Source organism: Coregonus lavaretus, assembly GCF_964263955.1.
Source record: "Coregonus lavaretus genome assembly, chromosome: 6".
Lineage (NCBI taxonomy): Eukaryota > Metazoa > Chordata > Actinopteri > Salmoniformes > Salmonidae > Coregonus > Coregonus lavaretus.
Genome location: NC_139993.1, coordinates 24,393,818 through 24,445,739, shown reverse-complemented (window position 1 = coordinate 24,445,739; position 51,922 = coordinate 24,393,818). Strand labels below are relative to the sequence as shown.

The 51,922-nt window shown below is 43.8% G+C and overlaps 1 protein-coding gene and 1 pseudogene across 2 annotated transcripts; both read right to left on the bottom strand.

Moving 5' to 3' along the window:
• Positions 1 to 4,631: 4,631 nt before the first annotated feature.
• On the bottom strand, positions 4,632 to 26,405 carry LOC311130977 (pre-rRNA 2'-O-ribose RNA methyltransferase FTSJ3-like; annotated as a pseudogene). The gene is made up of 18 exons: positions 26,339 to 26,405; positions 25,718 to 25,846; positions 24,282 to 24,373; positions 24,039 to 24,138; positions 23,603 to 23,797; positions 23,271 to 23,383; positions 23,069 to 23,173; positions 22,808 to 22,908; positions 22,531 to 22,617; positions 21,977 to 22,147; positions 21,485 to 21,617; positions 12,488 to 12,545; positions 12,077 to 12,218; positions 10,641 to 10,772; positions 10,318 to 10,501; positions 9,725 to 9,819; positions 9,376 to 9,516; positions 4,632 to 4,686 (listed from the first exon to the last, which is right to left on the bottom strand). The product of its transcript is annotated as a pre-rRNA 2'-O-ribose RNA methyltransferase FTSJ3-like (transcript).
• Positions 26,406 to 27,266: 861 nt separating this feature from the next.
• On the bottom strand, positions 27,267 to 33,702 carry LOC311130193 (phospholipase A and acyltransferase 1-like; the record flags this gene model as incomplete). Its single annotated transcript, XM_084162890.1, has 4 exons — positions 27,267 to 27,359; positions 27,824 to 28,092; positions 28,381 to 28,519; positions 33,676 to 33,702. 4 exons carry the CDS (start codon positions 33,700 to 33,702, stop codon positions 27,267 to 27,269), a joined length of 528 nt encoding a protein of 175 aa, XP_084019016.1.
• Positions 33,703 to 51,922: the final 18,220 nt, after the last annotated feature.

The following is a 51,922-nucleotide window of genomic DNA, read 5'->3' as shown; positions in this document are numbered from 1 at the left end:
ATGTGAAAAGATATGGTGTGAAGAAATATCTAAGCCGTTCGGGGCAGCACGATTGTGAGAAAAGGGTACAATATTCCATAGTTGCCGTTTCAATTTCCGCAGCAGCAACAATTCATCCGAAGACCAAAAGCTAAAACAAATTGAAGGAAGAACTGGCCCATTTATACTCCCAAAAAAGATGTTTCATAAACTTAAATAACAGGAAGGGGCCCCACACCCTAGTTATAAAGTAAGTTGTCTCCAAAGAGCAGTTCCCTCCTCATCTTCTTGTTGCTATAATAATGTGTTTTTGTATGTAGTCCATTTATATCTATGTAAAAAAATAGGAACGTTTGCAGATACCTCTGTTGGTTGCTGTCTCTGTGCTGGGTGGTTCGCTGTCTGCGTGAGTCTATCCTTTTTAAACTCTCTACCCATGGCCCTCATTGTCTGCCTATACAATAGAGGGAATGATCGAGTGCAACATGTGAATGATGGTAATCCCTCTCTCTCTCATTCAGTCCCTCTCCATCCCTCTATCGCACACCATTACCCCTTTGCCTTCCCTCTCTCTCTCTAACCTGTACACTTGCTTGCTCTCTCTAGCCGACAGTCTACATCTGTATTTCTTACACCTTCACTCATGGCCTCCTCCCCTCTTCTTCCTTCCTCTTAGAAAGTGGCTGATCAGCCCTGACAGGCAGCGCTCGGCGTCTTGGGACTCTTTTGTGGATAGAGGGCCACAACTATATCATATCGGGGCCCTCCTGTAGCTCAGTTGGTAGAGTACGGCGCTTGCAACGCCAGGGTTGTGGGTTCGATTCCCACGGGGGGGCAGTATGAAAAATGTATGCACTCAATAACTGTAAGTCGCTCTGGAAAGAGCGTCTGCTAAATGACTTTAAAAAAAGTAAAAATAATGTGGAGTAGAGAGTTGCGTACACCTTGCATTTCTATCTGCAGTGTTCTGAACATCAAGCCAAACTGAATAAGGCCGGGATTAAATCAGATTTCTGGTAACAGGCAATGCAGCCTTTAATAAAGGCAATGTCCAATTGAGCCGACATATGCAGCGTTTACTGTGAATGTGATCTCCGCGAATGCGGGAACATTGCCTTTAAGACCGCAGTGCCTGCGGTTGTATTGAATCCCGGACTAATTGTTGAACTGAGTTACACTTTTGTAGAGGGTACTATATTTCTACATGGAGCATGGCTAATAATATAGTTTATTCTAACAGTGAGATCAGATTACTAATAACATAATCAACATGCTGTCCATCCAGGGGTGCTGCACCACTGCTTTTTTGGAAATAATTGTTTATTTATTTATTCAGACGAGACAAAACATTTACAAACAAGATACATACATACATACATACACACACAGACATATACAGCCTAACATCAACATTACTTTCCTATCTCTATTCCCACTGACCCCATCCCCTCTAGAGGTAGGCAGGTCTATAGGCCTACTGAATGACATTTCATCTAATAGACAAGAATAATAAGAGAAGACAAGCCTTTTCTATTGTTTTGTGTTAAGCAAGAGCCTTTCAATTGGGTTGGTGGTTGGACTAGTCAGAGGTTGACCAACGTTTTTAGCCAGACAGCTCTGCAATTGTAGTTATTTCCCAAACTGTCTTGGGCAAATCCTATTTTACGGAAAGATGTTCAAAGTTCTATATTGAAAAGACGGGTCTAGATGCACAAAAGTTGCATTGTGGTCTGATCGTGTTCAGATCTGGCCGACCACTTCAAGAGGGGGTCAGGGATGCATTGTGTGCTGATTTTTCCTCCGTCTGGATGCAAATCAGGCTACCGAAAGCGCATGAAGTGGGCGACGTCATATGCACTCTGCCCATAAGTCTCCAGAAAATGTGTGTTTTGGGAGTGAGAGGCGCCTTTTTTCATTAAACGTTGGAGGAAATACAGTGGGGGAAAAAAAGTATTTAGTCAGCCACCAATTGTGCAAGTTCTCCCACTTAAAAAGATGAGAGGCCTGTAATTTTCATCATAGGTACACGTCAACTATGACAGACAAAATGAGAGAAAAAAAATCCAGAAAATCACATTGTAGGATTTTTAATGAATTTATTTGCAAATTATGGTGGAAAATAAGTATTTGGTCACCTACAAACAAGCAAGATTTCTGGCTCTCACAGACCTGTAACTTCTTCTTTAAGAGGCTCCTCTGTCCTCCACTCGTTACCTGTATTAATGGCACCTGTTTGAACTTGTTATCAGTATAAAAGACACCTGTCCACAACCTCAAACAGTCACACTCCAAACTCCACTATGGCCAAGACCAAAGAGCTGTCAAAGGACACCAGAAACGAAATTGTAGACCTGCACCAGGCTGGGAAGACTGAATCTGCAATAGGTAAGCAGCTTGGTTTGAAGAAATCAACTGTGGGAGCAATTATTAGGAAATGGAAGACATACAAGACCACTGATAATCTCCCTCGATCTGGGGCTCCACGCAAGATCTCACCCTGTGGGGTCAAAATGATCACAAGAACGGTGAGCAAAAATCCCAGAACCACACGGGGGGACCTAGTGAATGACCTGCAGAGAGCTGGGACCAAAGTAACAAAGCCTACCATCAGTAACACACTACGCTGCCAGGGACTCAAATCCTGCAGTACCAGACGTGTCCCCCTGCTTAAGCCAGTACATGTCCAGGCCCGTCTGAAGTTTGCTAGAGTGCATTTGGATGATCCAGAAGAGGATTGGGAGAATGTCAGATGAAACCAAAATATATTTTTTTGGTAAAAACTCAACTCGTCGTGTTTGGAGGACAAAGAATGCTGAGTTGCATCCAAAGAACACCATACCTACTGTGAAGCATGGGGGTGGAAACATCATGCTTTGGGGCTGTTTTTCTGCAAAGGGACCAGGACGACTGATCCGTGTAAAGGAATGAATGAATGGGGCCATGTATCGTGAGATTTTGAGTGAAAACCTCCTTCCTTCAGCAAGGGCATTGAAGATGAAACGTGGCTGGGTCTTTCAGCATGACAATGATCCCAAACACACCGCCCGGGCAACGAAGGAGTGGCTTCGTAAGAAGCATTTCAAGGTCCTGGAGTGGCCTAGCCAGTCTCCAGATCTCAACCCCATAGAAAATCTTTGGCGGGAGTTGAAAGTCCGTATTGCCCAGCGACAGCCCCAAAACATCACTGCTCTAGAGGAGATCTGCATGGAGGAATGGGCCAAAATACCAGCAACAGTGTGTGAAAACCTTGTGAAGACTTACAGAAAACGTTTGACCTGTGTCATTGCCAACAAAGGGTATATAACAAAGTATTGAGAAACTTTTGTTATTGACCAAATACTTATTTTCCACCATAATTTGCAAATAAATTCATAAAAAATCCTACAATGTGATTTTCTGGATTTTTTTTCCTCATTTTCTCTGTCATAGTTGACGTGTACCTATGATGAAAATTACAGGCCTCTCTCATATTTTTAAGTGGGAGAACTTGTACAATTGGTGGCTGACTAAATACTTTTTTTCCCCACTGTACATTCCTAGCGTATGAGGAACGTGTTTGCTGGCTTCATAAATGCTAGCAAGCCTGTTTGCAATCCCTTTAGCTTTGCTAACTAGTTAGCTACAGTAGTTGGCTACTGCCATCAAGTTGTTGTGTTATCAGATTTAGCCTGTTCCACCGTTTGCAGAATGCATACCGGCATTTGAATATAGCGCGGGAAAAGGGAATCCGGACACAATGTGGACACTGTAGACAAATTTCAATGTAGGTGTAGATGCATGATGTGTTTGGAATTCCATCATCAGAACTCCATGAACAGAATACAAAAGCTGCATGAACTGTCAAGTCTAGACACGGCCCTAGAAGCTCAATGCCAGCCTTCCTTCAGACTCCCCAGTCAGCTGTTTTTCCCCCTATTACCCTTGGTGCAGAAACAGCGTTCTTTAGATCCACTTTTCCTATTTTAAATAAATGTATCAGAGCCTCTCGGGACAAGGATATGGTTGGATGACCCTAATCTAGGGGTTAGGGAATGGAATACCCCATCCCCCATCTCCACGCAATACCAATCAGGTCATAGAGCTCCATTCCATCCTGGCCTACATACAATGGCCAAGTAGAACCATTTAAAGTTAGGGAGGCCAAACCCCTCTCTAGAGGGGTGGGCTTGAAGTTTTGTCAAGCCCAAACGGTGGCCTCCTTTCCCCCATTAAGAATCCGGCACTACTCTCTCTATTTCTTAAAAATAGGAGTGATAAATTAACATTTGTCAATCTGATCGGCAAAGGTCTCATGTTAGTCTCTATCTTGTCTTTATATAAGGGTGTGAATAGAATACCCAGGTATTTAATGCCCTTAGAGGACCACTTAAACCTCCATTTAGAGATGGAGGAAGATGGGCACAAGCTAGATAGTGGGAGGGCTTCTGACTTATCCCAGTTTATTCTATACCCTGAGTACCCAGAAAACTCTTTCTGGTGGATTTCAAGCACAGCAGGAATAGATATCTCTTCATCAGAAATAAATAGGATCATGTCATACACATATAACATACATTTGTGTTCCTTGTCACCCACTATAATACCGTGAACATTAGCATCCTTTCTGATCCTTTGAGCAAGCGATTCCAGTGCCAGAATGAACAATAGTTGACTCAATGCACAACCTTGTCTGGTCCCACGTTGAAGCACAAGGGCTCTGAGAGGAGGCTGTTAGTTAACACAGAGGCAGAAGGGGAATCATATAAAGTCTTAATCCATTAAATAAAATGATTACAAAAACCAAATATGTTTACCTGCATCAAATATCCCCATTCAACATCATCAAAAGTGTTTTTGGCATTGAGAGACAGAGCAATACTTGGAGAAGTTGAGTCCTGGGTAGGCCACTGTACAGTCGTGGTCAAACGTTTTGAGAATGACACAAATACTAATTTTCACAAAGTATGCTGCCTCAGTTTTGATGATGGCAATTTGCATATACTCCAGAATGTCATGAAGAGTGATCAGATGGATTGCAATTAATTGCAAAGTCCCTCTTTGCCATGAAAATGAACTTAATCCCCAAAAAACATTTCCACTGCATTTCAGCCCTGCCACAAAAGGACCAGCTGACATCATGTCAGTGATTCTCTCGTTAACACAGGTGAGAGTGTTGACGAGGACAAGGCTGGAGATCACTCTGTCATGCTGATTGAGTTAGAATAACAGACTGGAAGCTTTAAAAGGAGGGTGGTGCTTGAAATCATTGTTCTTCCTCTGATAACCATGGTTACCTACAAGCAAACACGTGCCGTCATCATTGCTTTGCACAAAAAGGGCTTCACAGGCAAGGATATTGCTGCTAGTAAGATTGCACCTAAATCAACCATTTATCGGATCATCAAGAACTTCAAGCAGAGAGGTTAAATTGTTCTGAAGAAGGCAGAGTGCCCAAGAAAGTCCAGCAAGCGCCAGGACCGTCTCCTAAAGTTGATTCAGCTGCGGGATCGGGGCACCATCAGTGCAGAGCTTGCTCAGGAATGACAGCAGGCAGGTGAGTGAGGCGAAGACTTTTGGAGGATGGCCTGTTGTCAAGAAGGGCAGCAAAGAAGCCACTTCTCTCCAGGAAAAACATCAGGGACAGACTGATATTCTGCAAAAGGTACAGGGATTGGACTGCTGAGGACTGGGGTAAAGTCATTTTCTCTGATGAATCCCCTTTCCGATTGTTTGGGGCATCCGGAAAACACCTTGTCCGGAGAAGACAAGGTGAGCGCTACCATCAGTCCTGTGTCATGCCAACAGTAAAGCATCCTGAGAGCATTCATGTGTGGGGTTGCTTCTCAGCCAGTAAGTAGAGCCTGGGTTCGATTCCCATGGGGGGCCAGTATGAAATATAAAATAATGTATGCACTCACTAACTGTAAGTCGCTCTGGATAAGAGCGTCTGCTAAATTACGTTCACCTACTCTGCGTCTCACAAAGACACGGCGGTTAGAACCAAAAATCTCAAATTTGGACTCATCAGACCAAATGGCAGATTTCCGCCTGTCTAATGTCCATTGCTCGTGTTTCTTGGCCCAAGCAAGTCTCTTCTTCTTATTGGTGTCCTTTAGTAGTGTTTTCTTTGCAGCAATTCGACCATGAAGGCCTGATTCACGCAGTCTCCTCTGAACAATTGATGTTGTTACTTGAAGTCTGTGACGCATTTATTTGGGCTGCAATTTCTGAGGCTGGCAACTAATGAACTTATCCTCTGCAGCAGAGGTAACTCTGGGTCTTCCTTTCCTGTGGCGGTCCTCATGAGACTGTTTCATCATAACGCTTGATGGTTTTTGCGACTGCACTTGAAGAAACTTTCAAAGTTCTTAACATTTTCCAGATTGACTGACCTTCATCTCTTAAAGTAATGATGGAGTGTCGTTTCGCTTTGCTTATTTGAGCTGTTCTTGCTATAATATGGACTTGGTCTTTTACCAAATAGGGCTATCTTCTGTATACCACCCCTACCTTGTCACAACACAACTGATTGGCTCAAACGCATTAAGAAGGAAAGAAATTCCACAAATTAACTTTTAAGAAGGCACACCTGTTAATTGAAATGCATTCCAGGTGTCTACCTAATGAAGCTGGTTGAGAGAATGCCAAGAGTGTGCAAAGCTGTCAAGGCAAAGGGTGCCTACTTTGAACAATCTCAAATTAAAATATATTTTGATTTCTTTAACTCTTTTTTGGTTACTACATGATTCCATATGTGTTATTTCATAGTTTCGATGTCTTCACTATTATTCTACAATGTAGAAAATATTAAAAAATAAAGAAAAACCCTGGAATCAGTAGCTGTCCAAACTTTTGACTGGTACTGTAAATATTTTATTTGAATATTAAGTTGAAATATAATTGAATGCAATATTCATTCAATACAAGTTCAATTTATTAATTCTATGATTCAATTTGTGCATTACAAATTCAAAAATGTTTTATTCAAATTCAATATCGTAATACTAATTCAAAATTACGGAATTCAAATAATTTCTGTTGGCACTGAAATCACTCCATAGTTACATTATAAAGAACAACTTTTATAAACAATGGCAACACTGCCATGTTGCACTGAGCCTTGCACTGAGCCTTGCACTTTCGGCTGTCCCAGATGCACCTCCCCCGACTTCACTCCTGGACTTTCGTCTACAGTCGGTTGTTTCGCCTTACCACTCAAATGAGTCAAGTATCTTCGGCTGTGAGTGATGGAAACAATAAATGGACTCAGCGTCAATTAATTTAATAATTCAATGGATGTTTTGTGCACAAAGGTAATGACTAAAGTGTCTTATTAGGAATTTTCAAAGCTGACTATGTGGCCATCTATGGAAATTGTCTTTCTTGGCCGGGCGTCAGTTAAACTGCAGTACCGAAGCAAGAATGTAGGAGCAGTCGAAACCGTGCTTCTAGACCGGTGTTATGATACTGATGATCTGTCCACCAGATGGTTTGTTTACGTTTCTACAGTTGTGGCTAGATGTTCACAACTGTAGCTAAACCTAACCCTAATCCAGGGTTGTCAAACTCATTCCATTGAGAGTGTCTGGGGGTTTTAGTTTTTTCCTTTCAATGAAGACCTTGACAACCAGGTGAGGGGCGTTCTTTACTAATTAGCACTCTTAATTCATCAACCAAGTACAAGGGAGGAGCGAAAACCCGCAGTCACTCTGCCCTCCGTGGAATGAGTTTGACATGTGCCCTAATCCTTTTCCTAACCTTATTCTCCTAACCGGCTACATTAATTCACCTAACCTGCCGCATTAGTTCTCCTAACCTGCTATGTAAACAAACCATCTGTGGCAACAAATAATCAGTATCACCACACCAAGACCCTGGTCCCTTGATTTATGTCCTACCATTGATCTAAAGGTGAAAACTCCGATGGTGCTATCTTGGATCCTTTGGACGTCCCCCATGATGCGTGCGCAACCGTTGAGCGAAACAAACGGGATTGGTTTAGAATCAAAGGATTGTTGACATGTAAACTACCAACATTTTTCTCCGAATCTTTATTGAAACATAAATACATTTCACAATGAGCACTTGTCTCAAATGCATCAGCACTTGTCTCAAATGCATCGTAACAGTTGTTGGTTAGCTAGCTAGCAAATCTTTGCCATATTAGCATAGAGGTGACAAGTCAAAACAAGACATGGTATCAATAACAAGATATAACCTGAAATAAGCCACCTAAAATTCCCCACATAGCAGCTTCTTGACATTTTTGCTTGCTATCTGACCGTCCAGAATCATAACACAGACTTCTGCCCCATTGACACGCTCGCATCGATTTCGTGACGTTGTCAGCTAACCCCTAAGGACCATAGCCATATATGGCCATATTTTATATTTTTACATTTTAGTTTAGAAGTTATTTCAGAGATGCAAGGGCTGACAGGCGATGGAATTGACATCAGTCAAAGTTTGTAGCAGGCATAAAAATATGGAAAACAATGTTACATTTCATATTTTTCTGAGGTAGGGGTCACCACCACATTGGGTGATGAAACTGAAACTGTTAGTAAAGAGAAGCAGGGTGGTACTGGAGATGTGCTGACGGTACACATCCATTGACTTGTTTCATGAAAAATGTTATTTACAATTATTTACAAGATTTGTCAGAACATTTGTGGAATGCACATGTATGTATTTTATTACTCTTGATACACTCTATAAAGTAGGGGTGAGCAAGAATTTGGGCCCGAGGGCCACATTGGGATTTTTTTTAAATGAATGGAGGGCCACACAGATTTTTTGGGGGACCGATTTGTTCGTCAAAATCTATTTTAGGCCCAGAAAATGGGCTGTTATTAGAAAATATATAGGTCCATTATCATTTCTACATACTTTCTATCTAGTTTTAGAAGTTCAGGTGTGGCCTGGAGTGTTGTTTTTTTTTCAAAACCCAAAATAATAATCCCCCCAAATAATTGTTTTTGTCAACTCAAACCTCTTGCGGGCCAGATCCGGCTCACAGGCCGTAGTCTGCCCACCCCTGCTCTAAAGACACATTTGACATGACTACTGATGTGAAATCTTGATCAAACCCATTTATTACAGGGTGGTTCACTGAATCAGCTCCAGTCAACACTGGAAGTAAGGCAAGTAGGTCATCCTCCCCATAGCACTTCTTTAATTTATCCAAAAAATTGGAGGATCCCTCAGGCTTAAGCATGTATCGTTTTATCATGCTTTTCTGTACGGTGGTCACTGGTTCGGTAGAGGGCCTCAAAGTAGACCAGGGAAGTTCTGTCTGTTACCCACAATTCCACTGTAGCAGAACAAGCAGTGTGGCGGCCATCTTAGCTTGTCTATATGATAACGCTCAGATACAAACTCACAACAACTGAGCAACAAAATGGTGGGAGCACGTACATCTTCACGCGGCCTTCCACCACTTTGAACTGGCCCTTGACGCCGGCCGGCCGACGCACCCGCTTGGTTTCGGAGCCCTTCTTGGCCATGATGTACATGACCTCTCTCTTATCTTTACCCACGCCCGCCTTCTTATAGATACTGAAAGAGAGAGCGAGGATGGACTTCACTTACTGAAGTAAAATGGTGGTGGTACATGTCACTGCCAGAGTAGATGTAGCTGGCTGCCACGGGTGTAGTAAAGTAAAACTTGGTGATGGTACATGACGTTGCCACAGGTGTAGGAGTGTAAAATGTTTATGGTACATGTAGTTGCAGTGGTTTTTATGGTGTAAAATGGCGGTCGTACCTCTTGAGCTGAGCCATCTTCTCCCTTTCACCGATGTCCACTGTGTTGACCACCGCCTCCGCCTTCTTCTTGGCTGATTCCATCTTCTTCAGCATCTGTCACATCACACAAACAGGTCATATATTGCTGCCTATCCTCTATCTTTGTCTTGAATAAACAACTGAAGTATATATACAGCTATCAACCCCGTCTTCCACTTTCCTTCTCTCCTTTACCTTTTTCTTCCCACATTACTCTTTTCACCCCTTCTCCCTCTGCTCCCACCTTTTACATTTAAATGTTAAGTAATTTAGCAGATGCTCTTATCCAGAGCGACTTACCTTTCTCAAGGGCACAGACAGGTTTTTCACCTAGTCTGCTCGGGGATTTGAACCAGCGGCCTTTAGGTTAATGGCCCAATGCTCTTAACCGCTAGGCTCCCTACATCCCCCTTCTCTTCCCTTAATACATTCTTCTCCCCCTTTTTCTCTTTACCCCTCTCCCTTCCTTTCATTCACTTCCCCTTCTTTCTCACCTTTCCTCTCTCCTCTCTCCTTTCACCATACATCCCTTCATTTTCCCCTCTCCTCCATCCCCATCGCTCTCTCGCTTACCCTCCTCTTCTTCCTGGCCTTAGCCTCGGCCACTCGTTTAATGGGCCTGGCGTTGATCTCCTTCCATTTTGCCTTGTACTCCTCCACCATCTTCTTGGTGACGGGGATGGGCTTATTCCTGTGTTTTTTCTCATCATCCACGAACCACTCGGGCACCTCGCACTGGTCCTCCGAGCTCACAAACCTGAACACACACACATTGTCACACTTGAAAGCTGAAATAATACAAGGCATGGTTAAATAAAATAAGTATTGTTCATTCATATGGTGTGCCTGCACGAGTCATTAGTGAACACACACGCACAGTAATCAGCTAATCTTGCCTGTGGAAGGAGCCGTCTACCAGGTCCCTCTCTCGCTTCTTGGACGTGGCGATCTGACAGCCCAGGGCCAAACCCTCTGCATTCATGATGCGAACACGCTTGCCTGGGGTAACACACGCACACCAGTTAAAGCTTCAGAACAGATTAAATCTTGCCGTTTGAAACTGTCAAATAAGACAGTCCCATCTAATATCAATCTAAAATCAAATCGAAGATACACTACATAACCAAAAGTATGTGGACACCTGCTCGTCCAACATCTCATTCCAAAATCATGGGAGTTAATATGGAGTGGGTACCCCCTTTGCTCCTATAACAGCTTCCACTTTTCTGGGAAGGCTTTCCACTAGATGTTGGAACAGTGCTGCAGGCACTTCCTTCCATTCAGCCACAAGCATTAGTGAGGTAGGGCACTGATGTTGGGCGATTAGGCCTGGCTCGCAGTCTGCGTTCCAATTCATCCCAAAGGTGTTCATTGGGGTTGAGGTCAGGGCTCTGTGCAGGCCAGTCAAGTTCTTCCACACTGATCGACAAAACATTTCTGTATGGACCTTGCTTTGTGCACGGGGGCATTGTCATGCTGAAAGTTGGAAGCAGAGAATCGTCTAGAATGTCATTGTGTGCTGTATCGTTAAGATTTCCCTTCACTGGAACTAAGGGGTCTAGCCCGAACCATGAAACACAGCCCCAGACCATTATTCCTCCTCTACCAAACTTTACAGTTGGCACTATGCATTCGGGCAGGTAGCGTTGTCCTGGCATCCGCCAAACCCAGATTCATCAGTCGGACTGCCAGATGGTGAAGCGTGATTCATCACTCCAGATGAACACGTTTCCACTGCTCCAGTGTCCAATGGCGGCGAGCTTTACACCAATCCAGCCGACGCTGGAAACCCACTTCATGAAGCTCCCAACAAACAGTTATTGTGCTGTCGTTGCTTCCAGAGGCAGTTTGGAACTCTGTAGTGAGTGTTGCAACCGAGGACAGACGATTTTTACGCGCTACAGCACTCGGCGGTCCCGTTCTGTGAGCTTGTGTGGCCTACCACTTCGCGGCTGAGCCGTTGTTGCTCCTAGATGTTTCCACTTACAGTTGACTGGGGCAGCTATAGCAGGGCAGAAATTTGACAAACTGACTTGTCGGAAAGGTGGCATCCTATGATGGTGCCACGTTGAAAGTCACTGAGCTCGTCAGTAAGGCCATTCTACTGCCAATGTTATACACCTGTCAGCAACGGGTATGGCTGAAATAGCCAAATCCACTAATTTGAAGGGGTGGCCACATACTTTTGTATATATAGTGTAATTTTTTCATCTAAACTAGCTGTTTGCTATCAGAATCCTGCAAAGTCGTTGAAAATGTATTTAGTTAATCTGACAAATGGGACAATAAACTAAGTCTATTTATTAATAAGTAATGTGACATGAGCCCTGACCTCTCGTGATCCTCATTGCTGCTGTTGTCAAGATCTGAGTCGCTGTCCCCCTCTGCCCCAGCTTCCTGTGAAGGCCCTGCCTCTTCCTCCTCTGGCTGGGACGTCACAGGCTCCTCTTGGGCCTTTCCCTTCTTCCCCTTGGCTGGAGACACAACAAAGGTGTTACGAAAGGTTCATCCAACACTCTTCTCTCACTTTCCTTCACTTTCTCTCCATGGATGAATCGCAATAGTCTAAAGTGGAGTCCTCTCCTTCAAACGCACTGGTCTGAAAACACAAGCTCAGTGAAAGCAATATGGTGGACGCCTACTGGGAGTGTACTTACACCCATCAAATATTTTCACGCAAGTGATGGAAAGGAGATGAGGAAGCCACTTGAGTCTATTGAGATACAGCCATGTTCTGTAGTACCTGTCTGCCGCAGCTCGCTCTCTGCATCTCCGTCCAGATCCAATTCAGAGATGATGTCCTGTGGGGGTCAAACAGGGACAGGAAGTCACATCAGGTCAGAGGTCACGGAGATAAGAGACCCAATGGCTTTAGAATTACACCAGTCCATTTAAAGCACTATATAATCAACAAAACAAAGGAGATGATCGTGGACTTCAGGAAACAGCAGAGGGTGCACCCCCTATCCACATCGACAGGACCGCAGTGGAGAAGGTGGAAAGCTTCAAGTTCCTTGGCGTACACATCACTGACAAACTGAAAATGGTCCACCCATGCAGACAGTGTGGTGAAGAAGGTGCAACAGAGCCTCTTCAACCTCAGGAGGCTGAAGAAATTTGGCTTGGCACCTAAAACACTCAAACTTTTACAGATGCACAATTGAGAGCATCCTATCGGGTTGTATCACCGTCTGGTACGGCAACTGCACCGCCCGCAACCGCAGGGCTCTCCAGAGGGTAGTGCGGTCTACCGAACGCATTACCGGGGGCAAACTACCCGCCCTCCAAGACACCTACAGCACCCGATGTCACAGAAAGGCCAAAAAGATCATCAAGGACATCAACCACCCGAGCCACTGCCTGTTAACCCCGCTATCATCCAGAAGGCGAGGTCAGTACAGGTGCATCAAAGCTGGGACCGAGAGAATGAAAAACAGCTTATTTCTCAAGGCCATCAGACTGTTAAATAGCCATCACTAGTACATTAGAGGCTGCTGCTGCCTATTGAAATCACTTGTCACTTTAATAATGTTTACATATCTTGCACTACTCATCTCATATGTATATACTGTATTCTATAATATTCTACTGTATCTTAGTCCATGCCGCTCTGTCATTGTCTGTCATTGCTTGTCCATATATGTACAGTTGAAGTCGGAAGTTTACATACACTTAGGTTGGAGTCATTAAAACTCGTTTTTCAACCACTCCACAAATTTCTTGTTAACAAACTATAGTTTTGGCAAGTCAGTTAGGACATCTACTTTGTGCATTTACATTTGCAAGACACCAACAATTGTTTACAGACAGATTATTTCACTTATAATTCACTGTATTACAATTCCAGTGGGTCAAAAGTTTACATACACTAAGTTGACTGTGCCTTTTAAACAGCTTGGAAAATTCCAGAAAATTATGTCATGGCTTTAGAAGCTTCTGATGAGCTAATGGACATCATTTGAGTCAATTGTAGGTGTACCTGTGAATGTATTTCAAGGCCTACCTTCAAACTCAGTGCCTCTTTGCTTGACATCATGGGAAAATCAAAAGAAATCAGCCAAGACCTCAGAAAACAAATTGTAGACCTCCACAAGTCTGGTTCATTCTTGGGAGCAATTTCCAAATGCCTGAAGGTACCACGTTCATCTGTACAAACAATAGTACGCAAGTATAAACACCATGGGACCACGCAGCCGTCTTACCGCTCAGGAAGGGGAAGCGTTCTGTCTCCTAGAGATGAACGTACTTTGGTGCGAAAAGTGCAAATTAATCCCAGAACAACAGCAAAGGACCTTGTGAAGATGCTGGAGGAAACAGGTACAAAAGTATCTATAGCCACAGTAAAACAAGTCCTATATTGACATAACCTGAAAGGCCGCTCTGCAAGGAAGAAGGCACTGCTCCAAAACCGCCATAAAAAAGCCGGACTACGGTTTGCAACTGCACATGAGGACAAAGATTGTACTTTTTGGAGAAATGTCCTCTGGTCTGATGAAACAAAAATAGAACTGTTTGGCCATAATGACCATCGTTATGTTTGGAGGAAAAAGGTGAACGCTTGCAAGCCGAAGAACACCATCCCAACCGTGAAGAACAGGGGTGGCAGCATCATGCTGTGGGGGTGCTTTGCTGCAGGAGGGACTGGTGCACTTCACAAAATAGATGGCATCATGAGGAAGGAAAATTATGTGATTATATTGAAGCGACATCTCAAGACATCAGTCAGGAAGTTAAAGCTTGGTCGCGAATGGGTCTTCCAAATGGACAATGACCCCAAGCATACATTCAAAGTTGTGGCAAAATGGCTTAAGGACAACAAAGTCAAGGTATTGGAGTGGCCATCACAAAGCCCTGACCCCAATCTTATAGAACATTTGTGGGCAGAACTGAAAAAGCGTGTGCAAGCAAGGAGGCTTACAAACCTGACTCAGTTACACCAGCTCTGTCAGGAGGAATGGGCCAAAATTCACCCAACTTATTGTGGGAAGCTTGTGGAAGGCTACCTACTTGGGTTTGACCCAAGTTAAACAATTTAAAGGCAATGCTACCAAATACTAATTGAGTGTATGTAAACTTCTGACCCACTGGAAATGTGATGAAATAAATAAAAGCTGAAATAAATCATTTTCGCTGCTATTATTCTGACATTTCACATTCTTAAAATAAAGTGGTGATCCTAACTGACCTAAGACAGGGAATTTTTACTAGGATTAAATGTCAGGAATTGTACAAAACTGAGCTAAAATGTATTTGGCTAAGGTGTATGTAAACTTCCGACTTCAACTGTATATATATGTATATATTCTTAAATTCCATTCCTTACTAGATTTGTGTGTATTGGGTATATGTTGTGAAATTGTTAGATATTACTTGTTAGATATTACTGCACTGTAGGAGCTAGAAGCACAAGCATTTCGCTACACCCGCAATAACATCTGCTAAACACGTGTATGTGATTTGATTTATATGGATGAGGACATCTGTGTGTAAGTGTGTTCGCGTGTGTACTCTTATGTTTGGGCTGGGAGATATGGCCAAAATATTGCATCAAAATCCTCTTTTGTAGCTTCAAACTCGGGTACTCGACCAATTTGCATAGTTATTTGTTCAATTCCTGCATATGTACTGGTATTGCAGTCCGTACTTTCACCACTAGAGGGCAGTCGGCCGATTTCCGGGGATCTCTATTTGGCAAGCTTGCCCTCCCGAAGTTGTTGGCCAACTTGTTGTGCTAGCAAGTTAGCAGTTCTCAGTTGTTAGCAGTTTCTTACTGGCGATAAACAGATGAGTAGCTAGGTGTCCATCCAATTGGCGACAGATTTAAGTGAATATTCTAAAATCTGCATAAAGAAAATGTGTGCTAATTTTCCCATCATTGGTCTGTTTCCACTAAACTGACTTGTTCCGAATAAAAATCAGTGAGTGATGACATAGTGCACACAAAATGTACTTTTTCGTTTAAGTTTTCATGTACCGAATAAAAATCTGAAGTTCAGTGTGTTTCCGTTGCATTTTCAACTCTACAGATACAGTGGGGAGAACAAGTATTTGATACACTGCCGATTTTGCAGGTTTTCCTACTTACAAAGCATGTAGAGGTCTGTAATTTTTATCATAGGTACACTTCAACTGTGAGAGACGGAATCTAAAACAAAAATCCAGAAAATCACATTGTATGATTTTTAAGTAATTAATTTGCATTTTATTGCATGACATAAGTATTTGATACATCAGAAAAGCAGAACTTAATATTTGGTACAGAAACCTTTGTTTGCAATTACAGAGATCATATGTTTCCTGTAGGTCTTGACCAGGTTTGCACACACTGCAGCAGGGATTTTGGCCCACTCCTCCATACAGACCTTCTCCAGATCCTTCAGGTTTCAAGGCTGTCGCTGGGCAATACGGACTTTCAGCTCCCTCCAAAGATGTTCTATTGGGTTCAGGTCTGGAGACTGGCTAGGCCACTCCAGGACCTTGAGATGCTTCTTACGGAGCCACTCCTTAGTTGCCCTGGCTGTGTGTTTCGGGTCGTTGTCATGCTGGAAGACCCAGCCACGACCCATCTTCAATGCTCTTACTGAGGGAAGGAGGTTGTTGGCCAAGATCTCGCGATACATGGCCCCATCCATCCTCCACTCAATACGGTGCAGTCGTCCTGTCCCCTTTGCAGAAAAGCATCCCCAAAGAATGATGTTTCCACCTCCATGCTTCACGGTTGGGATGGTGTTCTTGGGGTTGTACTCATCCTTCTTCTTCCTCTAAACACGGCAAGTGGAGTTTAGACCAAAAAGCTATATTTTTGTCTCATCAGACCACATGACCTTCTCCTATTCCTCCTCTGGATCATCCAGATGGTCATTGGCAAACTTCAGACGGGCCTGGACATGCGCTGGCTTGAGCAGGGGGACCTTGCGTGCGCTGCAGGATTTTAATCCATGACGGCGTAGTGTGTTACTAATGGTTTTCTTTGAGACTGTGGTCCCAGCTCTCTTCAGGTCATTGACCAGGTCCTGCCGTGTAGTTCTGGGCTGATCCCTCACCTTCCTCATGATCATTGATGCCCCACGAGGTGAGATCTTGCATGGAGCCCCAGACCGAGGTTCATTGACCGTCATCTTGAACTTCTTCCATTTTCTAATAATTGCGCCAACAGTTGTTGCCTTCTCACCAAGCTGCTTGCCTATTGTCCTGTAGCCCATCCCAACCTTGTGCAAGTCTACAATTTTATCACTGATGTCCTTACACAGCTCTCTGGTCTTGTCCATTGTGGAGAGGATGGAGTCTGTTTGATTGAGTGTGTGGACAGGTGTCTTTTATACAGGTAACGAGTACAAACAGGTGCAGTTAATACAGGTAATGAGTTGAGAACAGGAGGGCTTCTTAAAGAAAAACTAACAGGTCTGTGAGAGCCGGAATTCTTACTGGTTGGTAGGTGATCAAATACTTATGTCATGCAATAAAATGCAAATTAATTACTTAAAAATCAAACAATGTGATTTTCAGGATTTTTGTTTTAGATTCCGTCTCTCACAGTTGAAGTGTACCTATGATAAAAATTACAGACCTCTACATGCTTTGTAAGTAGGAAAACCTGCAAAATCATCAGTGTATCAAATACTTGTTCTCCCCACTGTAGGTTTGTCACAAACTGTTGCGTTAAATGGCAAATGTGCCTACTTCGGTCATGGCTCTAGCCAACAGCTCGCAGATACAGTGCGGGTAGGCTGCGCAGGTAGGCCTGTCTGCATGAGTTTCCACCGCAATTTCTCGCATTATTAATTTTACAGACACAAAAAGATCCCAACATGTCAAGCGAACAAATTATTTCTCAGCATTTACACAATTGTACAGAAACGTCCTGTTTCCGTCACGGAAAGTATTCAGACCCCTTGACTTTTTCCACATTGTTACGTTTACAGCCTTATTCTAAAATTGATTTAAAAAATAAAATCCTCAGCAATCTACACACAATACCCCATAATGCCAAAGCAAAAACCGGTTGTTAGACATTTTTGCAAATGTACAAATAAATAAATAAAATATCACATTTACATAAATATTCAGACCCTTTGCTATGAGACTCGAAGTTGAGCTCAGGTGCATCCTGTTTCCATTGATCATCCTTGAGATGTTTCTACAACTTGATTGGAGTCCACCTGTGGTAAATTCAATTGATTGGACGTGATTTGGAAAGGCACACACCTGTCTATATAAGGTCCCACAGTTGACAATGCATGTCAGAGCAAAAACCAAGCCATGAGGTCGAAGGAATTGTCCGTAGAGCTCCAAGACAGGATTGTGTCGAGGCACAAATCTAGGGAAGGGTACCAAACATTTCTGCAGCATTGAAGGTCCCCAAGAACACAGTTGCCTCCATCATTCTTAATTGGAAGAAGTTTGGAACCACCAAGACTCTTCCTTGAGCTGGCCGCCCTGCCAAACTGAGCAATCGGGGGAGAAGGGCCTTGGTCAGGGAGGTGACCAAGAACCAGATGGTCATTCTGACAGAGCTCCAGAGTTCCTCTGTGGAGATAGGAGAACCTTCCAGAAGGACAACCATCTCTGCAGCACTCCACCAATCAGGCCTTTATGGTAGTGGCCAGATGAAAGCCACTCCTCAGTAAAAGGCACATGACAGCCTGCTTGAAGTTTGCCAAAAGGCACTTAAAGGACTCAGACCATGAGAAACAAGATTCATAGCTGTGCAGAGATGCTCCCCATCCAACCTGACAGAGCTTGAGAGGATCTGCAGAGAATAATGGGAGAAACTCCCCAAATACAGGTGTCCCAAGCTTGTAGCATCATGCCCAAGAAGAATCAAGGCTGTAATCACTGCCAAAGGTGCTTCGACAAAGTACTAAGTAAAGGGTCTGAATTCTTGTGTGATATTTCACTTTCATTTTAATGAATTAGCAAAACTGTCTAAAAACCTGTTTTTGCTTTGTCATTATGGGGTATTGTCTGTAGATTGATGAGGGGAAAAAAACAATTTAATACACTTTAGAATAAGGCTGTAACAAAAAATGTGGAAAAAGTCAAGGGGTCTGAATACTTTCCGAAGGCACTGTAAATGTTTTGTAAGTGAGCACATAAACTCAGCAAAAAAATAAATGTCCCTTTTTCAGGACCCTGTCTTTCAAAGATAATTAGTAAAATTCCAAATAACTTCACAGATCTTCATTGTAAAGGGTTTAAACACTGTTTCCCATGCTTGCTCAATTAACCATAAACAATTAATGAACATGCACCTGTGGAACGGTCGTTAAGACACTAACAGCTTACAGACGGTAGGCAATTAAGGTCACAATTATGAAAACTTAGGACACTAAAGAGGCCTTTCTAGTGACTCTGAAAAACACCAAAAGAAAGATGCCCAGGGTCCCTGCTCATCTGCGTGAACCTGCCTTAGGCATGCTGCAAGGAGGCATGAGGACTGCAGATGTGGCCAGGGCAATAAATTGCAATGTCCATACTGTGAGACGCCTAAGACAGTGCTACAGGGAGACAGGACAGACAGCTGATCATCCTCGCAGTGGCAGACCATGTGTAACAACACCTGCACAGGATTGGTACATCCAAACATCACACCTGCGGGACAGGTACAGGATGGCAACAACAACTGCCCGAGTTACACCAGGAACGCACAATCCCTCCATCAGTGCTCAGACTGTCCGCAATAGGCTGAGAGAGGCTGGACTGAGGGCTTGTAGGCCTGTTGTAAGACAGGTCCTCACCAGACATCACCGGCAACAACGTCGCCTATGGGCACAAACCCACCGTCGCTGGACCAGACAGGACTGCTCTTCATTGACGAGTCGCGGTTTTGTCTCACCAGGGGTGATGGTCGGATTCGCGTTTATCGTCGAAGGAATGAGCGTTACAGAGGCCTGTACTCTGGAGCGGGATCGATTTGAAGGTGGAGGGTCACAGCATCATCGGACTGAGCTTGTTGTCATTGCAGGCAATCTCCACGCTGTGCGTTACAGGGAAGACATCCTCCTCCCTCATGTGGTACCCTTCCTGCAGGCTCATCCTGACATGACCCTCCAGCATGACAATGCCACCAGCCATACTGCTCGTTCTGTGCGTGATTTCCTGCAAGACAGGAATGTCAGTGTTCTGCCATGGCCAGAGAAGAGCCTGGATCTCAATCCCATTGAGCACGTCTGGGACCTGTTGGATCGGAGGGTGAGGGCTAGGGCCATTCCCCCCAGAAATGTCCGGGAACTTGCAGGTGCCTTGGTGGAAGAGTGGGAGATGCAAGAACTGGCAAATCCGGTGCAGTCCATGAGGAGGAGATGCACTGCAGTACTTAATGCAGCTGGTGGTCACACCAGATACTGACTGTTAATTTTGATTTCGACCCCCCCCCCCCCCCTTTGTTCAGGGACACATTATTCAATTTCTGTTAGTCACATGTCTGTGGAACTTGTTCAGTTTATGTCTCAGTTGTTGAATCTTGTTATGTTCATACAAATATTTACACGTTAAGTTTGCTGAAAATAAACGCAGATGACAGTGAGAGGACGTTTCTTTTTTTGCTGAGTTTATATTACCAGAAAGATGAGAAATACACTACATTATAATTGTATAGTAAAAATAAAAACTACATTTCAACAATCTATTCAAAACCATGTCCATTCTGTCCATGGTCAATTGGTGTTTGTGTGTGTAGGGCCCCAGACTCACGTTTTCCCCTGGTGGAACTGGTGCCAGAAACTTTTTCAGTTGGTGGCATCAGCCCATGATTTGGTCGCACCCCCCAATTCTTTTTTGCAGCATCACGAAATAGACAAAATAGCAGTAATCATCTTAAAAACTCATAAAATCATTCACAATGATTTATTATGAAGCGTAATAGACTACTGAGATGGTTTTCAATAAATAAGTTGTTACATCTAACATGCATGATTCAAGATATTTTGATTGTCATGAATTTTGGGTTGACAATTAGGCAATTTGTTATTTTACTGTCAAAATAGGGCTCTGGAATATTATAATTTTTTTGCTCAATAGAGATGCATTTTCCTTCATCTTTATGTGCAATAATATTACAAATAGGCCTAAATCAATTGGTGCTAATTCACCAAGTAATGAAGAGGTAACTCAAAACACATTAGCTAGATCCCTAACTCTAAATATAACACCTGCTGCTAGTAGCCATGTATTATTCAAACAATACATTTAATGTCCCAAAATATAAATAATTTGAATCCGTAGTAGGCCTGCTACCCAATGAGACCTAGTGCACGCGCAATGGCCGATGCGCATTTCACATGCTCCGTATTTCAAAGCCATATCAGATATCTCGATTGTAAAACGGTGTGTTTTGAGCTCAATATGGAGAGTTTGAGAAATAAAAAATTATACCTACAGAAAGCGGAGGCCCTCCTCTAGGACAACAGTAGTTCCTTCCAAAGTTGTTTTTTCCTGCAATTGTATTTTTCAGTGCGCATGAGGGGGGAGAGAGGGTGTGAGAGGCTCGCTCATTACAGCAGAGAAACAAGCACAGCGGCAGGGCAGACACTTTCACTACAGTAGTCATGAAGATAATGCACTTTACTGTTTGACCTAATCCTGGTTTTATTTGCCCCAAAAATAGGACGATTTTTATGGTGACCAGGTATAATGTGCAGCTCGCACCGGTGCGACCAATAACAAATTCCATTCGCACAGCAAAGTCAAATGGTCGCAAAATTAGACTAAATGGTCTCAGTCTGGAGGCCTGGTGTGTTACCTTGGCCTTGTTTATGGTTGCGAGGGAGAACATGGAGGAGTCATTGCCGTCAGCGATGGAGACTCCAGGCAGGTCCATTTTCAGCGCCACCCTCTCCCTCTGCTTCCTCCTCTCCTTCAGAAGCTTCTTCTTCCTGGTTGGCACAACACAACGGCATGCATATGTCGACACCTCACAATTGGAAATATAACATATCTGTCATATCATAACTTCCTCTTAATGAGGAAGCAACTGCCATCAGGCCAGACTCAGGTCTTACCAGTTTTGTGATGGCATCAGTAAGGCTTTTAATGAACATTGACTCGAGACTTGTGTATTGTATCTGTAATGGGTGAATTGTGAACAGTGCTATTATGTATGTATTGTACTGTCTAGTCCCCAAGTTCCCCTTAGCAAAAATTAAGTTATTTTATATTGAGCCATAAAATACCATTGTTGGTATATACCGGTACATTGGAGACCAAGTAGGTGAGCAATGAGAGTATAAAGACTTAACGTCTTAGCTCTGCCACCTCCTCCGCGTTCAGCTCGGCCAGTTTCTGCTCCATCTCTACCTCCTCCAACTTTGCCTCTTCTTCCTTCTTTTCAGCCACTTTCATTTTCGTTTTCTCCTTCTTCTCCTCTTTCTTCTCTGCGTCGCTCGCCTCCTCACCTGAACTTAGTCTGCAGACAACCACAACACTAAAGGCCAATGTTGTTGAAGTCTACTGTTCTTTATAATGGGCTGTGCAGCTTCAAAGGATATTAATTTAGAACCTGACAAATACCTCATACCCTTGTAAAAGAGATTATCTTGTCCACCAAAATCAGCCCCAACCCCTAGATAGGCAATTCATGATACACTCATATATTTTAAGACTGGACAGGTGTAAACAATATGGAGGAAACAGAGGACTAGGTGGAGCCATACATACAATTCCATTCTGTACCCACCTACCTGTATCTGATCTACCAGGGGCTTTAGGGGTTGAATTTGGTCTGGGAGTCTATCTCAATAGAACTTGCTGTAGATGTGAAGATGAAGAAATGTTCAAACGGATTCTTATTTGATGTCCTGGTCCAGTTGCTTGGCCTAGTCCTTCAGCTTCTTGGCCAGGTATCTCCTCCGCTTGGACCTCCAGATCAGCAGCATGCTGGACACACACACACACACACACACACACACACACACACACAGAGTCAGGGGGCAATGGTCATACGAGAGCCCAAGAGGAGAGGGGGGGCTCCACAACTTGAGTTGCAGTACATATTTGGGTCTATAGAAAACGCTTTATAAAGTTAGTGTATTGTTACTATTATAGTACAGCGTTCTCATTGGCTTACCGGAGCTCCTTGCGGCCCAGAACCTTGATGTCACAGCAACACTCTTTGACCTCGTCAGAGGTGGCTTCGTGAGACTCCAACTCAGTGTTATCAAAGGTGATCTGGAGGGACACCCCAATAAAGACAATATTAGAGTCTGTTCAGAGAGAGATATGCTACAGCAAAATGTTGTTAAGCTAGCTAGAAAACTAACTTACTACTAACTTGCTTTCCATGCTAACTGCCATGGCAAAGCTATGTACAGTATGTTGTGTGTCTCACCTCGTTGGCTTTGCTCATGAAGTCCACAGGGTTGTCAGCCTTGAGGAAGGCAGTCGTAGAGAATGTGTGGTACAGGGTCAGATCACCGTCTGTGTATCCCTCCGCCTGAAACACAGCAACATGAATGAAGCCACTGAAATATACAGTCAGTTCAGTCACAAGCCTTTTACAGACAAGTACACACACACACGCAAACACACACTTTGGGTTTCTTCACATGCACCAGGTCTTTGATAGCCTTGGCTTGGACCTCCACCTCTTTGAAAGCATGTTTGGGGTCGAAGAACTTGTCTATTTTGTCTGGGGCCAGTTAACCTGAAATGGAAAGAAGTCCTGTCCTCAGTTACTCAACAAGACCAGCCCTTACCACAATAAACCCAGTATATATTTCCCAATTTACACTAGATAACTGGTGCTAAGGAGCAGGTTTGGGGCATATTCAGTTAATTCAGGAAGTGAATGGTATTTGAATTTAGAATAAATAGAAAATACTTTTTCAACTCTGCTGAATAGAGTCGAGGCGAACCAACCCACCCTGGCAGATGACGAAGATCTCAGCCGACTCGTTTCTGGAGGCCTGGGGCTTGGTGGCCTGCACCTTCTTGAAGAACTGCTGGAAGATCCACAGCAGCGGCTGGTAGTCTTTGGAGCGGAACACCTTGGTGACAGACGTGCCCCCTTTGGCCAGGAAGTCACACGCCAGCTTCAGAGCCATCAGGGTCAGGTGAGCTGGTAGGGGTAGTAGTGTTGAGGTAAGACTGAAATGGACAATCTGCTGTTTCTTTTATTAAATGTAGATTGTGTTCGGCTACTGTGCACTTTACACTGATCTAATAAACAGTTCTACTGTACATATTTTGTTATGAGTGAACATAAAGATACAGCTGATGGACAGACACATGATTTGGTATGCATTAAGATTATTTTCTCTCAGTTTGCTTATATAGGTGTTATCAGTGCTGTTACATACCCTGAGAGAAGGCATCATGCACACAGTTGGCTCCAACATTTGGAGCTCCGTCGTTTAGGACCACGTCCACCTTCCATGTCTGGAGCGCCTTCCTCAGAGCCTGGCGAAAACAGCAGTTACATACATCAAACATACAAGTTAATTATTGCCAGAATCTCGTAGTATCCATTTAAAACACCATCCTGTATGGCCAAATAACACACTGTCACTAATTTGACCTCTGACCTTAGCATAAGTACCTACCTGTCGGCATTTCTCTGTGGTGATGTCCTCTATCAGAGCGACCACGCTGGGAATAGCCTTGATTGGGACACCTGAGAGAAGAGAGGAACATCCTGACACCATAAAAAAACTATCACAGAACGTTTAACTGCAATAGTAGTAATAACAAATTGATTAGTTGGTATACGGTGCATTCAGAAAGTATTCAGACCCGTTGACTTTATACATTACAGCCTTATTCTAAAATTGATTAAATTGTTTTTTTCCCCCCTCATCAATCTACACACAATACCCCATAATGACAAAGCAAAAACAGGTTTTTTGAAATTTTAGCAAATGTATTAAAAATAAAACACTGAAATATAAGTATTCAGGCCCTTCACTCAGTACATTCTTGAAGCACCTTTGGCAGTGATTACAGCCTCGAGTCTTCTTGGCACACCTGTATTTGGGGAGTTTCTCCCATTCTTCTCTGCAGATCCTCTCAAGCTCTGTCAGGTTGGATGGGGAGCATCGCTGCACAACTATTTTCAGGTCTCTCCAGAGAAGTCTGGGCTCTGGCTGGGCAACTCAAGGACATTCAGAGACTTGTCCCGAAGCCACTCCTGCATTGTCTTGGCGTTGTCCTGTTGGAAGGTGAACCTTCGCCCCAGTCTGAGGTCCTGAGCGCTCTGGAGCAGGTTGTCATCGAGGATATCTCTGTACTCTGCATAGGTGGCAATTTGCTCCGTTCATCTTTACCTCAATCCTGACTAGTCTCTCAGTCCCTGCTGCTGAAAAACATCCCCACAGCATGATGCTGCCACCACCATGCTTCACCATAGAGATGGTGCCAAGTTTCCTCCAGACGTGACACTTGGCATTCATGCCAAAGAGTTCAATCTTGGTTTCATCAGACCAGAGAATCTTGTTTCTCATGGTCAGAGTCCTTTAGGTGCCTCTTGGCAAACTCCAAGCGGGCTGTCGTGCCTTTTACTGAGGAGTGACTTCCGTCTGGCCACTCCGGCACTGCATCTCAGTGCTAGAGGCGTCACTACAGACCCTGGTTCGATTCCAGGCTGTATCACAATCCGGCTGTGATTGGGAGTCCCATAGGGCGGCGCAACATTGGCCCAGTGTTGTCCAGGTTTGGCCGGGGGAGGCCGTCATTGTAAATAAGAATTTGTTCTTAACTGACTTGCCTAGTTAAAGGTTAAAGAAAAAAAGAAATGACAGGTCTATGATTAACATTTTTTGCCATTTAGCAGATGCTCCTATCCAGAGCGACTTACAGGAGCAATGTTAAGTGCATTGCTCAAGGGCACATCGACACATTTCTCACCTAGTCGGCTCAGGGATTCGAACCAGTGACCTTTCGGTTACTGGCCCAACACTCTTAACCGCTAGCTACCTGCCGCCCCAAAAGTACAACTTGACTGTCACTCAGTAGGGTTTTATAGTATATTGAAATACTTTACAGGTGATGCTGCTAGCTACTCACCAACCACCTGGAGCTGCACACAAGTCCACCAGAGCCCTGGCCTTTTGTAGGAACTGGAATTTACGGTTCAACTGAATAAGTTTGAAGGAAGAACGTGAACGATATCCTGAAGGAGAGGAGAGCAAGAGTATTAAACACATATAACAAGCCAACGTCTAGCCAATTTCTACATAGTCCCCTGTAGCTCAATTGGTAGAGCATGGCCTTGCAACGCCAGGGTTGTGGGTTCGTTTCCCACGGGGGGCCAGTATGAAAATGTATGCACTCACTAACTGTAAGTCGCTCTGGATAAGAGCGTCTGCTAAATGACTAAAATGTAAATGTAAGTTAACTGTTTCAAAACAATCCAGCTAGCTTCAACTATCAGAACCCTGAACAGCCAGTTAGGTAACTACTAGCTAGCTATGTTCTTGAGTCTTGATGGCTATATGGCTCAAGTGCACCCGAATCACTGATTGGCAACATTAGGTACAGTATATATTCTCACTCAGAAGAACACAGTACAGCCCGAGTAGCTTACTGTATCAATAGCTTTAGCTAGCTAGGCCATTTAAATGCTAATAACACGATGTGTCTGGATAAAGATGACAGATCCTACCGGTTTCCTTTGCTAAGTGGTAGAATTTATATTTTCTGGTCTTTCCAACTTTGAGTTTCTTACCCATGTTTGCTGGTGTTGTTGATCACTTATGATGAAAATTGTGCGTTTCCTTCAGAATATTAAGATTAACAAATTACAGACTCATACTGCCAAAACGTCACATATCAGTTTGATGCCTGAACCCAGGACAAGAACAACTAAAAACACTAGGCCGTTATGTTTTATATGTAAAGTACATTCACAGTACATTTTTTAAATTATGATTCAATTAGTTTTGTCAGTTTTCTTTTTACGTCAGAATTTTAGATTATATTCTAAACTGTATGTACTTGACAATATTGTATTATATGAAGAAACAAACCCATCATAATAAAGAATAAAGGTTACATCCCTTACAAAAAATGATTGCATTTTTGAAACAGTAAAGTGTAGTTACTGCAATCGACTGTGGTATTTTGGATGCAGTAATTGCAGAATAACTGCAGTTACACTGCAAAATTACTGCAGGAAAAAAAAACGGTGTTGTTTTGGACGCAGTATTTGCAGCATGCTGTAGTTATACTGCACTCTAACTGAATACTTTTTTCATAATGGATGCGATAAGATTTCAATTTTCTTTATTGATTCGTCTTTTGTTACATTTTATATTTCATTTTAATTTTATTTTCACCCAACCAATCCTTTGAACATCTCCAAATGTGTATTTCCAGCAAGACACTGCATACATTTTAATGTTGGCAACATCTCTACTGTATACAGTACTTTGTCTGCTTGGCCTTCAATACAAATGATGATACAATAGGCCATTGCAGCCATGTTTTATGACAGTTGGTAAAGATGAGTATCCATCTATCCTCTTAACCAAAATAATATTGTTTCCCAGAACAGTAGTAGCACAGGACAATGCTGCTATTGTTGAGGGGCTTCAGAAGGGTCTGTTTCTGGAGCGTGTGTTGATCAGTCCAAGAACAGAGAAGGCACTTGCTGCAGCCGTCACCAAACTGATGGCCCTTGTGGCCTGTGGACACAAGAGAAAAACACAATTGTAACTGTTGAATACAATAACATCTAATGTAGTATCATTAAATTATAAGTGTATGGTGGTGGAAAGAGAGACAACATAGTGGCTTATACCACGATATATAAATTGCAAGTAGTGATGAGGGATAGAATGGCATTTTATACATTAGAAAAAAGGAGAGAGTAATGCCAAATGTCCAAATTGCCACCTAGGCACTTATGCATGTAAATCTGAGAGGATTATATAAGTATATGAAATATCGTGGAAACTCTACCTGCCCTTTAAGAAGGTATAATACCGGTAAGTTATTGTCAAATCATTATTGTACACTAAAACCTATGGGTAGTGGCTGGGTATCGATTTGGGATTGGGCATCAGCGAAGAAATTGAGAGAGAGAATAAAGAGCATACACAGGAAGACAGGAAGAGTACGAGAAAGAGAGAAAGAAGGATTGAGAGACCTGCTCAGATACCCCCTCCCCGTAGCGCAGCAAGGTGACAAAGTGCTCGCAGTTACTGCCCAACAGGTCATAAGACACCTCCTGGCCAATGAGGACTTGAGATCGCTGAATTATGTCATCGACGGGCAATGGAGTGTGGTTGTCGTCGTATTTGTTGTTGACCCGGTACGAGTCATCTCCAACCACTTCCTTTAGAAGCTGCATTCGGACCACTGCCTTCCGACTGAAAACAGACTTCACACTGGAGATGGCCACTGCCTGACTCTCATCTACAGGAGGGAGACAATATTAAAGGAATGGATAAATGTGGATTTGATTGAATCCCACCCTTTCACAATGCTGAAAAAATTCACAAAGGGGTGTTGACATGTTATAAGTGTTTGTTTTATTCAAATGTTTTGAGCAAATTAGGTCATTTGAAGCATTCACATTCTGCAAGATCAAGTACGATACATACAACACCCATACGAAACACATATGACACACATACTACACACATACAACATATCCTAACTCAAGCTAGGATTTGGCCTCATGTCCACACTGCTTTCACTGACCAACAGGTGTCAAGTTGATGATATAACCATCTCCCAGGTACAGAGCCCAGTGCTGATAGGCCGGTCTGAAGATCTCAATGAGGTCACCAGGCTGGGGGGTTCCAGGGGGGTCAAGAAGATTGGGGTCATTAGAGGCCATCTATAGGGAAAGGAAGTGATGTCAGAAGATTTACACACATGATCAACAATATAGGATATTGCCTCCATTTACAGTCGTGGTCAAAAGTTTTGAGAATGACACAAGTATTGGTCTTCACAAAGTTTGCTGCTTCAGTGTTTTTAGATATTTTTCTCAGATGTTACTATGGTATACTGAAGTATAATTACAAGCATTCCATAAGTGTCAAAGGCTTTTATTGACAATTACATGAAGTTTATGCAAAGAGTCAATATTTGCAGTGTTGACCCTTCTTTTTCAAGACCTCTGCAATCCCGCAGTGGCGTGCTGTCAATTAACTTCTGGGCCACATCCTGACTGATGGCAGCCCATTCTTGCATAATCAATGCTTGAAGTCTGTCAGAATTTGTGGGGTTTTGTTTGTCCACCCGCCTCTTGAGGATTGACCACAAGTTCTCAATGGGATTAAGGTCTGGGGAGTTTCCTGGCCATGGACCCAAAATATCAATGTTTTGTTCCCCGAGCCACTTAGTTATCACTTTTGCCTTATGGCAAGGTGCTCCATCATGCTGGAAAAGGCATTGTTCGTCACCAAACTGTTCTTGGATGGTTGGGAGAAGTTGCTCTCGGAGGATGTGTTGGTACCATTCTTTATTCATGGCTGTGTTCTTAGGCAAAATTGTGAGTGAGCCCACTCCCTTGGCTGAGAAGCAACCCCACACATAAATGGTCTCAGGATGCTTTACTGTTGTCATTTACATTTACATCATTTAGCAGACGCTCTTATCCAGAGCGACTTACAAATTGGTGCATTCAACTTATGATAGCCAGTGGGACAACCACTTTTATTTTTTCCATTTTTTATGGGGGGGGGGGGGGGGGGTAGAAGGATTACTTTTATACTATTCCAGGAATTCCTTAAAGAGGTAGGGTTTCAAGTGTCTCCGGAAGGTGGTCAGTGGGGGAGCTTGTTCCACCATTGGGGTGCCAGAGCAGCGAATAGCTTTGACTGGGCTGAGCGGGATCAGTGCTTCCGTAGAGGTAGGGGGGCTAGCAGGCCAGAGGTGGATGAACGTAGTGCCCTCGTTTGGGTGTAGGGTCTGATCAGAGCCTGAAGATAAGGAGGTGCCGTTACCCTCACAGCTCCGTAGGCAAGCACCATGGTCTCGTAGTAGATGCGAGCCTCAACTGGAAGCCAGTGGAGTGTGCGGAGGAGCGGGGTGACATGAGAGAACTTGGGAAGGTTGAACACCAGACGGGCTGCAGCGTTCTGGATAAGTTGTAGGGGTTTAATGGCACAGGCAGGGAGCCCAGCCAACAGCGAGTTGCAGTAATCCAGACGGGAGATGACAAGTGCCTGGATTAGGACCTGTGCCGCTTTCTGTGTGAGGTAGGGTCGTACTCTGCGAATGTTGTAGAGCATGAACCTGCAGGATCGGGTCACCGCTTTGATGTTAGCGGAGAACGATAGGGTGTTGTCCAGGGTCACACCAAGGTTCTTTGCACTCTGGGAGGAGGACACAATGGAGTTGTCAACCGTGATGGCTAGATCATGGAGCGGACAGTCCTTCCCCGGGAGGAAGAGCAGCTCCGTCTTGCCGAGGTTCAGCTTGAGGTGGTGATCCAACATCCACAATGATATGTCTGCCAGACATGCAGAGATGCGATTCGCTAGCTGGTTATCAGAAGGGGGAAAGGAGAAAATTAATTGTGTGTCGTCTGCGTAGCAATGAAAGGAGAGACCATATGAGGATATGACAGAGCCAAGTGACTTGGTGTATAGAGAGAATAGGAGAGGGCCTAGAACTGAGCCCTGGGGGACACCAGTGGTGAGAGCACGTGGTGCGGAGACAGATTCTCGCCTCGCCACCTGGTAGGAGCGACCTGTCAGGTAGGACGCAATCCAAGAGTGAGCAGCGCCGGAGATGCCCAACTCGGAGAGGGTTGGTTCACAGGAGGATCTGATGGTTCACAGTATCAAAGGCAGCAGATAGGTCTAGAAGGATAAGAGCAGAGGAGAGAGAGATAGCTTTAGCAGTGCGGAGAGCCTCCGTGACACAGAGAAGAGCAGTCTCAGTTGAATGACCAGTCTTGAAACCTGACTGGTTTGGATCAAGAAGGTCATTCTGAGAGAGATAGCAGGAGAGTTGGCTAGAGACGGCACGCTCAAGAGTTTTGGAGAGAAAAGAAAGAAGGGATACTGGTCTGTAGTTGTTGAATTCGGAGGGATCGAGTGTAGGTTTTTTGAGGAGGGGTGCAACTCTCGCTCTCTTGAAGACGGAAGGGACATGGCCAGCGGTCAAGGGTGAGTTGATGAGCGAGGTGAGGTAAGGGAGAAGGTCTCCGGAAATGGTCTGGAGAAGAGAGGGGATAGGGTCAAGCGGGCATGTTGTTGGGCGGCTGGCCGTCACAAGTCGCAACATTTCATCTGGAGAGAGAGGGGAGAAAGAAGTCAAAGCATAGGGTAGGGCAGTGTGAGCAGGACCAGCGGTGTCATTTGACTTAATAAATGAGGATCGGATGTCATCAACCTTCTTTTCAAAATGGTGGATGAAGTCATCCACAGAGAGGGAGGAGGGAGGGGGAGGAGGAGGAGGATTCAGCAGGGAAGAGAAGGTGGCAAAGAGCTTCCTAGGGTTAGAGGCAGAAGCTTGACATTTAGAGTGGTAGAAAGTGGCTTTAGCAGCGGAAACAGAGGAAGAGAATGTAGAGAGGAGGGAGTGAAAAGATGACAGGTCCGCAGGAAGTCTAGTTTCCTCCATTTCCGCTCGGCTGCCCGGAGCCCTCTTCTGTGAGCTCGCAATGAGTCGTCAAGCCACGGAGCAGGAGGGGAGGACCGAGCCGGCCGGGAGGATAGGGGACATAGAGTCAAAAGATGCAGAAAGGGAGGAGAGGAGGGTTGAGGAGGCAGAATCAGGAGATCAGAGGGAGAAGGATTTAGCAGAGGGAAGAGATGATAGGATGGAAGAGGAGAGAGTAGCGGGAGAGAGAGAGCGAAGGTTGCGACGGCACATTACCATCTGAGTAGGGGCAGAGTGAGTAGTGTTGGAGGAGAGCGAGAGGTGATGGTAGCGCTCACCTTGTCTTCTCCGGACAAGATTTTTTCCGGATGCCCCAAACAATCGGATAGGGGATTCATCAGAGAAAATGACTTTACCCCAGTCCTCAGCAGTCCAATCCCTGTACCTTTTGCAGAATATCAGTCTGTCCCTGGCGTTTTTCCTGGAGAGAAGTGGCTTCCTCGCTGCCCTTCTTGACACCAGGCCATCCTCCAAAAGTCTTCGCCTCACGGTGCGTGCAGATGTACTCACACCTGCCTGCTGCCATTCCTGAGCAAGCTCTGCACTGGTGGTTCCCCGATCCCGCAGCTGAATCAACTTTAGGAGACGGTCCTGGCGCTTACTGGACTTTCTTTGGCGCCCTGAAGCCTTCTTCACAACAATTGAACCTCTCTCCTTGAAGTTCTTGATGATCTGATAAATGGTTGATTTAGGTGCAATCTTACTAGCAGCAATATCCTTGCTCGTGAAGCCCTTTTTGTGCAAAACAATGATGACGGCACGTGTTTCCTTGCAGGTAACCATGGTTAACAGAGGAAGAACAATGATTTCAAGCACCACCCTCCTTTTAAAGCTTCCAGTCTGTTATTCTAACTCAATCAGCATGACAGAGTGATCTCCAGCCTTGTCCTCGTCAACACTCTCACCTGTGTTAACGAGAGAATCACTGATATTATGTCAGCTGGTCCTTTTGTGGCAGGGCTGAAATGCAGTGGAAATGTTTTTGGGGGGATTAAGTTCATTTTCATTGCAAAGAGGGACTTTGCAATTAATTGCAATTCATCTGATCACTCTTCATAACATTCTGGAGTATATGCAAATTGCCATCATAAAAACTGAGGCAGCAGACTTTGTGAAAATTAATATTTGTGTTATTCTCAAAACTTTTGACCACGACTGTACTTTTATTTAGTATCGAAAACCACTAAAATGGTTTCCAAACCACAACCTCTCTCCACATGTTGTTAGGCCTACTGCTGCTAGGTAGCTCTCTCTCTGCTCTCCCCCTCCCCTCTGTCTGTTCTTAATTGCAGGAGTGAAGTCTGGTGTGCGGGAGTCAGGGTTCCAGTTGCAGCTCATTCACCATAATCACCTCAGCCTTAAAGACCCGGTCAAACTTGCCACTCATCGTCAGATCATAGTCAAGACGACCATGTTAGTCTCGCTGCTGACTCAACCTGCTTGTTTTCGCTCTTTGTGTTTTTGGCCGGTTCTATTTATATTTCTCCTGTGCCACAGATTATTGGAACCTGACTCCTGCCTCCGCTTCACTCCTGCCACCACCATCCTGCTTTCCACTACTGGACCTCACATTTGGACTCACCACGGACACTAGGACGTTACGGTACCACTCCTGCTCAGAACCCTGGATCTGTTACCCTCCCTGTAGACCTGGACTTGCTCTTCCCCTATTTTTGGAAACCTGGACAATTTAACTTTGAAATAAACCTGTTAAACCTTCTCTGGCTCGGTGTAGTTGTCTGCATTTGGGTTCATATTCAGTTTAAATCGTGACACATGTGAAAGGGGCTAAGGTCACTGCTGCTAATTTAACCATCAAACTCTCTCCTATCACTATGGGGTCAATGAAGTTCAATGAAGAGAGTAACCCCTTCCTCACTGAATACAATATTAATGTACTCTTAGGTCACAAAGGCGTACATGTACACTGACAAAAGTGATACCATAAAACACATCAGTGTCTGTGACTACTGCTACTGGTTTAAATGATAGATAAAAACTGTATGCAGTGAGTGCACATTTTTTTATTTATTTCAATGTATCACAAATAGTTCTTATTTCTAGACATTGTGTAGAGAATGGCAGTTGCACACTCTACAGGGAATTAATTTAAACTGAGTCAGTCCTCAAGGGAATTAGTTGGACATTAAATAATAATAACAGGAATTAAAGAAAATTAAATCCTAATGGCAAAATGTTCCCATCCATATATGGTTCCATCTCCCAACCTGCTCCATCTTGGTAAAGCATCTCAGCTACTGTAGAAGGTGAACAGGGTCATAGACATACAGTAGATATAGGCCTATACATATTAATCATGCCAAAGACAATTGTGAGGTGAAAATAAGAAACTTTCGCACACAAAACGTTACTCACAGTAGAGGTTGCACTTTTTCTGTCCATCCCACATCATGCTTCCACAAATTCTGAAAGAAGAAACATGGATGAAACCATGTCACCCCCCATCACCATCTGTTTGAGAGTAGACCCTAGATCATTGTTTCCCAACCCTGGTCCTCGAGTACCCCCAACAGTACACATTTTTATTGTAACCTTGGACAAGCACACCTGATTCAACTTGTAAACTAATCATCAAGCCCTCAATGAGTTGAATGAGGTGTGTTTGTCCAGGGCTACAAAAAAATGTGTACTGTTGGAGGTACCATACCCAAATGGCATTTTAGTAACAACCATTCTCTGAAGAATATGTTCAATCAATAAAAAGGAAAAGAGAGAGACTATAAAATGTACTTGAATTATGACGTTTTTTGTGGTAATATTCTTCGATCAGGGTAGGTGATCTAATTTCACAGAGAGAGAAAGTGCTGGAGAACAGGGTACAATGTAGTGGGTAAGGTCACACACATACACACACAGACAATACACACAAGCTCTTGTGCCACATACAGTCACAATAGCACCTACATAATAGAGAAACTGACAGAAAAATAGTTTGTCACCACTGAAAATAATCTGACTTTGACATTGGAAAAAACATATATAAATGTTTAGGAAGCATTAATAATCAGTGTCAAAGTCATAGTTCAAGAACATAATTGTGACGGCATTGTAAAACTAGAGACAATATAATACATGTAAAGGAAGATAAAATGTCCATTCATTTGTATTCTGCCACAGAGGATATCTCTGAGTACACCTGGCATGTGATGAAATCTATATAATCCTGGGAGAGCTATGTGTGTGTATCCATGTTATCATTAATTCATAAGTCTGAAGCTATGTGGTGCAACATTAAACCATGTTTAGTAATGTTATTTACAAAATGATCAAACATAAATATTTGTGTACTTCAAATTAAATTATACTTGATATAATTTAATGTAGGTCCTATAGCCTAAATGTGTGTTACTTTATTATAACTTAAAATAATACTATTCAACTGCATACAAAGACAAAAAAGTAATACTTACTTGAACACCAACACCTTTTTCTTCCTCACCATTTTAGTGCTCCATGATTTATATCCGCACCTTTTAAAAGTCAGATGAGCAAAATAATTAAATCCAAGTCCTTATTTATTCGGATTGGAGTCCCTCTGATTGCTTGGCGAAAATTGAAGCGGTGCTTGAGGTCCTGCAGGTAGGTAGTGTTTCATGTGCATACATCGTGGTATGGTATCGACTTTGACAGATGATGACAGTCGCCGGGTTACTGCCACAGTTCACTGATGCTAGAAGGCTGTCCCTTCCATAGCAGCACTGACAGCATTTATTCATGGTGTATCAATAAAAAATGCTTTGATATGTAGTAAGATGACTGACCATTCCTGCAACAAATTATCATCACTGGCATGGAAATTATGCACATAAATCAAGTTTGTGGCTGAGCCTTGAATATTTTTTCATGTTATGAATTATAATAAGGTCTGTTTTGAATAGGCTGTAATGTAATTCCAATATACAATTTTCTTGAGTTATACATTCTTCCACCAGAAGATATAGTCTGGACAAAAATCTGGTTTTTAGGTTTTTTGGTCATGTTGCTACAGACACCCAGTCCTTCATTCTTTTTGCATAGTTGCTATGCAAAAGCCCTGGTCGTCCATTCTAAACAAAATGGTTGCTATGCAGGCTGGATAACGTTTGTCACTTGTTAGCTAGCTAGCCAACTTTAGCTAACTCAGTCACGTCAAACCGTGAAGGACAGTACATTAGCTGCATGTTCGTTTGAGCATTTTTTCTATTGGCATTTACATATATAGATATGTCCATGATAATGACCTTGGTGGGTGATTTCGCCTGGATCAGTGTTACGAACCCCGTGGCTTTAAAAGTCTAGGGTGGATGGAACAGAGACCCGTAACATAATTCATGCAAATTAGAATCATGACATGGAAACAGTGAGAACAAAAACTACACCGACAACCATAAACTACCGTCAAACACAAGATGTTTATTTTGAACACACGGTAAAGGTTTGGGAAAAAGGGCTAAGCAGGACCCAAGAAATGAAACAATAATGTAAAAAAAAAAAAAACTGATCTTGCCTGCCTCAAGAACCGCTAAGCTACTGCTAATCATACAAAAATTACAGTAGGTGGTCCGCTCAGGTCTAACTAGTGTTTTTAGACAATTTTCTTCCTACGGGTAATGTATGCCCAAGGGCAACTTGCTTAAATCCCCCTTTTCCCAGAAACACAGAACAAAGTTACCAAACAGAGTAACCAGCAAATGAGTGAGTACACAAAACACAGGACACCACAGTATCCATACTCACATACGGAAATAGTCTCTCTACAAACACAACTGACTGGCTTTTAAAACAATGGAAGGTGTAAGTGAAAAACCAGAAACAGGTGGTGCAATACAGAGGAATGTCCACTGATTGGTCCACCTCAGCAATCAGCAGCCAAACGACCACCAATCAGGAACATAAAGGACACCTGTGATTAGGGCAGAAGGAGAGGAAAAAACACAAAAACACACACAGAGGATACCTGTATCCGTAACACTCAGAAAAAGTTGTCTAATCTCGTCTGGGCATCGTTCACTCTCCATGTATGGTACAGAGATCTAAATTCAAAAGTGAAACATTTTGTTTCAGTGGTTGGACAGGCAGACTGCGAGGGGAAATAATGTGCTGATAAAAACATGATATTCTTTTGAGGCACAGTGAGAATTTTCAGATGGAACTGTTAGCAGGCATAGCATGCCTGGTTGTGACTGCCAATATAGCACGGCTTGGAACGCTGCTTGTCCAATCAGCATCCAGGATCCAAACAACCAGTTTTATAAAAGTACATTTTACTCTACACTCTTAGAAAAAAGGGTTCGAAAAGTGTTCTTCGGCTGTCCCCATAGCAGAACCCTTTTTGGTTCCAGGTAGAACCCTTTTTGGTTCCAGGTAGAACTATTATGTGGAAAGGGTTCAACACGGAACTCAAAAGGGTTTTCCAATGGGGACAGCTGAAAAACCACTTTTAGGTTCTAGATAGCACCTTTTTTCTAAGCATGTAGGGTGTGTTCGTAAATTCAATCTGGAGTGCCAGAGGGCGCTCAGAGTGCGCTCTGGGCGTTTGTAAATTCAGAGCGTTGTCAGATTGTCAATTTGTAACTTCAGAGTGTTTCGCTCTGGGAGCGTTCAGAGCGCACACTGGACGCTCTGGCCGAGGAGTAGGGTTGATCTGAGCGTTCTGACCTCACAACGGCAGTCAAGCACCCAAGCTAAATGGCTAACATTGGCTAGCTTGCTAGCTAATTTTCCCCCAAGATCGGACACCCCCTAACTTCGGACACTCTCTAGCGGTTGGAGGACTAAATCACCTCAAGCTCAACATTTAAATGGACTGGAAAATAACGGTAAGTTTTGCGACTAACGACACCCTTCTAGCTAGCTGACCAGCGATTTTCAGTGCAATTTATGTAAGTGAAGTTAGGTTTGAGCGTTTTCAAAAAAGCTATATATGTACACATTTTGTGGAACACGCTGCATATTGTAAAATTCGACAATATGCAGCGACAGACCACACATAATTTAATATTCAACTTTTTGCCTCTGAAATATAGCTAACGGATTTTCTAATGTTGCTAGCTTAGTTGCTAAATGTTGATAGAACTGCAAAGACAGCAAAAAGGAAAGAAATTGTAAGCGTTAGATAATACATATCACGAAAACAGCTGAATGTTGTCAAGCTTTATCGTATCAAAATTGGAGTCCTCTGACAGAGGCGTTTTGCACAATCTGCAAAAATTTATTTGGAACTTTGAACCATGAACTTTTTGACACCTATTACTGTTGGCTATGTTTCATCTTACAACAGCTACATAGAGGCAGTATTTAGTCAAATTGTACAATGTATGCATCAATATTAAACTAATTGGGACACAAATTTTCATTACAGATAACATCAAACAAAAAACGTGGGTACACTTTCAGTTATTGTGAAAACGTTCATCACCTTTCAATGCCTTTGCTTTGAAATGTAAATGTTTATACATATTCAGATTGAGTTATCTTTCTAAAATGTGTATAGTATGACAAGTTATTTAGCTACATGTATTAACACCACAGCATGGAGAAAGTCAAGAGGAAGCAGTAGAGTGAGGTGGACATGTTCCATGCCATGGAGGACTGCGGGGCAGGGATGGCTATCCGCCAGGCAGCCAAGGTTGGGCATCTTTTGTTTTTAGGAGATTACCATGTGTATGTGAATTTTCTCTGCTAGTAACAGTTTTATTTTCTTATCTACCAAGGTGCATGGTGTACCTCGGCAGACCCTGGCGGACAGGATGAGCGGCTGGGTGACCAATGGTTGTCACAGTGGACCACCCACATTGCTTGCGCTAGAGGATGAAAATTATCTGGTGCAGTACTGTATCTACTGCGCCACCATGGGTTCCCCTTCACCAGACAGAGGCTGATGAAATACGCCGACAAAATACGCAGGGATTTGGTGTTCTATGTATTTATGTATGTAGATTGGTGGATTGACTGTTCTCAATGTGTGTGATGTAAATGTGGATGTGTATGGTGATGCCAAAACAAACATTTACATCCTGGATGGACAATTATATATTCTATTCTATTGTAAGTTTCGGCACCCAGGGGAAACAATCCCACCACTGGGGAAGAGGTGGTGGGAAATGTTCAGGAGAAGGCACAAGAACCTGAGCATGAGGAGGCCTGACACCCTGGACAGGGGGAGAGCTGAGTGTGCCACACGTCCGACGATGGACACCTTCTTCACTTCTTATGAGAATCACTTGGAGGAGAGTGGTGTCAAAGTTACGTCAATTCAAATCTGGTATTAGGAACAAAAGAGGTCAACACGACTTCTAAGATATACTAGTATTTTAGTTAATGTAAAACCTTCAATGGTAAATATGATGTTTCGTATATACGGGCTCCTTGAAATACCTCGCAGGGCACTCAGAGAACTAATCCATTGTTTCAGGTTCTTCCTCAAATACTCTGACAGAGAGAGAGTTCCCACCTCTCTGCTGGCCAATCAGAGTAGAGGCTGAGCGTGGTTTAGACTTACTCAGCCTATCCGTTGACGCACGGGCTAGTCCCAGCCCCTTAGCGCATCCCGGTTGCCAGGCATAAGTTTATCATAACAACCTGTCATGGTGAGAAGAGCCAGCTCCCCTAGACACCATTCCTACGTCCAAGGAAGGTTCACCGATCACAAAGAACCAGTATAATCTAGTATTTGGAGACACAAATTATTATCTTATCTTAACCCCTAAAACAGCTCTTCACATCAATCACAGCTTGCCAGGTGTCACAACCCACATCAGCACAGTCCAGAATGCATTCTTTCTAAGTTAGTCATCCCATCAATTATAAGAATAATAAATCCCCCATAATCCCCCTTTTCACACCCACTGGGTGTGATTCAAAATAAGAAAACACAGGGTATCATTCATTATAATACAATACAAACAAAAAGAATCACACTTTTATTAATAGGCTATGATGATATTAAAAAATAAAAACCCTCAGTCCATCTACACCCAACTTGCAAATTGTTGGTTACCAGTCACCCAGGAACTTCAAACCATCACATAAGGAAAGACAAACATTCACAATGGTTAACTTAATTACTAAAGCATAAAACACAGGATTAATAGAACACAAAACATAAGATTATTAAAACATAAAACACAAACAGAGAAGTAAATTTTGGCCCCCTTTAGACACCCTCTAGAGTGTCACTCCACCAAGCCTGGTAGGTCATATCCTCCATTCCTAGGTTGGAGTCCAGGATTGGGCCGTATCTCACCATCTGTTGGGAAACCACCTTCCCCATCTCCTTTTCTCACCAAACCTCAGACACAGGAAATAAGACAACATCCACAAAGAACAAGTATACCCATAGAAGCTATACCTTCACCCAGAATAGTTACAACAATAGTTTTCCATTTACCAAATATGTTATCAAACCAACCGTTTATGGAGCTATCAATACCAGATTTCTCAGCCAGTTCGTTCGCCAACGTGGTTACTCCCTGAAGCTCTTTGGTCACGGACCCGTCCGGTGCTATGTTGTTTGAGGATGAAAGTACAGCACATAGATCTAAACAGAACACAAACTCTGCCCCGCTCAGCCAAAAGCATATATAAAGCTATTCTATTCTGCCATGTCATTAAGCTAGTTGCCGCTGTCTGCTCAGCTAATCCCTTTATTGCATCACGAGTGTGGTTTATAAATCTTTGCTGGTTATAGTAAATATAATTTATCCAATCTACGTTTTTATTAATTGTTGACCACCAAAAAAGACTTGATTCAAACCCAGCTGCGATCTGATTCCTAGCTTTGAATTGTTCTGGAACCCCTCGAGGTACTCCTATCCCATCAATATATATATATCCTTTCATCAAAGGATCCCGGGAGGAGGTCCCACTTTCTATGTGACAACTCACCAGTCTCTGACACGTTTGATTGTTTGCGTATGTAGGTGAGTTCACAATCAGTTATCACCACACAACCATCAGATGTCAGCACAGGCCTGGTTTTGGTTCCTAAAATCCTCTGGCTGCAACAAAGAGGAGAGATTAGTCATGGTCTCTTTTAGTTGTGAAATTCTCTGTGTGGGAGCAGGAGCTAAGATGCCCTACCCTGTATCCTATCTTACTAGTCCTAGAAAAACAATTAGAATCCCCTGAGACTCCAAACGGAGGCAACCTAGGTCGGCATGACTTTGTTTTCGGGGGATACAGATAGTTCAAGTTACTACAAGACTCTTTCACCACATTCCCAGGTGGCTTGCATGGAGGATAAACCTGACAGAGAGTTAAAGCCTGTCAAGGGGAACGAAGTAGTTGTTAACCTTGGTTTGGCTTTCCCACAGGCATAACAGTCCTCTTTAGACATTTCTTGCCGTATACTAAATCCATTCCAACCACCGGTCAAGATTCCTACACCCCGTCCTACCTGTCCTACTTTCTTCAGGTCTATAATTTGTACTATCTTTACCCAGCCCCGGTCTCACTACCTCCCTCAGAGAGGTTTACTCTATAGGGTGCCCCAGTTGAAGAGGATATCTCACTTGTTCAGGTCTGTAACCTGTTTTAGCATAATTCAGACTTTCAGATAGTACCTACCCTTATATGGGTCGCACTGCCATTTTCTGGTAATTCCCTACTTTCACAATACTACACCTGTCCCTAAACTGTGTATGGAGATTGACATATCCCCTCCCCCCCCCCCCGCTTGGTATGAGCAACTACATAGTCCCAGGATGTACATGGTGACATACATATGGTGATGTCCTTCCCTAAAGTCCCTAGTACTTCTCCTTTCCCTACGTCTAGCTGTCTCCTATGCCTTCGTAGACTGTGCTCAGGTATTATTTTATCAACTTGTGTTAGGTTAAATACTACTTCTGGCTGATCAGGAGGGTTTGAGTGTGTTAGGAATATGGCCCCCACAATCAGACAGCTACCTACCATCGGGAGACCTGTGAATCCCCACCCTCGCCCTGAGAACATGTCAGACGCCAACCCATTGCTTTACCTTCTACCGAACTCACACAGGGATGATCAGACAGGGTAAGGGAATCTTCGTTAAGGAGCCAACCCCCGAGCCCTAGTGGTGATCGGTTCTTTCTCCTAACTCTGTGTTTGTTCATCAGGTGTAACTGGGTTTACCTTTTTGCAGTGTGTGACATGCACCCAGATGGATCTAATAGGACTTGATAGGGCCCTTCCCAACAGGCCTGCTTCCAGTTTTTCTTCTTTTAGGGACTGGATCCACACCCAGTCTCCTGGTGAGATAGAGTGGGTCACCTTCTCCTTTAGTTCACCTGTGGGGCACAAAACCTCTGACATACGGGTGTGGTTAATAAACTATCTTCACACATACATGTTCAGCTCTCAATTTCTAATGTTGTTGTTGTTGTTTTTTTAAAAGTATTTTGTCCTCTCCTTCGTATATATTTCTTATTTAATCCTATCACTCCCCCTTTTTGACAAATGATTTGCCCATGTGTCAATATTACCACCTACCTAAACAATCCCTTATGTAATTTATCATCCAATTGCCATGCCTTTCATTTTTGAGATTGTCTTTTGCTTCTTTATTGCTCCTCCCACTTCCTTTGTCTTTTATGGCAGCTAAATTCGACTTTCATCCAGTTCAGAATCAATTAGTAATCCAATCATCAATCTCTTATCTTGTAAAAACACTTCTGTTTAGTTCAAACTCTATTCTACCCAGGCTCTCCCGGGCTTGACCTGAAGACTGATTGTTGGACATGACAAGTCCATATTTAGGTCACCTAAGTCTTCTGCCTAGCAACAAAGAATAAAAACCTCTATGTTCATGATTAACCCAGTTATATCTAATAGCCCACCCAAAAAAAAACTCTCATCATCTTTAAATCACGACCAATGTCATATCCCTCTTTACTCTCTACCATTTGGATAACATCCCTGATGTATGTATGCCTCCTTAGAGTTCCAAATCATTTTACCATGGGCTGCCATTGCCTTCCCATAGATAAGATCACTTAATTTACCCGTATGCAGTACATAATGGAGTACCCAAGCTTTACAGCAGTTTATCATTACCAAAAAGCTCATCATTTGTTTTTAGTTTAACGGTTTTGGCGCTTCAAGTACAGCAGTTTTCCTGGATGAGTTTAACATTCGCCCCTCCTGAGTTATAGTGTGTCCTAGGTAAATGACCTCGCTCTGCCAAAGTTGAAGTTTATTTTTGCTCACTTTGTGTCCCTGTTCTGCCAGGAAGGTTAACAATTGGATTGTATCCCTCTTACATCCCTCCTGAGTGGGATTAGCCAATAGAATATCATCTACATAAACTAACATTTGGCTTCCTTCCCTAGGTTCAAACTTTCCCAAATTCCTAGTTATAGCCTGGGCAAAGATTGTAAGACTTTTCGAGTAGCCTTGAGGCATCCTAGCGTAAGTCAATTTCCTTCCCTGAAAAGTAAAGCCAAACCACCCCTGACTATCCGGATGAACTGGGATACTAAAGAAAGCATTAGCTAAATCTATCACTGTAAAATAGGAGTTCTCTGGTTTCAATTGGTTCAGCAATGTATGTGGATCTGGTACACATGGAGCTCTGGGAATTATATTTCTATTAACCCCCTGCAAGTCCATGACCATCCTCCAGTCGGCGCTAGGTGCCGCCTTTTTAACAGGAAATACTGGAGAGTTGCATTGTGCCTCATCTCCAGGAATTATCACCCCTCCCTTATGTAAATGCTCAAATGTAGGTGTTATCCCTTTTATTGCTTCTGGTTTCATAGGGTATTGCTTTTGGTATGGTCTATGATCGGATCGAGGAATCACTTTTACTGGAGCTACCCCCTTAATTAGTCCTACATCGGCTGGTCCTTGTGACCATAATTTGAACGGAATTGCTGCTAACTCAGCCTCCTGTTCCTGAGTTAAGAAAATCTCTTCCTGTCATCCGTTAAAACTTATCTCCAGGTGGACCCCGGGCAGGGTTTTTGCTCTCCAATTCAACTTTCTTCTATATCTCCCAGTGGAGTGGCTATACTGATCCCCATTTGGTGTATTCTGCCAGTCAGTAATGTTTTTCCCCTGTTTTATCAATTTACCTAGTGATAACCATTCCTCTGAATGTTCTTTCACTAGGGCAACATGGGGGCTCCACCTTTCTCTGTACAGCCTCTGGCTCTGTGAACCCATTTTAACCCAATTTGAAAAACAACAACCACAAATAGCCAGGCCTCACTTAATTTGGTAGCTCACTTTTATGACCTAAATACTGCCTAACTGAGATGAGCTAATCTCTTTCTCCTGGTTATAAGCTAAAGATGGTAGTACACACAAAACATGATACAGATATCCCCAGTCTTAACCCATCAATAATTGTTTGTATCAATCTAATTCCTCATAACTAATCCATTAAACCACTCAAAATTCCTCGAGTATACAATGATTATTTAATTGATTACCCTAACTCTGCTACATGTGATCTCATCTCAAACGATCCATTATCAATTATTTGTTCAACCCCCTAGGAAAATATGTCTCCCCTTCTATTGTTCCTGTCCCCCCTGTTTCACCAATCCAGAACCCACCACAGGCTGGCGCTATTCCCCCAGCACAACAGCCAATGCATACTTGCATCCCCGTAACGAAAATAAATTATCATTTAAAATTTTTCCAACTATTTTGTATTTTCCCGCTAACCCATTTCAGTTCACTATTCAATTTCTTTAACCGTTCTCTCTGATTAGGCCCTAATTAATAAAACAAATACTTGCTATCGTTGATAAGCATACATTTAATGATGTTCCTATCATTTGAACTATGTACTGTCTCTCACCTCTCCTCCCCCTTTCCTGCTCCTTCCTACATTATGGGGGAGGCGCGGGAAACTTCCCTACAATCTTCCTTCTTAGGGAATAATGTCATTTGTACTTGTAACATATTTTCATAGACCTATCTAGAATACTACTAAAGCTATCTTATGCAACTTTTAATACACGTAAAAACTCTCTCTCTCTCCACCCATTCCCTATTGAATAAGTGAGTCTTTCTATTTAACCCCAAAACACGCTACAAATAGTCCATTCAACATTACCAAACCAAATACTCCATCGTACCCATTCAATCAACACATCAGCAGTGGAATTTACACTCATAAATGCAGATTGTTACTCCATGCCTTGATATGATAAATAGATTTCCACCAATAGCACCATTACAATGATTTCTCATCTTACCCTCTGACACAAAATGAAGTTCCCTCACTGTACTACGTTAGCTCTACCATGATAATTAGTTCAATTGAACCCTCTATTTGCTTTGTACTATATTATACATTACGTCTAAAACAACATTACTTATGGTCAGTTTATTCCACCATCACATGATCCAACAACGCCACAACCTTAAACTCATATGGGGCGGCAGGCAGCTTAGTGACCAATAGCGCCGCGCCAACAACCGAGAGGTCGCCGGTTCCAATCCCCGAGCCGACCAGGCGAAAAATCTGCTGATGTGCCCTCGAGCAAGGCACTCAACCCCAATCGCTCCTGCAAGTCGCTCTGGACAAGAGCGTCTGCCAAATTACCGCAAATGTAAATATTCTCTACTTTCTCACCCATGACGTACGTCTACGTTCGGGTGAGCAAGTTTAGAACATCTCTCGTCAGAAACCCACATGCACCTCTCAAATAATCACCCCGTGTGGCGTTCCCAGCCAACTCCCAGTCTTTCCTGGCTCCAAAAGCCACACTGTCACGATCGTCTGACGAATGAGACCAAAGCGCAGCGCGTTGAGCGAACATGACTTTATTAAATTAAAGTACTCAATACCAAAACAACAAACAATGACGATACGTGAAGTCCTCTGTAACACTGACAGAACATGGAACAAAAACCCACAAACACAAGGTGAAAACACACAGTTTAAATATGGCTCCCAATCAGAGATAACGAGCCGACAGCTGACACTCGTTACCACTGATTGGGAGTCACACGACCAAACAAGGAAACAACCACATAGACAACCCAACCAAACAGAACACAACGAAACGAACACACCCTGGCTCAACATACAAAGTCCCGGAGCCAGAGCGTGACAGTACCCCCCCCTAAAGGCGCGGACTGCGACCGCGCCTCAAAAACCCCAAACAGGGGAGGGCTGGGTGGGCATTACTCCTCGGAGGCGGCTCCGGCTCCGGGCTTGACCACCACCCTTCTTCAATCCCCCCGTAGCGCCCCCGGTCCGATCTGACCCAGCTGGTAGGATCTGGACTGACGACGCGCACCCCTGGCTTGGCGCGTGAGGCAGGAACGGACCGGACCTGGCTGACGATACGCACCCTAGGCTTGATGCGTGGAGCCGGAACGGGCCTCACCAGGCTGACGACTCGCATCCCTGGCTTGGTGCGAGTAGCAGGAGTGGGCTGGATCAGGCTGACGGCTCGCACCCTTGGCTTGGTGCGAGTAGCAGGGACGAGCTGAACCAGGCTGACGACTCGCACCCTTGGCTTGGTGCGAGTAGCAGGAACGGGCTGGACCAGGCCGACGACTCGTACCCCTGGCTTGGTGCGAGTAGCAGGAACGGGCTGGACCAGGCTGACGACTCGCACCCTTGGCTTGGTGCGAGTAGCAGGGACGAGCTGAACCAGGCTGACGACTCGCACCCTTGGCTTGGTGCGAGTAGCAGGAACGGGCTGGACCAGGCCGACGACTCGTACCCCTGGCTTGGTGCGAGTAGCAGGAACGGGCTGGACCAGGCTGACGACTCGCACCCTTGGCTTGGTGCGAGTAGCAGGAACAGGCCGGGCTGGGCTGGCGACGCACACCGTGGACCTGGTGCGTGGAGCAGGGACCGGCCGGGCTGGGCTGGCAACGCACCCCGTAGGCTTTGTGCGTAGAGCAGGAACAGGCCGGGCTGGGCTGGCGACGCACACCGTAGGCTTTGTGCGTTGAGCAGGAACAGGCCGGGCTGGGCTGGCGACGCACACCGTAGGTTTTGTGCGTGGAGCAGGAACAGGCCGGGCTGGGCTGGCGACGCACACCGTAGGTTTTGTGCGTGGAGCAGGAACAGGCCGGGCTGGGCTGGCGACGCACACCGTAGGCTTAGTGCGAGGAGCAGGAACCGGCCGGGCAGGGCTGGCGACGCACACCGTAGGCTTAGTGCGAGGAACAGGAACCGGCCGGGCAGGGCTGGCGACGCACACCGTAGGTTTGGTGCGAGAGGTAGGAACAGGCCGGGCTGGGCTGGCGACGCACACCGTAGACCTGGTACGTGGAGCAGGAACAGGCCGGTCCGTACTGGGAACACACACCACTGGCCTTAACCGGGGATCAGGAACGGGCCGGACCGGACTGGTAACACACCTCAGTCTCTCACGCCGTGCCTCAACTACTTCCCTCCCTCTACTCGCCAATGGCTCCCGTAATCCGGTAGCCTTCTCTCCACGTCTCCCTGTGGCAGCCTCCTGCTGCCCAGCCGCCCAAGCCATGTGCCCCCCCCAAAAAACTTTTTGGGGTTGCCTCTCGTCCTTCCGACGATGGCCCTGCTGACGCCGTTGCTCCTCTCTCAGTCGCCTCTCCACTGTTTTACTCCATGGCCGGCGATCCATCCCATCCACGATCTCCTCCCAAGTCCAAGACCCTTTACCATCCAAAATCTCCTCCCATGTCCAGACCCTTGGCTCCTGGACACGCTGCTTGGTCCTGGTACGGTGGGTTTTTCTGTCACGATCGTCTGACGAATGAGTAGACCAAAGCGCAGCGCGTTGAGCGAACATGACTTTATTTAATTAAAGTACTCACTACAAAACAACAAACAATGACGAATCGTGAAGTCCTCAGTTACAATGACTGATACGGAACAAAAACCCACAAACACAAGGTGAAAACACACAGTTTAAATATGGCTCCCAATCAGAGATAACGAGCCGACAGCTGACACTCGTTACCACTGATTGGGAGTCACACGACCAAACAAGGAAACAACCACATAGACAACCCAACCAAACAGAACACAACGAAACGAACACACCCTGGCTCAACATACAAAGTCCCGGAGCCAGAGCGTGACACACACTTTCGCTCTCTCCAGCCCCTCCCCTCGCAACTCTACCTTCCGTGTCCTCTGAGGAGCTGTGTTTCTTGTTTTAGTGTTTTCAATATTATGCCGTTAATTAAGGTACTTTAGTCTATTTATTTAAATCAAATAATTCCCACCTAATTAGTTAAAGTTGGTGCACGTCTATATTTAAACGATAAACCAAATTATTTCTGTCTAATTGTTTGAAAGCAGTATTCTTACTGTGCCACACATCAAATGGTAAATCAAAACAAATAAACCCAAGTGTTTCAATTATTTAACCAATGGTTGTTACGTCAAATTAAACGCCACACATCAAATGGTAAATCGAACGAATAAACCCAAGTGTTTCAATTATTTAACCAATGGTTGTTATATCAAATCAAGCGCCACACCATATCACTTCAATTTACTTATTTAAAACCAGTATTATGCTATGTCAAACATCAAACGTTACAGTTCAATTATATCAGTTCAAACGTTTCAGTTTAGTCATACTAGTTATTCATTATTTTACCTTCATATTCCCAATTGTTATTAACGGGTTATACGGTTTATGCAACCACAAACCCAACAGTTATTCACAAATTATACAGTTTGGACAGCCACAGACGTCTTTTGATTCCCAATTAGTTTTCTATCAAGGTATACAGGTTTATCATTCACACTCTCATGCATACGACAACACTCGCACTGTCTAACTTTTTATAATACCTCCTATGGGTGTCTTTTGTTAACGTTTGCACAATTGAAACCTTTTTCCTAATTGTAATTCTCATAATTTACTGTTTTAAAATATTCTTTGTATTCACAGCCAAAAATGGTACACAGTTAAACGTAGTATACAGTTATCACACAGCAAAAATAGTACACAGTTATCGCACTCACTCACAATACACAGTCATAATCCTATCACACAGTCAGATATGTCACACAGTCATAAATGACACACTTACATTCCACACACAATCTATTTGGGCACACAGCCGCTTCTATTTTCTTCAAAATACTCTGCTGAACCTAGCCGCAACCCTAAGTTACGGACCTTGCCAGTCACCAGTATTATCTAAAATTTACAGAACCCAGCCATATCCTTGAAGTCATGGATCTTGCCGGTGTAATTCTACGAACCTAGCCGTATCCACGTAGTTACGAACCTTGCCGATAGCAATTACTTAAGTCAATTATTCCCTGTATCTCCGAACCTTAGCCGTATTCTCGCAATTACGGACCTTGCCGATAGATGTCAGTATTGTCTCCTGAACCTAGCCGTATTCCACAGGACCTTGCCGGTAGCACAAATACTCTCTGGTACCATGGTTTAACATCACATTCACCAAAGGTTTGCATGTCACAATATTGTGCTTATCTACTCATAATAGTTTCATAATTTAGTTCACTTACATCAGACAGGTGTTTCACAAAATTAATTTGGATAAAGCCAATGTGCAGATCTTTAGTTATGTAACAATAGGTTTCTGCTTACCTTTTTTAGTAGTCCGGACTCTTTGTGAAACACACCGTCCAATGAAAGAGGTGACCAAATGGGCCGGACAATACCCAGCGAAGTCCCTTTACCAGATCACGTCGGAAGTCACCAATTGTCAAAGTTACGTCAATTCAAATCTGTTATTAGGAACAAAAGAGGTCAACACGACTTCTAAGATATACTAGTATTTTCATTAATGTAAAACCTTCAATGGTAAATATGATGTTTCGTATATACGGGCTCCTTGAAATACCTCGCAGGGCACTCAGAGAACTAATCCATTGTTTCAGGTTCTTCCTCAAATACTCTGACAGAGAGAGAGTTCCCACCTCTCTGCTGGCCAATCAGAGTAGAGGCTGAGCGTGGTTTAGACTTACTCAGCCTATCCGTTGACGCACGGGCTAGTCCCAGGCCCTTAGCGCATCCCGGTTGCCAGGCATAAGTTTATCATAACAACCTGTCATGGTGAGAAGAGCCAGCTCCCCTAGACACCATTCCTACGTCCAAGGAAGGTTCACAGATCACAAAGAACCAGTATAATCTAGTATTTGGAGACACAAATTATTATCTTATCTTAACCCCTAAAACAGCTCTTCACATCAATCACAGCTTGCCAGGTGTCACAACCCACATCAGCACAGTCCTGAATGCATTCTTTCTAAGTTAGTCATCCCATCAATTATGAGAATAATAAATCCCCCATAGTGGGTTGAGGGAGAAACCCAGACAAATCTATAACTGCGATGAGTCTGGGTTTCGTAGCGACCAGAGCAGGCACAACGTGTACCAGCAGGCTCCTGTGACCAAGGAGCACATCACAGTGCTGGCCTGCTTCAACGCAGCTGGGGAGGACGTCACCCCGTTTATCATCTACCCCAAGTGTTTCCCCGGTGGCCACTACACACTGGGAGCCCCCCCCCTCCAAGCCTTGGCTAGCAGTGGCTACATTGACGGGGACCTGTTCAGAAAGTGGTTTCAGCACTTCATTAAGCATGCAGTGAAAGAGCGCCCTCTCCTTCTCCTCTTCGATGGGCACGAGAGCCACATGGACCCGGAGGTGCTCGCGGCGGCACTAAGGGAAGGGGTTATACTACTTACATTACTTGCTAGCTACTTCCAGACAAATGAGAGAACACCTCACTCTGACCATTTTACTCGCCCTAGCAGAGCTGGTTAGGCTGTTTTCATATTATCCAGAGCGTTGGTGACTAACTGTGCTGCTGGCAACAATTTAATTACGTTTTTGGCCACGTTTACTGACACCGGCCATATTCAACTGGTGTTTAGCGTTCGTAAATGCATCAGTTATTGCATTTCTTGCAGTAAAATTATATAACACATGTTAATTTTGTCTCGTGAACAGGAGTGGAGAAATAGGATTTCTTTCAGCATCGCTTGAGAAAATGCGAATGCCTACAGTGGGGAAAAAAAGTATTTAGTCAGCCACCAATTGTGCAAGTTCTCCCACTTAAAAAGATGAGAGAGGCCTGTAATTTTCATCATAGGTACACGTCAACTATGACAGACAAAATGAGAAAAAAAATCCAGAAAATCACATTGTAGGATTTTTAATGAATTTATTTGCAAATGATGGTGGAAAATAAGTATTTGGTCAATAACAAAAGTTTCTCAATACTTTGTTATATACCCTTTGTTGGCAATGACACAGGTCAAACGTTTTCTGTAAGTCTTCACAAGGTTTTCACACACTGTTGCTGGTATTTTGGCCCATTCCTCCATGCAGATCTCCTCTAGAGCAGTGATGTTTTGGGGCTGTCGCTGGGCAACACAGACTTTCAACTCCCTCCAAAGATTTTCTATGGGGTTGAGATCTGGAGACTGGCTAGGCCACTCCAGGACCTTGAAATGCTTCTTACGAAGCCACTCCTTCGTTGCCCGGGCGGTGTGTTTGGGATCATTGTCATGCTGAAAGACCCAGCCACGTTTCATCTTCAATGCCCTTGCTGATGGAAGGAGGTTTTCACTCAAAATCTCACGATACATGGCCCCATTCATTCTTTCCTTTACACAGATCAGTCGTCCTGGTCCCTTTGCAGAAAAACAGCCCCAAAGCATGATGTTTCCACCCCCATGCTTCACAGTAGGTATGGTGTTCTTTGGATGCAACTCAGCATTCTTTGTCCTCCAAACACGACGAGTTTAGTTTTTACCAAAAAGTTCTATTTTGGTTTCATCTGACCATATGACATTCTCCCAATCCTCTTCTGGATCATCCAAATGCACTTCAGACGGGCCTGGACATGTACTGGCTTAAGCAGGGGGACACGTCTGGCACTGCAGGATTTGAGTCCCTGGCGGCGTAGTGTGTTACTGATGGTAGGCTTTGTTACTTTGGTCCCAGCTCTCTGCAGGTCATTCACTAGGTCCCCCCGTGTGGTTCTGGGATTTTTGCTCACCGTTCTTGTGATCATTTTGACCCCACGGGGTGAGATCTTGCGTGGAGCCCCAGATCGAGGGAGATTATCAGTGGTCTTGTATGTCTTCCATTTCCTAATAATTGCTCCCACAGTTGATTTCTTCAAACCAAGCTGCTTACCTATTGCAGATTCAGTCTTCCCAGCCTGGTGCAGGTCTACAATTTTGTTTCTGGTGTCCTTTGACAGCTCTTTGGTCTTGGCCATAGTGGAGTTTGGAGTGTGACTGTTTGAGGTTGTGGACAGGTGTCTTTTATACTGATAACAAGTTCAAACAGGTGCCATTAATACAGGTAACGAGTGGAGGACAGAGGAGCCTCTTAAATAAGAAGTTACAGGTCTGTGAGAGCCAGAAATCTTGCTTGTTTGTAGGTGACCAAATACTTATTTTCCACCATAATTTGCAAATAAATTCATTAGAAATCCTACGATGTGATTTTCTGGAATTTTCTTCTCAATTTGTCTGTCATAGTTGACGTGTACCTATGATGAAAATTACAGGCCTCTCTCATCTTTTTAAGTGGGAGAACTTGCACAATTGGTGGCTGACTAAATACTTTTTTTCCCCACTGTATGTAGTGTGTTATCTTTGACACTGTTATGCAAGCAGACAGTATTTCACATAAAATACGCACCCAAGACCAACTGAAAAATGTTTCATTGTTTTCT